General features: G+C 31.5%; 1 protein-coding gene across 1 annotated transcript; it reads left to right on the top strand.

Moving 5' to 3' along the window:
• Positions 1–16208: 16208 nt before the first annotated feature.
• On the top strand, positions 16209–50115 carry LOC129975464 (WD repeat-containing protein on Y chromosome-like). Its single transcript, XM_056088528.1, has 8 exons — positions 16209–16364; positions 20233–20434; positions 25693–25989; positions 28637–28960; positions 30210–30500; positions 39970–40397; positions 44474–44608; positions 49993–50115. Exons 1-8 carry the CDS (start codon positions 16209–16211, stop codon positions 50113–50115), a joined length of 1956 nt encoding a protein of 651 aa, XP_055944503.1.
• The last annotated feature ends 2015 nt before the right edge of the window (positions 50116–52130 follow it).

Below are 52130 nucleotides of genomic sequence, written 5' to 3'. Positions count from 1 at the left end.
TTAATGGAAAAAATTGATACAAATTATGACGAGTTACTATTCTGTACACCCTATTAAAAAAGTTACGAATGCAATAAGCAACGTCACTGACTCATTAGATTCAGTCATCGATATGAGAATTTAGTGACCTTTTCAATAATAGCTCTCAGGAATTCAATCAATAAAAGATCCGAATCGACTTCTTCAGTTTAATTAACCTTGAGAATTGGAATCTATGTATTAGTTAATACGGAAATAATACTTTCAATAAAGAATCCTTGTTCATTCATTTTTGAAGAATTATAGGTTCTGGGAAGTGAAACGAGTAATTACTCGTTTTCCTTTTAGCATTGCAGTATCGCTATGTTCATTTGAAGGCACATATCACTATAATTAATGTTATTCATTTAAAAGTGTAAGAAATTCTGAAATCCATAAAATTTAAGAGGCATTGATAATCTAATTTTTTACTTAATAAAGTTCTATGTCGAATTATGGGGCAAAAAATATTGAATTATGTAAAATTTATGAGCGTATTATACGTTGTGAAGCAGCAGCCAATTCCAGACCACTTACGTACTAATCAGAGGATTCAGCTGTTGAAACTAGCGATGCCTTTAGGGGAAAATATAGATATTCTAGTGCCTGATTTTTGTTATCTCTATCAAATAGACTTCGATAAAAGACGACAACGTTAACAACAATTGAGAAAGACTTTCCACCAGATGTTCAAAAACAAATATATAAGTTTATTAAAGCAAAATCCATTCAAAATCGGAAAAAAATATAGTGTCACTTCGATTAGACTTATTTCTACTCAGAAATGAAGAGAAAATCAAATCTGGAAAATCACAATAATAATAGATGTATATTCCAGAAAAAAAAAAAAAAAGAATATTAGAGAGATATATGCCAAAATGGTTTTCGAAGAAATTTTTCGGCCATTTAAAATAATTTCCCCTTTGATCTATCTGCAATAAAGACCATAGAAGACGGCCAGCAAAAACTCGTCAATTCTAAAAAAATCCTGCTCTTGTTTTATCTATAAAAGAAACGACTACAAGAAATGGATGGACAGAAAGAAAAAAAATTCCTTCCCTGTTCCAAAACTGATCCGTGTATGTTTAGAGTATTGAAGAAAATAAAACACGATGGTAATAATAATATTTGTAACATTGTGTTTGATAATTTGTGCGATAACAGGGTCATAATATGTGATAGTTTTGATTAATTTTTTTTTTTTTTTTTTTTTTTGTAAATCAAATCATGGGAGGTTTGTTATACTATGTTAGAGCAAAACTTGGTTTCTAGTAAAATATAATGATAATTTAAAGAGTTTTATTCAATTGAATAGCATAATCGAGTCAACTCTGTAGATATTTTAATTTATATTCATTCATAAATGTTTTTTGGAAAAGGGAAAAGGCATAATCTTTTCAAATCTCATTAATTTACAATATAAAAGTGTCGATTTTAACATATCACCTAACACAAGTGAATCAAAAACTCATCTATAAGTTTGTCGCTCCTAAAGAAACATTTCACTTTGCCGAATATTCATTTTTGAAAATGAACTTCTGTTATTCATAGATATATAAAATCTACATTTTTGATAATTTCTTCAGCATGCTTAGCTTCGTCAAAACTTAATAAATATCCAAGTTGGAAGGAAAAAATACAAATAGTTTTTTAATCACCTTCAAAAATACACAAACAAAAAAAGTCAAAATTAAATAATGAATAAAAAAGAATGAAAAATGCAAAGCATAAACAACAGATAAAAAAATGAACAAACACTGCAATTTGTTTTTACTCTGAGGGAAGTCTAATTACAAAAATGCATGACCTAGTTTTGTTACAGAAATAATCTTAACGCTACCCTCACTTTTCGTGCGCAGTTATGTTAAACTCACCTCCAGCAATATATTTTCAAATAAAGGAACTCTGCGACGGAAAAAATGCAACTCCTGATGCAGGACGAAATACTATAAAAACAATCCGAATAATTTGAAACACATTTTTTTCTTCTCGTTTAGGCTTCAAAATAATAAAAACATTGAATTCTTAAAAGGTTATATTTGAAACCTTTATAGTATATTTTATTATTCAATAATATTTTTCATTTTAATCTTATTTAGTCCTGAGTTGTTTTTCACAAAAGATTTGAAATTTGCAAATCAAAAGCAGAAGTTCAAAACATCTAAGCATGTAACTTCAATCGACTAAAGCTGAAGTTTTAAGCTAAAATAAATAATATGAAGTAATATATATTATATTAAAAGCTAAGATTAGTTTCAACTAAGAAAATGTATCAAAATGCATGAACCCGATCCTTTATTGGAGTCTCTAAGATTGAAAAATAAAGTAGACATTAAAGAGGCATTTTATGGAGAAGATTTAGACCCCAACTTAGATCCTCACAAATTCTATGATTTTTTAAAGCTGAAATTAAGTTTAGAAGTAAATATAGAAGATGCACACAGATTATTCTACCAAATTGATGTATACAATAAAGGATTTATTAAGTATCGTAAATTAGCGGAATACCTAGAACATTATGAAGAGCGCCGTTCATCAAAAGGTAGTATTTTTGTTATAATACATATTTTTTAACAATCTTTTATATCATGAATTTTTTTTATAAAATGAAAGGAATCGGATCGGTTAAAAAACTATTTTGCGATATTTTACAGAATAGCTTTTATTTTTTTATTTTTACATATGCTTGCATAAAAATGTAAATATTTTAACATACCAATGTTTATAAAAATCATTGATACATTACTTCACACATGTTGGAAAATAATTGTTCGAAATGATCTACAAGCCAGCTCATTTCACATCGATCTATTAAATTTGATCCATAATTACTTTTTGAGTAGTTGAGTTTATTAAGAAAGGGGCTTTCAAAATTTTAATTAGGTTTTTAATTGAAAAGTAATAAAAATGGTAGCATTTTTCCTCAAAGTGCTTTATAATGTGGAACAAGCATCATTATTGTATCATTTAAATATTTAAAAAAAGCGTTTTAGTGATTTTCTTTTCGTATTTCCAATTTCCTTTTCGCACCATTTTTTTTTCTAATTTTGATAAATTTTTCAAAATGTTTTTATGCATGCAAATTTTTTTATAACATAAAATTTTTACATATTTTCCTTTAGTATTTATATGTTTTAATAAATCTTTTTACAATACAACTTTTTTATTGTTTTAATAACTGAGCCTCACCATAATATTAAGTGCATATTTTGTATGCACCTAGTCACTGCTATATAATTAAGATTTTAGTATAAAGATTGATGAATCGTCTAAAACATTATCATATGACTACGTTTTACACTAGAAGTTCGAATCCATAGTAAACCACTTGGCTTATTTTTCTCTATTTTCTAATTATGGAATAATTTCCATTTTGAAATTTTCCTTGTTTTGATTCAAATGAGAATTCGTAAAATATTTATAAATATCATGCAATTTTTTGGTATTTTATCAAAACATTTATGAATACCTGAACTGTCCTTTGAATGTGTGAAAATGCGATTAACTGCTAACGGCCACCAGAGTAAGGGAATAAAAATTAAATGGAAAATAAAATGCTTATGCAAAATTCATTCGCAAACTGCACACAGCTGCATTATATGATTATTTACTGTGCTTGTGAAAATGCAATAAATAACCAGTGATTCAACTAAAGGATAATGAAATGAAATCTAACTTAATTACTTAATAGTTGTTGACGAAGGAGCTGATAGAAAGCGATACTTTCCAACAATTAATTAAATTGCAGTCTTTTTATTAAACAAATTAATGGCAAAATAACTACAATGAAGCATATTGTTTTAAGTTGAGCAACTAATTAAATCCAGACGTTACTGCTATTAGTTCCCTTTGTATCCATTTAGTTTACCCGCTTCTATTTCCTTATAGCGACCATGGGTAGGTGATTAGGATGACACATTGTGATCATGAATTTACTAAACTCAAAAGAATGGATCAACATTACATCAGTTACCCCAATGTCGCTTAGCAATCAATCAAGGCTTCAGCATTTCTTATTCAGAAAATAAAACTGTTCCAACATTATCTTCGGGCAGTGGTGGCCTGGTGGTAAGGTCAAGGCTTCGAAACCGGAGGGCTTCAGATTCGAGACTCGATTCCACCGAAGATCCGTCGTGTAAGCGGGTCTGGTGCACGTTAAATTCGTTGGAACCAAACATCTTTCCATTGGTGTGATGCGGAAGTGTGACAAGGGAGGACCAGCTCAGGTGTTGTCCGTGTCATCTAACCACGGTTCAAAATTACGAAACCGGTTCCCAAATAGCCCTAGTGTTTGCCTTAAAACGGGACGTTAATAAAACTAAAGTAGCAATATCTTCTTGATGAATATAGTTCTGGAAAAGTTGTTCTGCTATAAAAGTTGAGCGCCATTTGATTAAATTATAAAATTTTCAGTCATTGTTTCAAATAATTTACATAGAGAACATCGGGTAAATCTAGTACATTTGAACCGAATAAAAGAAAAATATTTACTTCTTGATGTGGATACCATAAACACATCATTTTTTATTAAGGTGAATTGATGTTAGATTGTTTATATAAATAATTTTACTCTTGCATGTAAGAGTAAAGGTGTTTTTTATGTAATTTTTTTCTCCAATAGATGAGGAAATTTTCCACCCAATTCCTTCCTTCTTTCAAGGAGTAAGGTGTCAAGACAGTATTTTTGAATGGACAGTATATGAAGAATTAAAAGACTCCATCGATGAAGTCGCAGGCCACTACGTGTCTCTTAGTCGGAGTGGATTGCTTGCTTTTTGGAGAAGAGACTTAACAAAACATTTTGAAACAACTATAGCAGTTCTTGACGACGGAGGTAGTATTTAATTGGAACTTTTTAGTAAATGGAGAAACAATGTCGTATTCTGGATGGAATTGTGGAAAATGTCAACAACATACCCCTTAAGACAGCGATTAGCACACTACGGGGGGGGGCGTGGGAATATCCAAGAGAAAATATTATTTTAAAAAATTGATTAACTGACTGAAAGGAAAGCATACATGCACATAGAAAACAAAATACATTTCGACATATTTAATAACTTATTAAAGTAAAACAACTTACTAAATCGAAATTTACTTAATCAAAACATACTAAATTAAAACAAATTTTATAATTATTAGTGACTTCCTGGGGCCTGTCTTGCATAACGAAGTTTTTCGAAGGAAAGCTTAATATTAGAAATAGTCACTCTTAGTTCTGCCGAGATCTATATTTTGTCTTCAAAGAAGCCACAGCAGAAAATCCAGTTTCACAAAGGTAGGATGTTGAAAATGGTAATAGAATGCGAAATGCCCTTGTTTTTAGTGCAGAAAAATCATCTTCTATTCCTGCCCAAAATTCAAATAGTGATTTATTACTAAATTGTCTTTTAGTTTCGCCACTTGTAGTGGAGTCTATGAATTTTTCTTCCTCATCAATTGAGAGTCCTTCGGGAGTCTTATGAAATGGATCCCTAACTCAGTCGTAACTTGCTAGCAGTTTGTCATCAGAAAGAAAATACTTTTTAAAATTCTTTCCCAGCATGGCTAAATGATTTTCAGTGGTTACAAAAACCACTTTTACATGTTCTTCTTCAGCCTTGTAAGTTATAGTACAATCATCCACATTTGCAAACATTGTTGGATTTCTTTGCTTTAAATTTCTGCTCCACAATTCCATTTTTTTACAAAAAGTATTAACTTTATCACTCGTATACAACATATGCGTATTTGCTTCTTGGAGTGGAAAATTCAAATTATTTAATTTCTCGAATATGTCGACCAAGTAGCACAATTTCATCACAAATAAACTATCACGAAAATTCTCAGCCTCCGGTCTGTTTTCTTCTTCTGGGAAAATGGCGATTTCTTCTCTTAATTCATAAACACGTTCCAAAAATTTATCGGGTGTTAACCATCTTGCCTCGCAATTAAATAGTAACGCTGAATGTACTGAACCCATGTCTTTATAAAGTGCAAAAAAGATCCTCGATTTCAGGGGTCTCATTTTTATATAATTTACTACGGTTACAACCGTAGTTAACACAATATTCAGACCGGGAATCATTTCTTTCGAAGTCAAAGCTTCTCTGTGGATCATGCAATGTGTCCAGACGCACTGAGGTGATTTTTGTTTTACAAGTGCTTGTATACCTTGGAATCTTCCGAACATTGAACGAGCACCATCGGTGTATATTCCGAAGCAATTTTTCCATTCTATGTTTGCCTCGTTCATAAAATCATTTAAAATAGCAAATAATGCGAGGGCCGTTGTTTTTTCTATCAATTTGCAGAAAAGTAGTTCTTCTACAACTGATATATTATCACAAAATCGAACATAGGCAATTAAATGAGCATCTTTATTACTATCTGTTGCTTCACCAATTAATTAAATTGCTTCATCATTGAAAACAATTTGTCATGCAACTTCGAGAAAAGCTGACGCTGTACATCTTCAGCTATATCACCAATTCGACGAGTAACAGTATCATTTGAAACAGGTACAGACTGCAGTTGTTTTGAAAAATTATCTCCAAGCATAGTTTCTACAATCTCAATTGCTGCTGGCAAAATAAGCTCTTCACCAATGGTGTGTGTGAGGTTTTTTACATCTGGCTATTTTATATGAAACTTTGTAAGATGCAATTAAAGCTTTTTAATTCACAAATTTTTTTTAAAAATGATTTTTGCTTTTTATATGATTCTAATTTTAATTCGAAGAATTCTCTGGGTTTGTTGACGTACTCACTATGAAGCGTTTCCAAATGTCATTTAAGTTTATTAGGTTTCATGCTGCCTGCAGCCAACATTTTTGAGCAAATGATACACAGGGGTCTTTCTTCTCCATTTAATACAGTACTGGTAAACCTAAAATTTAAGTATTCCTGAGAATATTTTCTTGATTTTATTTTTGGAACCAAGATCGTCTGTGTGCTTGACTGTCGTCTAATGCTCTCTTACTTCCGCTTAAAAATTTATTCATGAATCTGCTGCCGTAAATATTTAATATGGTGAATTGCAATTAACTCGAAAACATATATAATATACACATTCGCGATATATTCGATAGCGATAGAAGGATTAACTCGAATGAGACTGACTGGAATAGAAACTTGCGTTATCGAACATTTTCCTTTTTCCTGTGAGAAAACATCTGCGCATACTCGAGACGGCATCGGTCGTGTGGATTCTCTTCCACAAACATTACTTATTTTTTTCTCTTTTGTTTAGTCATACTTCTGTTTTATTTCTTTTATTATACGAAAAAATGTATTCCCAGTTTCTAAATTTAGCTCACCCGATCTAGGTCAACTTTCACTAACGAATTTTTCTAATTCCATATTCTTTTAACGTTATCTCCCTGTTTGGCTTTCATTTCAAATATAATATTTAAATTTTCCCCGCTTTCATTCGCTTCATCTGTTCACTGCCCGCTTGGCAAAATGTCAGATGTGATTTCGCCAATGTTGGCTCGCTTTTACACTTTCTTTGGCAGTTAGTTAAAAATAATGTAAAAACAGAATGCAATATATACATTATTGTTGTATACATTTTATTGTAAGCGGGGGGGGTGGCGAGATGAAAATTATGATTGAAAACTGGGCCGCGAAAACTGAAAGGTTGAGAAACGCTGCCTTAAGAGTTTTAAAGCAATAAAGAACATTTCAGTCCACCTTCACCCTATATATGGTTGCTACGTTTAGCGAGAAATTTTTTATTTTCTGCCAACGGTATAATAGAGTTAGTTTCAATACAAAGAATAAACTGCTCAATAAGTAACAAAACCCTTCAGCAAAATTCATGTCAAGCTGATCACATACAAAAAAAAAAAAAAAAAAAAAAAAAAAAAAACACTTTGCCAACATCACAAAGATATCTTTTTACATACTTTCCGCCTTTGGAGACCAGTTAATTTAACAGGATTAATGGTTATTAAAATCGTTAAATTTTTATATAGCTTGATATGGATGACATTCTTAGCAAAGCAATTTCAAACTCAACATGTACTGCACCCAATTTTCCTTATTTTCTGTCATGTCACCTAAAATGTGAACTTTAATTTGGAAAAATGGAAATCTATAAATTTCTTCTAAATATTCTTGACGAAACTAAAGGTTTTTATTCAAAATATAAGAACAGACAGAAGTAGTAAAGTTATTTCGCTTTCAAAATTTAAAGTTTCAAGCTATTTTATTAATGTAGCCATTGCTACATTGTTCCACAAAATATGCAATTAAAAATTTAGCAACTCTTAATCAGGCGTATCTACTGGTTGCCAAAGACTACTAATGGAAAAATAAGACGAATTTCATATTTTCATCATCAAAAATGGAGAAAATTCAGGATGAAATACTAGTAGCAATGACGAAGATGTATTTAGTTTCATTTTTAAAAAAAATATTCGTCGAAAATGCGCTTAAAACATTTTTTTTAATTGATTAAAAGAAGAAGAAAACTGGCATTTTTGAAAAGATGATTTTTTAAATGTTACGATAGTCTAAAATCATTTTAATGCTTTAATATTTTAGGAAGTTACCGTTGTAAAACACCAAATTTCACTTAATTTTTAATTAATTAAAATTCTAATTACAATTTTTTAAAAACCGTTCCTAGGTACAAAGTACCTTCCAAAGTATATATATGCTGAATTCGATAGCTCTAGATCAAATGGCCTGATCTGCTGAGAACCAATATGCACAAACACATTCTCTTTTATTAGTAGTAGATATTTGTGCTGACTGCGTCTAATATTATCTCTGATACAAGTTGACATATTTTTTCCTTCAGATTGAAATCGCAATCGATTGCAGTGGAACCAAATGCTATTTCAATGATTTCATTCATATGGAGAAACTTATGAAGTTATTAGGCAGTGTAGTCCGACCATTATGGTTTACAGAGTAGCGAATTAATTGGGGAGGAAGGGCGGCATTCCCACTTTCACTTCCAATCTCTCCTCCTTCCCTGAAAACATATCTATACGAAGTTCAACATATCTTTACGAAGATTCAAATTTAAAAAAAAAATATTGATTGGCGGAACTACCGTGCTCTTTTTGTTTCTCTAAGAGAACAATTGAAATTCAATTCGATGCAAATCCAATATCTTTATAATTTTTAATGGCATTCAATTAAAAATTTTATATAAGTTGCCCTGTACATCAAGCCCTGTACATTTTTTAAGGAAAAAAATGTGCTGCATTTCGCTCAGGCGCATTTAAAAATTATGTACTAAAAATGCTTAAGTCCTCTAATATTCACAGAATTTACTTCAAAATATTATTAAAATTTTGTCATATTTTATGTAAGTTTCATATCATTTGACCGAAAACTTTTATAAAGGAAAAAAAAAAAAAAAACACTTGCTGGAAAAAAAAATTTTGGATATTTCAGAAAGATCTTTATAAATTCGAAAATGCATGTATTATATGAAAAGACTTGTATGTATTTATATTGTATAGTTATTTTTCCAAAAACGAATAATACCTTTGTTGAAAGCTTTAAATCCATAATATCTGTTTTTAGTGAAAGCGAAATCATTTTATTCTTAATCAGTTTCTGGTTGGCCACATAAAGATCCTTGTGGGGGAATCTTTATAATTAACTATCTGTTTAAGGATTTTTTTTTTTTTTTTTTTGCATGATTGTAATTCAAAGATAATTCAGAAAAATGCATATGTCCGAAAGTAAATGGATGCCTTTGATTACATCATTTTTTTTTGTATAATATAAGTTGAAATGTAGGAAAGTAGCAAATAACTTGGATGGCAAATTTTTTTACTTGTTTCTGCTGACTTAGCATTGAGTCAGTTGCAGTATTAACAAGAACAAGAAAAACCGTTCCAAACGCAAGAATAATGATTGAGAGGAATAACGAATGTGTCAAGTTTATACTTTAAAAACATTTTTTTTTTACCTCTTTTCAGGGTCCTTTCATTTTCCTAAGCAAAATTTTATAATTTCAGATAAAATGACTGCAATGGCGACTGGACTAGCATGTTTACCTAAATACAAAATGGTGGCTGTAGCGACAACTGCCGCTGACATTCGTTTTTTCAATGTCAGCACTTACAAGTGAGATTGCACAAGTTATTAACGAAATATCTCATATACAATCAGACATTTACAAATAACGTTTTATAAAATAAGAATAATTTTAAACACTCGAGTGATTTGTAATTGAATTAATTAGATTTTTTTTAATGCCTTCACATTTTTCAACTTATGTCAATTCATTTGAATGGCAAATAAAAGATTAATTTCTATTCTGAAAACATTTTACATGCAAGAGTTACAAATGCGTATAGTAATTGGTAGAAAACCTACAAAAGTTTTAATTAGCGCAATACGCAATTTTAATCCCAAATGGAAAGTATCGCGATCTGTCTATACAGTAGGATCTAAAATGAGAAATCATTGAAGGTGCTTTGAAATTCTATCAATCTTAGCTATTTTTGAGTATTAAAATTTTCTTAAACCATTTTCAAAGTGATATTGTGATAACTCTAAAATAATAACGCCGGATTTACATCCAGAAGTGTTCATTATTGAACACTTCTTCCACTGCGGGTACTGGAGCAGGGGTGATCGTACTCTGATTCAGATCTAAATGACGATCTGTGGATGAGTGAATGAAATGTAGGAATGAAGTCCGCCCCGTAAAAAGGGTTGTGACGTGTGTGTAGCTAAGTCGTTCTCTTGGCCTAGAGGGCACTACTGAAAAAACAAGAGACGTACCCTTCGCTTAAACCACCATTGGCTTCTTAAAGTCATCGCGCCTGTCTAGACAAAAACCATTATAAACAACAACAACAACAAATGAATGAACATAGGGAAATCCATAGAAACATTTAAAACTTCTCACGTTTCTATTAATTACGTTGCAAATGATCTGTATTGCGGAATCTAGCCTGTCCTCTATGAGGTTTCTGCTATTCACAAATACTGCATATCCATTGGAGTAACGGAGAACACATCAGAATAATACAGCTAAAACAATGATTCATCTAACCAGACAACGCATTGCTTTCTTTAGTTGCAGAACAGTGAATTTCTGTTAACTGAATTCTCAAAACTCTTACCAGGAAGCTACCCAAATATTTGCTTAGTATTTATTTTTCTGTGAACAAAATTTATAGAAGAAATCTATGTAGATTTTTATCAATATATAATAAATTCTGCATAGATTTCTTGAAGTAAAAAGTTAACTTTTATATTAAATATGTTTCAAAATATTTTCTACACGTCTTGATCCCTCATGATTTCTGCTATTTACTTTAGGGTTGAAGATTTTGTCAATAGTTTACTTAATACTAGTACACACTTGGTCAGGGACTGAAAGAAACTTCCCGAGTCCTGGCGGTTGTTGAAATTGAATATCTTAGCATGCCGCCTCTAAAATCTAGGTTGCGATCAAACTCCCTTAAAATTTTTTTCCTAACTCCTATTTACGATATTTATGACTTTAATGTAAGTAAATATAGATTAATGTACCGCATGACTGTTAGTTATCGAATTTCGCTCCTTCAGAATTTCATCAGAAAATTTGTTGGATTTTAATTAACTACATAGAATAAAGTTACTTCATTCTGAAAAAAAGTCGCCAGAACTTTTTTGTTTTGGTCGAGAAGTGCCGCATTCTGCAAAAAAAAAAAAAAAAAAAAGTGTGAAGAAGACAGAAAATTGATACGATCTTTAGAAAGATATAATTTATAAATCTATATATACAGTAAATGTAATTCATATCTAATGAATTATTCATTAATGAACTATTTCTTCCGTTTTTAGGTTCCTTAATGTATTTAAAACCGAATTCACATATACAGGGTATCTAATTAAGACGTTAAAACAGTGCGCAGAAAAATTCCTCGCTTGGAATACATATAATTTGCTCAAGAAACTGTACTTTTACGACTCATAGTTTTCAAGAGAGACACGAGAAGAAAATAGATATTCGCATCATTATCAAAAGTATTTTCTCGTATCTTTCATGATATGAGGAAAGTCACATCTAAAGGAAGAAAAAAAAAATAATTGAAAGCAGGAATATTAGTGTTTGCATATGTTATGCAAGGATATTAAATATTCATGGGAAGATGCTCAAATGTTCACGGCACATATCAAGGCATGCCTACTCCAGTCGTCACCGCAAATGTTGCAGCAACGTACATGTTACAAGAAGACGAGCAATTAAGACACATTTTTCAGTAACTAAATCTTGAAATACAAATTCCTTCAGGTGACTCCATAAAAAGAAATCCAAAGGTATTAGATTAGGTGACCTTAGTGACCATAAAGCCCTCCCTCCAACATCCATTCCTGAAATTCCATTCCTGACCTTGATATTCCATATCCATCCAATCGCGTACTGGAGAGCTGAAATGAGCCAGAGTTCCATCATACTGATATGATGGGCCATGTTTTATCTTTAAGGATATGTCATCCAGGAAATAGGTTAATACATCATGGCAGTATACGAAGTATGAATATCGCTTGCGCTATTAAGGAAACAGATATGACCCAATTATTTGTAGTATGTGGTACGCAGATTTATGATTAGCGGGCTTCATGTCACTGAAGGTGGGCTGCATGAGGATTGAACTTTCATTATTTATGGCTGTTGTGATTGTTAAAACCCCCATCAAATGTGAGATAGGCTTCATCAATTGACAATATATGTGCAATGAAAGCATTAACGGCTTTATGTTGCAAAAAGCATCCATAAAGTTTAATGAGCCTTAAAAATAATTTTGATTTAGACCTTGCAGGTTGTATAGCGAAATGTGTATAGACCTTGGACCCATAATAATTTAACCAATTATTCTGGGGTGAATTTTTACTAACCAAATTCAGTTCCTTGGTTAGTGTGCGTGGCACTCAACTTTTTTCCATTCGTTGAAATATTACATCTTCCTATGATGACATAAACCAGCCATGCATTTTTCCACCAACATCGAGGGAATTGTATATCGAGTCAGTGTTTCCATTGTTCCAAAGTCTATCGTCCAACCTGCTGTTAATTTTGACATCGGGAGGATGATTGGATGAATAGCGATGTACATACTCCCTAGCATTTCGTAAGGGATTGCAATTGCAATGACCGAAGATAAAGTATACGTTGCCACATTTCTTAACGGAATTCATTATCAACATAAAAGGAACACTGACATTTACATGGTACATACCTTTAAATACAATTTAAACGATAACTTGAAATTATTCATTGTATGCACATGCATTCCTCGATATCGCAGTGGACATCTTTAATACCGTCATCTGTTAGCATATGCAGTTACCGATATTCACATTTCTAGTAAAGTTTTTTTCCGTACCGCAGATATGACCTTTCATTTTTGTCATGCATGCTTTTCGAAAACTACGAATCATAGAAATACAGTTAGGGCATTTTCTATGTACGCCAAGTGAGAAGTCTCTCTTTGTAAATTTTGAGTGGTCTTAACGGGATACTTTAATATTACCATTTCATTTCCCATTGTGTATCAAGACCACTTTAGATAAATACCTCGCTTCCTTAAGAAAAAAAAGTCATTAAGAAGTGAAGAAATATCCGATTTCCTTGTTTAGAATAATCTCTTTGTCAACCAATTAGATTACTCCGGTAAAATTGGAAGAATAGAAAAAAATTTATCTACAAACTACTCTGAGAATACTACATATATTGATAATATTGGTATTATTGATTAATCAAATTATTTTCTAATATTTCTTTTTACAGATTTGAACATAAATTCTCGATTTTGTGGCTGCCTGCAGTTGTTGTACATATGGATTGCTACAATTCTGAAAAGATTACTTGCGGTGATTTCTCGGGCTGTGTATACATTATAAACACATTTGCTCCTTTTTTTACGAGATTGAAAAGAAGGGCCTCCCATCTCGGTCCTCAAAAAATTACCTTTGAAGATATACGAAAGGGACGGATAACAGGACTTCAATTAGAATCTACAGCAAAATCTCATTTTACTAACGTTACAAAAGCAAGTTATTTACTATCTTCTCTTCTCCCAATATTCATTCATTGTTCTTATTAATTTTCACGTGAATGATGTATGCAAAAAGTAAATATTTTAATCGTCAAACAAATTATATTTCAATATTTTTATTAGATTATTCATATTTTAGAATACTCCGACTCCAAAACAAACAAACAAACAAACAAAAACACATTTCATTTGATTACATCTGTTTGCCCATCTTTGTATATGTAAGCAGGTAATTGATGTCAGCCTGAGTCAAAAACGGACCAAACTTAATTCATGAAACTTCGTTCGTGTTTTGAAACCAAGTTGAGATTGCTGCCAAATATCGGAGAAGATAAGTTAATGGGAAGCGATATGACCCCAATTGCACCATATTCCTGAGGTAACGAAAAAAATCTAGGAAAGAAAATATTACCGATTTTTTTTAACATAGATTGCTATTTTAGATTGCTATTTAACATAGATATTTTTTAACATAGATTTACTTAGCATAGATTGCTTTTATTGAATTGTGGTGATTTCACACTTTTAACTTACAAAAAATACCATATTTTTTGATTGGCGTATAATTTTTCTTCTTCTTCTTTATAAACTGAAAGCATAATTTTAAAGAGTATTAACATCAATTATATATATATATATATATATAACGAATTGCCATCTATGCGTATTGTTTTAGAAGTTTTCTTCCAAAAAAGCCTTACTAATTTGATTAATAATCGTACGTTTTATGACATTCATATAGATAGAGCAATATCCGCGATGAATTTGTACCATAAGTTTCCATCTTCTGTTAAGTTTCCTCCGCTGCCTATATTCATATCAGATATTCTCAAAGATGTATTCTATGAATTTTTCGATCTATCTACACCGGAAGTGCAATTAAATAATGTTATTAACTTAAATATTGTTTAAGCAATTAGAAACATTAGTATGCAATACGGAAATAAAAGAGATTTGTAGGATACCAATAAAAAAAACTGATTTATTTCAAAATGTAAACGTCTCATTTCAATGCTGAAAGTATTTGTATCGACTGAAGTTTAATCACTTTTTATCAAATTGAAGTACAAACTTTAGGGAAGATGTGAGAAAATAAGGGGAATGCATAGTACAATGAACAAAACGGTGTAAAACTTTGTGTAATAGTACGAGTTATATGACAATATCAAAATTTGAAGTTAAAAAAAATATTTTGCTAAGGAAGCTATTAAGACCAAGTTACATAAAATATTTCATTGAATATTTTAGTGATCATTAATTCTGGCGAACCACGTGGTCATCAAAGGCGACGAGTGTTGTTATAAAAGTTGAATAAAATGTAAAGTGAAAAATAAATCTCAACTATTATTAAGTTACTTCAAATCGTATGATCCTTAAGCTGACCTTATTTTTATCGTCAGAACGCTGACAGCTATAGTCATAAAAGAAATGTACAAGAATAGAAAGTCACTATGTATTACATAATATAATTGTTTACAGCCTTTTTAATTTTATAAATAAAATAATTTTTAGTGCGGAAGGATGGTTGAGGATAGTTATGGATTGAATTATAGGAGATCAATTACACAAAGATCAAAAGCATAAATAAGAGATATGCGAGTAAAGAAAAATTGAAAATATCTATCTTAAACCTTCATTAGAATGCCAATCTTTTGAACAGCATATCATGGTGCATTAAGAGCTCAAAGCATATTTTGGAGGTTACATCGGCAGAGCAGTTCACTATCATCTGGCGAGAGCATGCGTAATTATCAAATAAAATTATGTTACTCTACATGTGGTAATGTTATAAACGCTGCAACAAAATAAATTGTCTATTCAGTTTTAGACGCTGCATTTCATTTACAGAATAAATAGCCGTGAGTGCAATATAAGTAACACCTCATTAAACTTTAGTTTATAATCCATTACTCATTTAGCGAAAAGAAAAGGAATATGGGTTTACAGAGCACATTAAGACAAGCGCAGCTGTTTGCCAAGTGAATGTGATGTCAAGTCCATTGACTTCTTTATGTAATGAAAGCTTAAAAACTAGAAATTTATATCATGTATGTTTTCTTCTTGTTAAGAAGCAAATAAAGTAATGTAACTGTTAAAAAAATATATCTGGTATTCCTATTCGCAGGCCAAATACATTTCTAGTTTAGGAGTCATTGTGTCGTGTTCCGTGCATACCGAAAGAGCAATGATGATTCACCATCTCGATCGCAACGAAAGTTCGTGTTTCACTTCGGAAGGTGGAATCACTTGTTTCGACTTCTGTGAAAAACTCAACTGTTTGGTTACTGGCTGCATAGATAATTCAGTGAAAGTATGGAATCCTTCAGAAAAAACTTCATGCAACGTGAGTTATTTATTTTATCACAATTTACTTTTGTTCCTTTTCTGATTGTGCTACAAAGTTCGACATCAATTTTTGAAAGCATTTATTTTTTGAGTATTTATAAAAGTCTTTGAAAAATACTGTGTACAGTGTGGACATTAAAGTTCTGAGTTCTTTCTTTTAACGGACAACTATAGCCGTAAAAGTGGAGTGCAGGAATATGAAAGTCGCAATGTGCCATACGATATAATTGCTTACAATGCCATCTGACAGTAAAATACGAGTTACCATTTATGTCGAAAACAATATAAGAAACCGGAAAAAATAAATTACATAGAGCTTCATTCATGTAGCATCAAATAACATCTTGTACATATTAATGAACAGAGCACAAAATGCATGTTTATATAGTCGCTATATATTCAAGCTGTGCCGTCACGCAGCACGAAAGAATGGTGCACTTATCTATTATCGGGATCATTTACTCTTTTTATAGCTACAAAATTCATTTGGTTTGAAACTGATTATGAAAAAAAAAATTCTGGTTGTTATTGAATATTCTACAACAAACATTAATCGGCCTGCTATATCGAACTTTGAACACACATTTTAAATGTGCTATCTTCCAATTATAGCAATCATACTGTACATATCAGGAAATGTAAACCCTGCCTCGTTCACCCATATCATATCCTTAAGGAAGGGTGATATGATTTCTAACTGTTGTGTGATAAAGTGGTACAATGAGTCATTTTTCTTAGTATCTGCAAAGGTACTGAGCGGTACAGATGAGCATACAATTCGTTCTAAGAATTTCCAAATATGTGTTTTGAAAAGCCATCATTCCATAAGGGACATCATGGTTTTGTAAATCATGGGAAATCAAATGAGCGTTTTATACATTTAAATCTTAGCATTTTACACTCAAAGTGTCTTTTCACGTTAAATTATGGGTGCAGCGGAGTGAAAAGAGGTTATTGCGGTACATTGACCTCCTGCCGGGGTCTTCAACCGTAATTTAGGAAATGGATACAGCTATAAATAATTTGGAGAGATCCATGCAATGGGAGAAAAAAAATACGAGAAAAGGAGGAAAATGTAGAAGATAAAATATGTTGAATTCATTCTAGAAAAAAAGAAGTGGGGGAGTTAGGACTAAACCTCTATCCTAGCATGCGCGAGCAGTAAACTTTACCTGACTGTGCTGTTTGGGCACGCTGAATACTGGGAGGAAAGTTTTCTATTTGTTCACAGCATCTATTACAAGTTGCACGTGCTGCGCGTCATTTCTAGCATCTTTAAGGTTTCTTTTTTCTTTTGCTAATAAGTTGAAGTTGTAATGGTAGAAATGTCTTTGCATTTTTGGAAAGACGTAGAAAATAATTTTCATGTCACATAAATTATTAAAAATGGAATCGTTATTTTCAGTTAGTAAAAGGTTGTTTTGTAAGTTAGAAATTTCTAAAAGTGGGTTAAGAATTTTTTAAAAGAATATCTGCATATGAGATACCTATTCTATGAAAATTGTTTCGATTATCTTTCGGGGAATTTTAACATCCCCTCTAAGGCACAATGTATTTAGATTTACCGTAATTTATGCAAACAGGAATTCAATTTTGTAATATTTCATTAAATTCCATTCAAAACATCCTACATTATTTGAGAATTATCTTCTTCAAAGAATAAAAGACATCACTCTTTCATGAAAGAAGCACCTGATCCATCGTGAAATAAATGTATTTGAATTACTGAACAGTGCTGGTCCGACGCTGAAATCTTTCTATATTGATTTTTAAATACAGCAAGTTATTAGCACATCACATTAGTTGATACACATTATTTAACGCATCAAGTTTTGACTTTTAAATACAGCAACAAATAATACCAAAGATTGTTTTGTTTCGATCATTTATTACACTCACTCCTGATGTGTGGAGAAAATTAAAACATTGATGCTTCATTACTTTGTAATCGATTTCTTTCTCGTATCCTATGTCATCTTTGAGATAAGCGGCAACTCCATATTTTTTTGGCTCATTGTCAGTTTATTTTGGAAATATAATATGAATGAAGAAATAATTGATATCAGCCACCCTAAAACGTCGTACCGTAGATGCAACAAAAACTTTATTTCAAACGATTCTGTTTATTTTCTTAATGTTTGATGCATTTAAAATTAAACATTGTTAATTAATCGATCTTTCAGATTCATTCTGAAGTACTTTTGAGTTAAAATAAAATAGAATAAAGGAAATTAGAAATTTCTAATCTGCATAGCTAAAGTTTCTACCCCAATTGGCGTAGAAAAATCCACGCACTCGCGTTACCATAACTGGCGTTGAAAATTCACGCATGCGCATTGTGTTCTGATTGTTGACAACTATTTTCAACGGATGCGGATTTGATTTAAATTATTTTTAGGTTAGTTGCATGCTTTTGTAATTAAATTGTATTTATGTTAGCTATATATTTTTTGTTTATGCTTATAGTTTTAAGTATTTTACTATAAGCATTCTATTTACTATAAGCATTCTATTTTAAGTTTTTTAAGTAGTTTTTTTTAACCTGTTTTGAACCGATTATTTTAAGCGATTCGTTTTATTTTCTTAGTGTTTGATACATTTAAAATTAAACATTGTTAATTAATCGATCTGCTCATGATGAATCTGAGAAAGTTATGTTGACAAATTCTTGAAATATTACATAAATTAAGAAAGATATTCTTCAGTGCCCATAAAGTTTAAACGCTCAGTGACTATTTTCAGTAATCATATTAGAAAAAAATACTTTGTTTCAGTAAAAAATATTATTATATTAATTGCAGATTAATCCTTTTCACTTTAATTGAAAGTTTAAATTCTAAGGGAACTAACAGAAAAATAGAGAGATACATATTACGTTATGACTGAAGGCTTTTATAATATTATGAGTGAATTATATGACTATCAAAATTTGAAGAAGCTATTAAAGTAGGAATTGTATAAAATATTTAATTATTAAAATTTTAACGAACATTAAGATTGGGGAACCGGCTGGTCGCCAAAGGCGGCTAGTATATAATATAACAAAGGGAAGTGATCTCTCCAAAACTTTCTAGCATACTCTCCTATGAAGATGCTATCCCTGAGAACGCCTCGCATGGCATTAGCGTAAAATAGATAGCAAATATTAACCTTTGGCCTGAATTTAGAATTTTTACTGAATATGCAGTGCTCTTGGCGAATTGATTAGTGATGATTAGTTCCGGGCATGCGGTTAATATTATCCGAAAATCGAATTTGCGTTTTAGAGGCATTTTACTCAACCGATTGAACAAAAATTTGACACAAAACTAGTCACAAAATCCCATATTAATTTTTATATATTTAAATCATTGCGTTTTTTTATTTATCGTGTTTACATATTTCTGAAGTACCGACCGACAGACGGCCAACCTTTCATAGGATTTAGTTCAAAATTTGATAGGTGTCTATAGTATAGATGTTAAATCTGGGCACTGAATATTATCCATCTAGCTTTCTTCGCTTTGTGTTTCCCACTAATTGGGCTTACTTACATTCGAACAACCGGTTAGAGAACCTCCTTCTGAACGATTTTGCACAAAATTTGATTGAAATCTACAAATTTCTGTGTAAAGATCGTAGACCAAATTTCATCCATTAGGGCAAAACGTTTTTGTGTTTTTATTGTCGCAAACAGCAGGCGGACATTTTGCAAAAATGTGTTTTTCGAACTCAGAGAAATCTAAAACACGAAGATAGGTAAAAATCTCGAATTCTAATATTTTGACAATTACAATACTTTCTCTTACTCTTTCCATATATGAAAAAGTAAAAGTAATCACAATTAAATAGCTGCCAATCAATCTGGATTATTTTTCATTCGCCAGGAAATCCTTACAGGCCATTTTAACTCCGTAACGCATGCCTTGGTAGCCGAGAAACATGACTGCATCATTTCTGCCGATCGGGACAAAACGGTTAGGGTGTGGAGCTTGCTTCGATCCGAGTGCCTGCAAGTCATCAAGTTCAAAGAGGCCGATTTCGCTGGAAAGCAAATATTCGCTACTCTATACCTGGATAAAGAGTATGGTAAGTTTCTTTCCACTTAAACCAACACAGGCTAACTAATTTTATGCTTAAGATTTAAATGGAATTTTATTTTATGAGAAAAAAGTTTGATGGCATTAAGGTTAGTTTATAGATGGAAAGTACTGTAATTGCCAAAAAAAAATCATCTCGATATTTTAATGAATCCTCATGTTGCAGACCTCTCTTGGTCAGAACTAAGCGTCTGCCTGACTGTCAGTTTGTGAAAACGGTTTCTCAACCCATAAAGGAAAATCTTTACTCCTCAATCAAGCTTCTGAAGTACAAAGTTGAAAGATTTTTTTTATTTGTCTTCAGATGTACGGAAAATATCTCAAATGGATGCTTTATTTTCAAGCAAGATAACGTTTTCCTTATTTACAAATTCCAAATATAAATCTTACTGTGCCAATTTCGTAAAGGCCATTTATCTAAAAGAAAATTTCTGAGAATGAAAAGCTTTCAGAGGTGACTTACAAAGCTATTAAAGAATGTTACACTCGCTTAAAGAACGATTTAATGGCGAAAAGAAAGAATTGCATTAAATATAAATCAAGTAATGAGTAGCCAAAAGCAGCTATAGAATTAGTTCATAAAAATACAGTATGCGCCACAATATACAGTATTGAAATGAAAAGGTGAACAAAATGAGATTATTGTCATCTGTGAGTTTATTTTTCCTTAAAAGAAATTAACATATATATATACAACATAATTAGCTTGTTGATTTATCACGGTATGCGTAATGTAAGTGTTCAAAGTGTGCACCGGTTCGCTGTAGACAGTGTTCGTATCGTTCACGCAGATTTCTCAAACATATCCTGAAGCAAAGTTTGGTGCAGACTCCTGCAAAAAGAGATGATTTTCTCATGTAATGCAGGCACAGTTCTTGGTGGATCTTCACAGTTGAACACACTCTCCGTTAACATTCCCCTTCCGTTGACACAGTACACTACCCAGAACGGCGAAATTTCGTAGCATTCGCAGCATAACTGGGCTACTTGGTGCCGTCTTATTAAACTTCTCTTGGAATTGTTCCGCCACTTTTTTCAAACTCGGCCCACCTTCACGGCCGCTTCCGTTTGAGCGGAAATAATGCTCAACTATAAATACTTTTTCCTCTGTCGACAGACCCATTTCCAACAACAACTGCGCAATACAACTTCCTTTTCACTACTGCGAACACGTGTAGTTGGAACTATGCCTCGTCGACAATGGAATGCGCGAGTTTCAGTACTTTATATTTTAGCGCATACTGTATATGCATTACATATTTTTGAAATTTTGATTACCTCAAAATACAGGTGGATAATGCATATTTTATCTGCAACAAGGCTAATCAAAAGCCCCTCTCTCTTCAATAATTAATATAGTGATGAAACAGTTAATTATGGAAACAAAAAGACAACAAAATTGTTCGAATAATGTTATTTCATAATTCTAGACCATTTTTTATTTTCATATTAAATTTATTATAGCACATTTATAAACTAGCAACCAATCACCACTAGCTAGTTGCATTAAAATTTAAAACAACGAAAATGCTAAATACCATTTTGAATAAAAATTTCTTTTTATTCAATACTAGCATTTCGGATTTCAATTGGTTCTCGGGACTATATTAAATCCAAAAATTGGAAAAAAAAATCTTTTAATCTGGATTGTAATGACCCCAGCAGAAAAGACTTTTTTTTATTAAAATTTTGTATATTATACTATTTTAGAACCTGTTCCACTTGTTCTTTTCTGCATTTATAATTCTGCTAATTCTTTCGGTTTGTATCAACTCGCTTAAAATTTGAGCTTAATATGATTAAACTTAAACTGAACCAATAACTTGCTTGTGGTCTCATAATGCATGTAAGGAAATTAAGTGCTCATGGAATTGTTTCTATAATTTCAAATTGTTACATAATTTCAAAAATATCTTACAAGGGGAGGGCAAGGGTTGGGAAATTGAATTTGGAATGAAATTTAGTATTTGGTGTTTAGAATATTCTTCATTGAGATATAAAAACGCAATAGCAGCCAATTTCGAAATAATAAATTTTTAGTATGCCTTAATAAGTTTGTCGTTGTGGTTTAATAGCGAAGAGCCATGATCGTAGTTTACTATTGACCGCGAGGTCAGGCTTTTAATTTTGTCAGGGTAATTTTTAAAATTAAAAAAAAATATATTTCAGATTATAATAATAATTTATATCATTCAAAAAATAAGTTATGGTTTAGTTTACAATAGCATATGCTATTCATTTTTTTATGCAAAAAATAAATACTCATTCTTATGATAACTGAACTATAATCACATTTTAATGTTTTAATCACTAAAATAATTATAAACATAGCTTTAATGGTTATAAATATTAATTATATTTGCTCACATTAAAAAAAAGTTATTCAATTATTTAAGAAATTTATTCTACATGTATTAATTTTCAGTTATAGAATTAAAATAATAATTATCATAAAATATTGGGAAGCAAAATATATTTTGGCGTACAATTAATAAATGTGAACTGTTTATAAGGGCAGCATTTCTTTTTGAAATTTAATGGTAAACGAATTTCGTTCCTATTTAAAAATATTTCTCTATTCAAAAGGTTTTTTTTTTTACTATTGCTTGCATTGCTGTTTCTGTATTCAAAAGTTTTTTTACTATTGCTTGCACTTTATTAGATTCTTCAAGAAAATTCGCTTCAAGATCATCTTCGATTAAATAAGCAGAATCTGCATATGCTTTATAAGATTTTTTATCTGCAAATCTCAAATCTGAACAAGTTCAGTAACTTAACATCTATTCTCAACTATCACCTTTCAATCATTTATTTAATAAATCTGTAAGATATTTAATAAATATTCAGCTGCTCACTATACTACTGGGATAAAAACGGTTTTGTAGAATTAGAACCAAGGATCCAATAATTTAAAGCTTTTGATGAAATACAAATGGTAAAAATAATTTGAATCATTAATTATCTTTGGCAAAGGATTATTTAATATTACTTAGAACTTTAACTAAAAATTAAATTTTAATCGTAGTTAGAATATTTTTATTGCTTAAAATTCTTATATGTTTAAAAATAGTTAATATTTTAATTAAAATATTTGTCAATTTATGAATTGACTTGAAATACTTAAAAAAAAATTAAATACATTTTTAGAACTAGACTATATTTTAGAAACGTATTAGTCTATTGAATTCTGATTGATGAGTTTTTTACCACTAAACTGCTTCGTCGTAAAATCACAGCAGCATTTAAACCAGGGGCGGACAGACTTTTCCAGGATTTGGGTTGCTTCTAATTTTTTCAAAGTGTTGCAAATCCAGCCATTGGCGTAGGTGTGGTGAGCTGAAAAAAAAAGATCTAAAATATTTATTTTAACTTAATAATAAATACGGAATACCACCATAAATACAAATATAATAATAATAGCAAGATACAAACATAATAATAATAGCCTCAAGTATAATAATATCAAATGACGCATTTAATATCAAACAATTCAAAAAACATTAGAAAACAAATCATTTTCATCTAAAGTTAGTTCTCGTTGATATCGCTGATAGAAAACTTAGTCCGCATACTGTCCGCCAATCTTGAATATCTCGGTGTATGATTACTAACTGCTAATCTTGCATTGGATTCAAAGTGGTCGTCTGTGAGACGGGAACGATGTGTTGTCTCAATTATGTTAACCGCTGAAAATGCAGATTCACACAGGTAGACAGAGAAAAAGATCGATGTTAAATGATATGCAACTTTTTTAAAAAAATTAACATACTTTACTTTGTCCATTAGATTCCAGACGTTATTCTTGGGTTCTGAGCTACGTGCTTTTAAAATGATGCCATTTTGAAAGAGAAAAACTTTGCTTTCCTCTAGAGATAAAGAGAATATATCTTAATATATATAAATTACGTGTCACGTTGTTTGTCCGCGATGGACTCCTAAACTACTTAACCGATTTTAATCAAATTTGCACATCGTGTGCAGTTTGATCTAACTTAAAAGATAGAATAGCCCTTTTTTTGAATTTTTAATTAGAATTTTAATTATTAATTAAAAACTAACTTTCCCGCCAAAAAAATCTTTTCATTTTTCCCATCGCCAAATGAGTACGGCTTCAGTTTTTTTTTCCCAACAGTCATGAAGCTAGGCTTAAGATTTTTCGGCTGATTATTTGAAACGATTCTATTTATTTTCTTAATGTTTGATGCATTTAAAATTAAACATTGTTAATGAATCTATCTTTCAGATTCATTCTGAAGTACTTTCGAATTAAAATAAAACAAAATAAAGGAAATTAAAAATTTCTAATCTGCATAGCGTTACCCAAACTGGAGTAGAAAATTCGTGCATTTGCTTTAGCATAATTGGCGTTGAAAATTCACGCATGCGCATTGTTTTCTTATTGTTGACAAATATTTTCAACGGATGCGGATTTGGTTTTGATGGTTTAATATGTTTCCGACAGATTATTTCAAACGATTCTTTTTATTTTTTTAGTGTTTGATGCATTTGAAACTAAACATTGTTAATTAAACGATCTTTTTATGATGAATCTGAGAAAATTTTGTTGAAAACTTCTTGAGATATTATATAAATTAAGAAAAATATTCTTTAGTGGCCATAAGGTTTAAATACTCAGCGACTCTGTTTTCAGTACTTATATTTAAAAAAAAATGCTTTGTTTCAGTAAAAAAATATTATATTTATTGCAGTTTAATCATGAAGTTTTAAAATATTTTAATGAAGAAGCAATTTAAATGGGAGTTCCATAAAATATTTAATTATTAAAATTTTAACATGCATTGAGATTGGCGAAGCAGCTGGTCGCCAAAGGCGGCTAGTAATTTATATTTTCAGTTATTTCTTCCACATTAACATAGCCAAATGAATAACTCATGAATGTAACAATTGTTTCTAATCTAGTAAATTCTTGAAAACATCCCTCGAATTCAGAGTGAAGTTTTATTATTTCTTCATAATACTTCTCTTTGTTTAATGTAACTACGTTTTTCGACAGTTCGCCGGAAATATTATTTAAAGTTTTCACCGGTGTTCCATAAATATGTTTCTTTAAGTACGCGCCTCTTAGGTCTTAGTAAAAGCTGTCACCCCAAAATGTCTTGGCGGTCCGCCGATCGATCGCTATCGACTTAATGTCCACTCCTGATTTAAACTATTTCCAAAATCGGAAGGTTGTTTCAGAAAATTCTTCTACTAAAATATATCTTTTATAATATGATATTCTTACAGACAAATTGATTATAACCACCAATCGGATAGCGGTGCTTAATGCTCGTAGTGCTGATCTTCGAAAGGCGGCACATCCAGACAGCGAACTTATAATATACACTGCCTACAACAGCGTCTTCGATTGCTTCATTACCGTTGGAAATAAAGCATCCATCGCCATTTGGAACGCTCAGTCCTTCTTACTGGTTCACGAGTTTGCTGAAGCCCATGTCGCCTTTACCAGGATTGGAATTCCTCAAGTTGTAGATGTTTCTGTTGCCGCTCTTGACCCGACAGAGCGACGTTTGGTCACAGCAGGTAAGAAATGACTGCATGAAAGCATAAATAGCAAAAGAGGAAATTCAAAGCCAAATAGTTGCTTTGCAAGTAAATATTACACGGATAGATTCCTAAGATTGGGCCTTTGCCGTTTCCAAGATTTGCCGCATTTCTGATGGTACAATTTATCTTTCAAAAAGTCCTTTATAGAAATCCCTCTTACGATGCCGCAGTTGATAATTGCCCTAAACATTCGACCTTCTAAATTCTGATTTCCGGCTTATCATAGCTTGCTATATTTTTGTTCATTTCTTGTTGTTGCGTTTAAAGTATGACTTGTTTTTCATGGCATTTTGATGATTTACTTCTTTTGATTAAATATCACAATGAATAAAAAACCTCATGAATGTATATCGGTAACAGCTCTTTGCTTTTCTTTTACTATCCACATTTAGACTTAGCCATAACTTGGAAGGAAGTTGGTATTTCGTGCAAATCTAGATAAAGGCATTTACTAACTTATGCATATTTATCATTATTATCAGGTTTAAGTTGAAGTCCTTTTTGACTTTTCAAATTAGCTGACAAAGGAGCAAAATGACTAAAAGAAAATAGTATTTCCTATGAAAAATATGATAATTGAAAAAATAGATGTTTGAAGCGCACAAACAATAAGCCCTCTTTTTATAATGAAATGTGTCAAATTAATTATTCAATTTAATATCATTTTTTCCGCCCGGTAATCTCGTTTTCCAGAAGACTTGAATTTGATTTTCGATGAAATATGGGCGTTGAGTTTTAGAGATATATTTGACCTCCTCCTCCTTTGTTGGGTGCTTCGCTATAAAGAACGGGTATTACCGTGACTTCTCTCGGAGGTCACGGTATTACCCGGATTTGGATTCATTCGGGAAGAATTCTTTCCAAGACAAATGAATCCAATGTAAAAATCTTCCTTTCTCTCTCCCTCTCTCTCTCTCTCTCTCTCTCTCTCTCTTTTTAGAGCTCGCTATGCTGACCAACAGTAAGAGTAAATTCTCAGCTGTTGGTCTTAAAATTTTATGTTAAAAAAAGAAGAAAAAGAGGTGCTTTAACACTAAACAGAAAAAATAAATTGTCATTTTTTGTGGGAAAAAAATGTATCAATGATTTGTAAACATAGAAATCTACGGTTTATTAAATCATAATTTTTTGTGTAGCCCCATACTCTATTTACAAACCGTAGTGCCAATACAAATTCCCTTTTGTCTAGATTAGGTGCAGGTTTGTTGATATTACATACGAAAGCTCTTCTATGAAATCGTGTCTCGAATCCGAAGCTCTACCACAAGTTAACAGTATCTTCAGTGAGAGCTAAAACATAAAAAAATTATTGCGATTTTTTTAATTAGTTATATTATCGATTCTTAACTTTTAAAGGGTCGCAGATATTTAAAAATGTCAAAGTTGATTATATAATGAAGTATTTTATTCATAATTAGAATAATCTATTTTTAGAAGCTAAGATGTTATAGGGAAGTGAAAATTTCCATCCCCCTCTTTATTCTCTCTGTTTGAGATAAATGATTCATTCTCCCTACAGCGTATTCCCTCCAGTTCAAATCCAATAAAAATGACACCAAATGTCACGTTTCCAGGATAACATGGGCAATATATTGTTACTGAAAAATCTATCTGATGGGTATACATTGAAAAGTCCAACAAATTTGATAACAGATAACGAAGCTTTATTCGTCAAGAAGACATGAAAAAACAGGTAACAAAGCATAGACGAAACATGCACGAAAATGCACTTGCGTGGTTAATACACAAGCACCAGAAAACTAAATATGTATTTTGAGTATCCTTTTCTCCAACTTATTGAAACCGAAATTTGACACGGAACATTGTAATTATATGATCACATACCAGATTTCATTTATTTAAGTTATTACATTTTTGAATTATTGCGTTTACATGCATGAAAAATTACAAACAAACAGACGGTAAATCCTTTGACAAATTTCTCTCAAAATGTGATAGCAATCAACAATTTAGATGCTAAAAAGGAGAATCAAATTTGATTTTCCGAAGTTGTTGCGTTTTTGAATTATAATGTTTGTATACATGCAGAAGTACAGACAGTTGACCCTTTGAACTGATTTGGTGCTAAATTTGATATGGATCTACATTTTATATGCTTAACCTGCAAACAAATTGCATCTGCAAGCTCTGTGCATTTTGTAGCAAAAGTTGCTCCCTTATACTCGCACAAACTCCCTGTGAATGGATTTCGTCCCGAATTTAATAGAAATCTACAAATCTGGAATGAAAATCATTTTAAAAATTTCAATTCCCTGATTAAAACTTTCTTGAGTTATCGGGTTCACAAACATAATTAAAAAAAGTTTTTTTTTTTTTTTTTTTTTTTCTGAGAGATCTCAAACATGGAAATTCTTGGAATCTCGAGTTCGAATTTTTTGACAATTACAATACTTTCTCTTTGTATACTATAAAGTTAAGAAAGTTCTTATACAAAAGGTGTGAATTTCAAAACTTTTCAAGTCATATTTGAATTTAGCACAAAAAGTTGCATAAGGAACAAATATATTCTACAAACCAACTCAAATACATTCAAAACTTCCTTAACAGAATCAGAAATTTCTGTTCCTTCGTATGTCATCTCCGCCGAATTCCATTTTCACAGATCGCAACGGCATCGTTAAAGTATGGAACTTCCATCTTGGAATCTGTTTAAAAGAGTTTCAAGCCAAATTTTCCGTTATGGCTCTATCAGTTCTTGGCTATGAAATATTTGCCGCCGGATCCTCCGGATTAATAAATATGTTTTATGATGATGGCGAAAGCAGAACTGGAGATATTGTGTGGAGAACTCTTCACGAGCAAGCGATTGTGAGTATCGACACCTACACCCGTGATTTGCTGGCTTCTGCTTCATGTGATGGGGAAATCATTGTGTGGCTTTGGAAAAATGAAGATGCTAAACTGCGAATGAGAGATTGTATTGCAGGTAAGGAAGTTTTATATGCACACATATATGCATCACACAAACACACTCACATCTTATTTTCATTCTTAGTTCACTCGTCCTTTATTTTTAACGAAAATGCAGCGTTATAGATGAAACTCCTAGATGAGATTTCTTGCAAGAAGGTACATTTGTGTACAAAATAATTCAAACAAATCCTTACTAATATTTTGAAAAATTCGTGATCTTGTGAATGTAGCATGTCATTTAAGTACAATTTCAGAGTTCCTACGGTAATGGAAATTCCTTGAATTTTATTTTGTAGGACTAAAATACTTATTTTCTGTCCGTGTACAAAAGTCTTTGAAAAATAAGTGAAATATACGTTCATTATTTTTTGGGAGAGAAGAAGTAAAAAAAAGTTTGTGATCAAAGTTTGTGAAGTTTGTTTTTTTCCTTTTATAATTCCATCAACAGAAAAAAGAGAATTAATTTTCTATTGTTTTTTATGGTATCTCTGTCAAATTTAATTTTCATAGATTTCAATGGCATTTATGGAATACTTCCATCTTTCATCCTGAAATATGGAAGCAATGGCATTCATCAGTCTTTCCTCTGTCTGTAATTTGTAGGAAATGGAAACTGTTGAACAAACAATTGAAAAGTAGAACCAATTGTTGGTATATGCTGTACAAATGATGTCCTTTTTGATATTAATCTTTTTTTCTTTACAAAAAATTACAAAAAAAATTTTCTAATATTTTGTGATTTTTTTTGCATTCTTATGTCCTTAGCATTTCTTTGAAACACGGGTAAAAAAATATTTATGCATCATCGAATAGAACAAAACTAAGAACAAATGAATCTAATGAATCGATCTAATGAGTTTTTTTAAAGCTTCTAATATAATTTACAGAATTTTGAGAAATTTTTATAATATAATATTCTTTTCTTAAACATTTAGAAAATTAAAACTAAAGTTTCTGCACCCGTCATTATAAATTCATTACCTTCTTCAATTTTTTTAAGGCATTAATTGGAACATTTCTCCCTAATTTAAAACAAAAATTTTAATACCATTTTTAGTGATTTTCAGTTAATTTTTTTCACGATTTAACTTGATTTTTTCATAGTTCCGCGATAAGAAACAAGAGAGCGGAGAGGTGAATTTCTTTTTGATTAGACTATTATTAGCATAATATATCTTCCGAATCTTGGCAAAGACCAAAAGGACAAGAGATATTCCAGGAATCATGCTAGTGATATAAAAAAATCGTTATTATATTTACAGATGGCACAGAATCATCGGAAGTAAGCAACGATTACCCTGCCAAAACATTAGTGGATAAACGGAAGTACTCCGGCATCAGTGAAATCCTATTTCTGAAAACTCGAGAGATGGACGCTTCTGTGGGAAACCTTGTCTCTTGTGGAATCGACGGCAGGATCCGTTTCTGGAATGTGATCTGCACCATTAAAGTAAATAAATGGAAACTTCTCTCCAAATTCCGTGCTGTCTTCAGGAAATGCGACGGAGTGCTTTGCATGGAAACAGACAAGGAAAATAAGTTTCTTCTCACAGGTTTCTTGATAATTTTTACATTGCTTGAAAGCTCTTGTTGAAATAGCAAAATAAACGGAGCAGAAATACATGGTACTGAAACTAGTAAATCGACGCATATCTCTAATCGTACATGTTAATCTGTGGAAGTCGTTTCCCCTAAACTTTTTCGTAAACTCCCCAATAAAGGTGCCAAATTGCTAGATGATAGTTGTAAATCCTTGCTGAGGCTGGGATCGTCATGAATTACTTTAGGGTTGTTGTATTTGTTCATTATATTAGGAATCGGAGACCGGAGCAAATGGCATTGTAATACAATACTGATACAATACGGTGTGTGTTGTGCTTCATGATATATGAAGAAAACAGAGTAGGATTCCTTTACTTCGTCTTTCCGATAGAGAGAAAACAAAATTAGACACAGATCTTCCATTTTGACTTAAGAAATGTATCAAATTTCCTTTTCGTAATTAGTTTCATTAGATCGCTTCGTTTCCAAATTATCATTTCATATACCCATAAAGGTACAGATCAACCAATAAACTCTTTGTGGTTTTGATTTAAAATTTGAAATAGATCGGGAATTCTGATGATAAAATTGTGCACTAAATGTTACTTCTCTAGTTCGCATAATTTTTTGCTTATTGTGTTTTTTATACATATGGGCTAACATATAGGCAAATTTCCTCTATGTAGATGTTGCCAAAATTTATTAGAAATTTATATACTTGGGATTATAACCACACATCAGATTTCATCCATCTTGATTAATGCGTTTGTTGCTTGAGACCTCAAACACATACCTCTTGAACTTTTCGTCTTTGCTGTTTTTAGATCTATTTTATCCTTTATGATGTAATGAGGAGGAAAAGAACTAATATTGATTGCGAGTTTCATAATTTTCAGAGGAGGTTTCAAAATTTTTTGGGTTGGAAGTTGCTGCTCATGAAAAACTTGCCTTTTATGATGTGTGTCATAAATAACTTCACTTAATTTTCTCCAATTTTTTTTCTTTTTTTCCATTTGACAGTTCGAATTTTATTATAAGCCATTGCAAGCTTATAATTAAGAGTCCGGACTTCTTTTTTCGTCAATCCATAGTTAATCTTTTCCATTTCATTTATATAATTTCTAAATGCAGCCATTATTTTATAGAAAATATGCTGCTAATGTCATATAGAACATCATATTTGAATCCCCCACTCCAGATTGCTTAAAATCTGGAAATATCGAATTTATATTGTAAATGTAACATTAAATACTTCATTTTATTTCCATTTGCAAAACACACAAATTCCATCGCTTTTTCACAGCTTCAGCATTAATATTTTCATTTCCCCAATCGTAATATTATAACTTGAAAACCATAATAATTAACACCATATCCCTCGAACAAGTGACTCATAGTATAGAATGTGTTTGTAATTTATGGTGCAATATATGATAGTTTACAGCTCTAACAAGGTGTCATCTTCACAAATTAAGTCCGAATTTACAAACCACTAGTAAATTTGCTTCCCAAAATGTACTGCACAAATTTTAATATAGTAGAAATCCTCAAACAATTCTCGAAGTCTGTAGGTAAAGAAATATACATCTTCAAAAACATTACTTTTTGATAGAAGAAACAGTTTTATATCTGCATTCTTAAATAGCTCCTGAAGGGAAAACAAAAACAAATTTTCACTAGGTACCAATAAATATTGCTTGAAATAGTGAGTTGTTTCTACAAAATGGCAACCCATACAGCGATAACGCTTTATGTCTTAGGTACACCATATCTAATGTACAAGAAACTTCTCTATTTTATATTTGTATAGATATATACTTTCTATTTTATATATGAGAAAGCAATAACTAAAGGAGTTCAATCGTGTAGATGTTAATCGAAATTAAATTGTAGACTGAAAAAAGCACATTAATAGTTGATAATTGTTAACGCTCATACAAAATATGGTTAATAAATTGGGACTGGATTTTGAAAAGAAAAATTTAACAATATAGTACCGTGTAGCATTATTATGCCGTTTCTAATAATGAACAGTGTATCGAACAAAATACATGTTTTAAAAAATAGTAGTTTTTACAATGTTTTACTGAAAGAAATTTTGACTAGCAAGTTCCCACAATTTATGCACAGTAAACAATTTTTTTTTTGTTGAATGTATCACATTTGATTCAATTTTGAGTTGTAAACTACACATGTGCAATTTGAGATGATAAACTGGCATCCGACCAGCATCCCGTAGCAATCCCCAAATGTGAAAATGGTCCAATACATTGAGTATCAAAAAGACTTAATGTTCTTCGTATTATTAGAATTTTCTGACATGTAAAAAATCTAATAAATAGAAAATGGTATTAATAGGACGAAATGAACTACCCATATTTCTAGAAATTTCTACCTGTGCTGTAAGATAATTTTTATGGAAGAGTCATTTTACGAGTAACTTTTATCTTGGGATATTCTGAAAAGCTGCGAGAAAATAGTGAATACTATTTACAAAACGGAGATGTATACTTCGACGACTGATAGTAAGCATGACCTTTTTTTTAGCCCATTAATAGTCATTCACTATTGATGAGCTTAATTCCTATTTAATTTAACATATTAAATAACCTCAATAAATTCACAAGTGATGACAAGATAATGCTCTTTTGGCTTTTCGTTTCAATACTCTGAGCATGCAGTATTGCGATTATTTTCACACTTTGGCGTATAATCATTGATCATATTTATAAAATTTCGTTCTTTTGTTTAAATTGACATAAATTTTATTCCAGGCAATATTAGATTTATTCTTAAATGTTAATTATACTCTCTCTGCCGGAAAATACTGTATTTAACGTTAAATTATTTTTGTCCGAATTTATGAATCCGAATTCAGAAAAAACTGCAATTTCATTTATGTTGTTTACGTTTATTGACTCCACATATTCAAAAAAAATTTAAAATATAAAATTCTTTTAACTGAAAACGAATTTAGAATTCTTCAGGGCATTCTAGGAACATGTTAGACTTATTAATTTGCTGACGTACTTGAAATTCACCTGAGACCTTATTAATTGCTTTATGTTCCAACCTTTAATCTTTCTTCAATAATCTTTGCAATACATTATTGTGCTTATTGTCAATTGAATATTTTGATTTGGTATTTCTTTTTTTGCAAATCTTAATAAAATCCTCCATTTTCTCATTATAGAAAGTGTTATTTCATTTTACACAAAGTAACGATATGACATTGCCGTAAAACCTTTTCACTGAGTTTACAAAAGAATGTATGCTAGCTAAAGGATTATCCTAACTACATTGCTAGGAAACTGTTATTTTCCTACTTCAATATCTTTCAAACTTGTTTTAAAATCTACACTACATTTTCGGACAGAGGGAGTGCGTAATTATACAAAGTGAATAGCTTGATGATAAGAAAAAAGTAAAATGAAATTTCTAAACATCATTTAATCATTCAATCTCTTGGGATTTAATTAGAAAAGTCAAAATTGGAGTGTCAGGAAAGTGACAGAAGGACGAACAGATTTATGTTAAACACAGGGGCATGCTTATGCTCGAACTTTAATTAGTAATCTGATTTGAAATGCTTGTGTATTGCAGAACAGTTTTGAAAGTAACCAACGAAATGCAAAATATGATCTAGAAAAAAACCAACTGAAATGTTCTTCCATCTAGATTCTTCTCATATTAAAGCAAAATTGCATGTTTTGTTATTTGACCTTTTTCGTCCGTTAGAGGAGAACTAAAATTTGAAAAAGATCTAAAATTTTGCGACGTCCGCATGCCAAATTTCATTGACCTACATATTTGAGATGTTAAGTCATTGCGTTCAAATTAGCATTGAATCCTGTGTGAGATTTGATCTAAAACTTGGTGTAGATTTACAATTCTGACTACAAAACGATATACAAAATTCAGTCATTCTACAATTTGGCATTTTCAAAAAAAATTATCTTATCCACTAAACGGATGGATAATCCTCCCACAGATAAATTTTATTCAAAATTTGACAAAAATATGCAATTTATTTAGTGTAAAGGCCGATTATCAAATTTGATACCTCGTAACATTTTTGAGTTATCACATTCACAGACAGGCATGCAAAAGTTTCTCTATAATCCAACTTTTCGTCAGTTCAGCTCTTGCAAAGGCTTAGTGATTTCAGAGAGGTGAAATGAGGAACATTAAAAGAACAAGTAATATATAGAAAAAAGTTAAGTCAATTCCTACTTAAATCAACAATTTTTTTTATTATTTTAGTTACTTTTTATTAAATAATTACAATTAAGTGTTTTAAAAAATGTATTTGAATTTGAGTGAATGTATAAAAGGTATTTTATTAACGATTGAAAATTTGATATATATATATATATATATATATATATATAGGGAGAGTGTGAACTAATAGTAGGAATTGGAAAAACTGTACTAACATCAAGTGTCATCCACTACAAGTTTTATATATTTTATATTACTTATTAAAATTTTTAGCATGGCGACCATTTGGCGACTCTATTTAAAGTATTAAAAATTAATTTAATTTAATTAATGAATTAATATTTGAAATTACATAATTAAGGAAGAATTAAGTCAAGTAATATATAAAAAATTAATTGAATTCCTGCTTATTTTCCTATATTATTTATATATATCTTATATTATTTATGATCGATTGTCGCGTCAGTAATCTCAGAGCTTGGAGACCATTTGGCGACATGGTGACAGATTTGGCGACTTTGGAGACCAAATAGTAATCACTGGACAAATTTAATTAATTAATTAATATTTGAAAAAACTGTATTAACATCAAGCGTATCTACTACAAGTTTTAAAAAATGTATTTGAACCCGAGTGGATGAATAAAAAGTATTTCATTAATGATTGAAAATTTGAACAAGATGTATATATATATATATATATATATATATATATATATATATATATATATAGTATATACTAGCTGACCCGGAAAACGTTGTTCTGCCATATAAATTGTTTCTTGTGAATACTTTGGTTGTTAATTAAAAAATAACGAATGTATTGTAAGTGTGTGGGGATGGGATCTATGACAGAAAGGGGAATGGAGCGCTATATACGATGATCGCCGATAAAAACAAAAAAACACCAACCATTCATTTTTCTCAATACAATAAATTTCATTAACGTAACGAACATATTACATTGTTTGATCTCTTAAAAGTTAAACATAAAGTGAAAAAAGTAATATATTTTTTTTATCCTAAAGCATAAAAATGAAATAAAGAAAATCAATATTCATTTCGAAAATCAATTGAGTCAATGATATTTTTTGTCAATCCGTCTTTAGCCAACACAAATAAGCTCGATGGTTTGCCCACATGAGAACATGCCACGTATAATTATCCATGTGAAAAACATGGTGTTACCAAATCTAAGCCGCAAACAGACATCGTTTGGCCTTGCGACTTATTGATTGTCATTGCGAATGCCAATCTAATAGGAAATTGAAAGCGTTTGAATTCAATTGGCATGTCTGAGAGAATCATTGGATTTCGTGGCAGCAAAACATTTTCGGCTCGGAATTTGTCATTCAAAATGGTGGCTTCAATAACGTTTTTCATTAATTTTTTAATGACCAATCGCGTGCCATTGCACAGCCGTACTGGGTTCAAATTCCGAAGTAAAATAACTGGAGATCCAACTTTCAGTCGTAGTAGGTGTGGTGATATGCCTGACAAATCCAGTGAGTTCAAAAACTCTGTTGGATAATTTATACCTTCGTTAGCATCGCAAACTGTATGGATCGATTTGTATGATATCAAGTCGCCTGGCAACGACTTCTGTATCTTGAAGTTTAAATCGTCGACGTCCACATTTTTTGCTGCCAAAATGACTCTTTCTGCCAGCCTCGCATGATTTATGTATTATGTGCGTACATCGGGAAATATGCGGTCAGTGAGAGCATTTTGCGAATCAACGATAGTACAGAAGTCAGTGGACAATTTTATACATCCAGTATTTTCATAGACAGCAACTTTTCCATCGCCGATATCTAACAATTGGTCCAAGAATGTGTCAGCAGATGGATCTTGCAGCATTTGGAAGGGAATGTTCGACGGGTTAATTATTTGGATATAGTTCAAACAAAAATACTAAAATCGCGATTAAAAGATGGGTGGGTGGGGGTAGGAGGGTGAAAATTTGGGGTTATAGGTATTTTTTGATGCCAAATAAAAAAAATACATAGAAAATTTTTGTCAAAAAAATAGAAAAAATTTTTGGATAGGGACACCCTAATTACCTAGTGTTATGAAATATACTTTACAACCTATTCTCATACCTACCAAATACACATAAAAAATTTCATAAAAATCTGTCGAGCCGTTTCGGAGGAGTTCGAACACAAAAAGCGTGACATGAGATTTTTATATATTAGATATAGGGAGAGTGTGAACTAATAGTATTAATTGAAAAACGAGTTTCTGCTTGCGGATATCAGTGACTTAAACGAAACGTAAACAATGGGCTGTTGCTCAGATTTTGAAACATATTTTATCGATATATCAAAAATAATAAGGAAAATCAAGGAATCAGTTCTTCAGTCCTGATCACTTGTACGATTTTACTAGTTTTTAGTTCATATGAAAGTTCGTGACATTTCGATATGTCATCAGTGATTGTTTTTTCTCATATACTCCGATTTCCGACAATTATCTCAAGACTACTTCTTCGATGCACATTCATTACTAGAAAAGAATGGGAATTTCCGAGCTCCACTCATTTTAACCAATTTTTATTTACTGTGAAGAATCATGACCTCTAGATTCGTCAAAATGGTATTTGTTAACTTCGTCTTACATCATCGAGAGTTATTTACGTATAAAATAATAAGGAATATCAAGAAATCAACTCCTCTGACCAAACTATTATACTGATTTCAGTAATTCTTAGTTCTTTTAAAAGCTCATGTTAGCTAGATAAATTATAAATGACCCCTTGTTTCCCACCAGCAGCTGGTTATCAAGAGATATCTCAAAAATACTACTTTAATTTGCCCCCAGAAGTTCACCTTCTTTAGGTTAGTACGGTGTCCCAATCCAGAGATCTTTGTTCCCTTTAAGTTTACTCTCCCCTACGGCTTCTGCTTTCGGCTTACTAATCTGTTTGCTATTTGCTTCTTATGGACAGCCAAAAACAGCACTTTTTGACTGTGCTTAGAGACCTATTAGATAGGCGGTGCTTTATTGGTCACTGGTGTGTCAATTGGGCTGGTGGCTTGGCTCTTTAAATGGTTAACCTACTAGGGATCAAGCGGAAAGGTCATTATCTGGAATTTAGCGTTAAGAATAGTCAACATTCCTGGAGATTACTCTCAGCGTATATATCCTAGCTAGCACTAAGGTAAATGTTGAGGCTGGCGCTGACCAGAGCCGATAGCTGTCTTCCTTTTTTGAGCTCGATTGTAGGCGGTGCCGTCGGGGTTCGAATTTTGTCTCTTCTTTGCATCAATCTTGACAAAAAGAGTCCCTTCTGTGGGCAAAAATTTACATCTAACACTTCAATTGGTGTAAATTTTTCAACACTTTTCGTATGTAAAAGATTTTTTTTTTTTAAATCAAGAGCAAAATTTTTCACTCAGTATCTCCCTTTATAGTTGAGAAAGGTCTCACTGGTAATATTGGTGATTTAAAGTACATTAAAAAATTTCGTTCCGTCTCAGAAAAGGTCCTAACAAATCGCCAAGCTTAAAATATTTTCCAATGTTCTGATCACTGTCTCTCCACATGCATCACAGTACTTCCAAAAGAGTTATCTCCTGGATATAATTAATTCAAGTGAAAGAAATGCTCAAAGAATCACATTGTCAAAGAGTGAATTACGAAGAGTAGGAGAACTTCTAGATGCAAAGCACTTGATTTTAACATTTGGTTTTGACAAAATACTGGAATATATTAAAACGAACTAAATGCCTCTTTTTACTTTCGACCGTATATACCCAACACACTTTATTGTTTTAAGAGTCAACACTTCTGATTGGGACACTGATTTGCGTCCGCTGTGCAGAAGAATACTTAAAAAGTCTGAAGAGTAAAAGCACACACAATTTACATTATAGAAATTGTTTAATATAGTTATTTCAAAAAGAAATAATCAATCCAAAAATAAAAGAAAATGTATCGTATGTCAAAGCTTGAAAAATTATATATTGTAAACCCCTGCAGGCACAAGTTAGGAGTCACTAATGATATTTATTATTTAAATTATAATGTTATGTATAATTTTGTATGTCTTTTGTATGTCTTTAAAACACGTTTTTTAAATGAACCTCTATTTATTTCTTAATTCGACAGTTCTTATAGTCTAAATCTGCCGGAATACTGAAAGACTACTGTAATTCCAAAATTGTTTTATTCGGATTTGTGAGAGGTAATATGTGGAAATTAGTCAAAATCTCGAGGTCGAACATCTAGCCAATTACAATTCTTTTGTTTTACAGGATGTCTGACCACCAAGATTGAAAACTTCTAGGGAGAATAAGATATACCTAGACGACTCGGAATCACTTAACAATGATTGATCATTAAATGTTGTCCAGACAAAGTAAATGACGTTGCATGTCAGCGGATTACTCAGCGTTTTCTAAGATAATCTTCATTTCAACATTCTACAGCAAGATTATATAACCATAACTGAGAACGTCACAGTTCTCTGCATTGAACAGAATATGATCACTAACTAACGACAAAGCAATGACGTCAAAAGAAAAATATACATAGTTCGTATCAAAGCACAAGAGTCTACTCAAAACGTATAATAAATACCCTTTGACTAGGATAACAAGAAAAATCCAGAGTGGAGAGATTCACTCTAGAATTATTTTTTCCCTAAACGAAACAAAAAAAAAAGAATGAGAATGTGTAACTGAATGCCAAATTATTTATTTCATTAAAAATAATAATAAAAACTTGGTTATGTAATCTCTCGAAAAGCCAATATGCATATGTGGTGAAAGGAAAAGTTTTTCCTACACGATTTTAGATATAAATTTTAATTTTTTAATTACATTAATAATGGATTTTAGATATAAATTTTGGGTCTAATTTTAAATTGATATTAGTTATGAAGTTATTAATTCTGATTACTCTCTTTTCATATTGACAGCAGGAGGGGTCATTGCTACCATCATTGAATTTTGCTATGGAATACTGAAATGAAGAGTCTCCAAAGGAATATCGGGGATGTCGTGCACGTGCAATGTCATCTACCATGTCTCATAAGCATTTTCAATCCAATATTGATATGAAATTTCGAGTTATTTAACGTTGTACCCTCCCCCTCCTAGAAATTTGTAACTGCTGCTGAGACATGTGTATACTTGGAGACATGGAGGCTGTTTGAAATTCTCATAGTTATTTAGATTTTGTCATTCAGTTAAGATCATTTATTATAAAATATATTATTTCTAATCTGCTATTCAACGATTTTATTTTTCTAAAGGCGATACAATGGGTTACTTACGTATCTACAATTTGGAAGATTATTATTCATCGTATGGATCCGTACCAGCCAATGCAAAATTACCGGAGCCTCACCATTATGAAAAATATCCTTTCTTAAAACTTCAACATCTGATCCAGACAAATCACAGTCAACATTCGAAGATCAGTTCCGATGGAGGAGCCGAAGTGGGATTCGCACCGCTTCTGCTCAATTGTTTTCGAGCTCACATGGGCCCACTTCTGAAAGTGGGATTCTCTAACGAGAAAGAACTGGTGATCACAGCAGCTAGACAAGGATCTGTTCGCCTGTGGACACTGTCTGGAATTTATCTTGGATTCTTAGGTTCAGATGACGCATACCCATCATCTAGAATGAAGATAAAACCACCTGATATCCAAGCTTCTGCATCCACTACAACACTTCATGTAAGTATACTAATAATTAATCAGCATTTGATCCTCGCGTTTCAGTTAGTGCATCATTTAATTTCAGGGTCAGATTATCGTATAGTCAAAATATACGACTGCCTTGCAAACCCTTCACTTTGGGGAGCTCCGAGGATCTGGCATAATTTTTGAGATATTTTCAGGGAAATATCATTATATACTTTCATTTGATTTGACGTGCTTAAATGTATTCAATTGAAAATAAAATATCGTTTAAAATTCAAAAAATTATTCTTAGGGTTTTTTTAATGTTTTCAAGGTTGCTTATGTCTCAAAGTAGCCCAATACTTTCTAATTCCAGAATTCAAAGCTCCAACAATGTTGTGTGGAAATATTTAGATTATGTAAAAAAAATAATAAAAAAAAATGTAATTTTTAAGATACTTTCAAATTAAAAATTTTCATATACAAGCAATGAAAGCCAACTTTTCTGAAAGTGAAAGGCAATTAATTATTTTATTATTTTTGCTTGTATAATAACTGCTACTTCAAAATTGCTTGTATAGAAAATAAATAAAAATCAATAAATTTACCTGATATTGGAAATTGGGTAAAGGAAGGGGACAAAACTCGCATTGTTTAAATGGGTCAGTTACCTTACTGGATGTCATCCGTAAAGTGGATCTTGTATCAAGATAATATAAACTTAAAGCAGTATATTAAATGCTTTTTTAATTTCGTATGCAATGTCAGCTCGGAAGGCATGAATTGAGATGCTGAACTATAAAACCAAATATCAGGGATTTAACTAAAAGTTAAATTCAGACTCAACTAATAAATAGTAATAATAAATAAGTAAAAATAATAAATAAATAACAATAATAAATAAGACCCAACAAATTATAAAACTCAACTCATTACTTTATTGGCATTTACTTCATTTCTGTAAAAGTTAATATCTATCTAATGTGCTACAAATAATATATAATTAACGAGTTTTATTCATTTTTTGTTTAGATTTAAAAAATATCTATCGTGTATATTTTTATTTTCTCAGATAAGAAGTATACAAAGAGTCAGTTCTGTGGGAAAAATTTTGCGAATCTCCACGCTTTAGGCATCCCTGAGTTCGAAAAATACATTTTTAATATTATATCTGTTTGTGAACACAGTCATTCAAACATTCTTTGATCTAGGTGGATGAGATTTCTCATGTAGTTCTTAATACTAAATTAGTATATATCTATCCATTTTTATACGAAATCCATTCATAGGAAATCCGCCTATCCGCTATCCAATTTTGAACCAAATCCGTCAAGGACTTGACCGTCTGCGGGTCTGAACATTTGCATATATGTAAATACTATAATATGAAAACAAATAAATGAAATTTGGCATGAGGTCTTTCTTTTAAACATCTTCCTGAATCAAATTTTGATTTTATTCGTTAGAAGAAAAACCGTCCAAAATACAAACTCAGTTTCCTGCGCTACATTAAGCTCTTGTGCAGGACTCTGAAAATAAAAGTGCACTCATGAAGTTCGCAGCTTTGACCAAGGATCGTGCGTTGTGCGGACGGGATCACTTTATTAGGGAATGTGCAGGAAAGTTTCGGGAGGGACCGCCTCCCGAAACTTTCCATTATGCGCTATAGTCCATAATGCGCTATAATGGACTATATTTTGAAACCAAAATATAGTCCATTATAGCGCATAAGCTAGCAGAATAAAAATAAAATATCATTTAAATGTGTGAGATCCCTGAAAAAAAATAGCACTTGATTTCAAACAGGGAATGAATCTTTGAATTCAAATAAATCTTCGAATTCTACCTTTGCTTTCTTATTACAGATATTTAATTTCGCATTTAATTTACAATTATTATAATCCGGGTTTCTTTTCTTCTTCATATTTCGATTAAAAACGCGTAAAAAATTTCGTAACAAGATTTATAATTTGGAAAATTCTGACAATAAGCTCTTTTGTTTTTTAAATGACATTTAAGTTTTGGAAGCATTATATTATTCTTTCATCCAATATGTGTAATGATTATAAATAAACTTTCCAACTTCCACACCTTCCATTTTTGTCTTTTAAATCCGACCACGCAATGCTATTTAATTCCAATCACTTAATATTAAAATGTTTTATTTCGAAAACAGGTATAAGAATGGGTCATTTTTTTCAAAGATTTCCATTAAAATCATATTTCAATTTTATCAAACAACAGAGATGACATTTAAATAATTGTATGTTCCGTATTAATAACCTAATAGAGTGACAGACCCATATATATATATATATATATATATATATATATATATATATATATATATATATATATATATATATATATATATATATATATATATATATATATATATATATATATATATATATATATATATATATATATATATATATATATATATATATTCCGGATTCTTTTTTAATATTTTTTAATAATTTTTTTGGTTTAATTTTTATTTGATTTTTGTTTTTTCCTATTAACTTGATTCTAATACTTTTGTATATATATATATATATATATATATATATATATATATATATATATATATATATCATTTCGCAATGACTTTCTTAATATTGATGATAGAAAAAAAATCCTGTAAGTCAATTTAGTGCCTTATTAAGATGAAAAAGTTTTGTATTTATGTTTTTCGATAACTGCAATATTTTAGAAGTTAGAAGCTAAAAATTCCTTTTCTCACACTCTAATTTTGACTGTTTCTAACATCAACAATTTATGTAACCATATAGTAACTTAGATTAAAGGAATCTACCTCTGCCTTCCAGCTTTTCAAAGGGATTATTTTTTTTTCTTAAGATCTTTTATTTCTCAGATTCATTATTTTGTAAAACCACTGTCAGATTTAAATTTAATTGACAATTAACTTATAAGTAAGCTCTAGAAATATTAAATTAATAAATTGCCATTAAGAATATACAACTGCACGACATTTCAAACCTTTAGCATTTCGGGAGTGAGTGAAAAGTAGATTAGAAAATTCCATCTTTATGCACATGAACGATTATTGCAGATGCATTTATGTGCTTAAAAACACGGGAACTAACGATAGATTTTGCTTCGAAACGGCAATAACATAGATCCATCGTATACAAGAACCTGATGCATAATAATTTCGTCAAAGTTAAATATACTCCCACTAGCATGGCATGGAATTTTGATGGTGGGTTGCCGGTCCAGATGCCTTCCACACTCTGACTTTCAAAGTTACACGGTCTGCCCATTGGTCCTTGTACACTTTCAAAATAGGGAGTTAGTTTGATGATTAATTAAGATGAATTTGCATTTGAACGAAAGATTTGCATTTGACTAAATCTGTGAATTATTGAAGAATTTAGTTTCAGTAATTTCCACTTAACGTAAAGCTCGTTGAATTATTAACCCTTTGGTCGGCGTCCTGGCATAGAGGTAGCGCGTCTTCCCCTTTATCGGGGCTTCATGGGTTCGAGTCCCAGTTTGGGCATGGTTGTTTTTCCGTTGTTCTATCTGTGAGATGTGTGAATGTGCCCTCCTGTAAAAAGAGGTTGTGCAAGCGAATGAGTGATGCGTGAGTAGCAAAGTCGTACTCTTGACCTTAGTTGGCGCTTCAAAAAAAAAACAAGAGATGCTCCCCCACCGGCTTAAATGGCTGTGCGGGCTTGTCCATGGCAAGTGTCATAAGAAACAACAATTTATCCTTTGGGTACACTTTTTTTTTTTTTTTTGCATTTGGAGCCCAGTTTTTTGGACTTTAAAAGCAATAAATTTTATGGAAACATTCATTTATTTCATATTATTCATGATATTGAGATAACTTAGAGTACTTAGTACTACAAAAAAAAAAATGAAACTTAAATTTAAGAAATGCATTACGTTCTGATACGTCAAATGTACCTAAATAGTTTATACTTTCCTTTTAAAAATTACCTCAATTTCCCCCTTGATTCTAGATTAATCATCACTCCAATCAAAATCTCTTTGTCTGGATTAAAATGCAAATATATCAGTTTATTGTTTCGTTAAATCCCTAAACTAGTGCATACTTAATTTTCTCTGCAGCAGTTTAACGTTGTGTATTTTTGTGGTAGGTATTAAATGGTGGAAAAAAACCTTACTGGGAGAGCGCTATCGAGGCTTTAAAACGATGTCGGTTAGGCCATTCTTCTCAACAGTCGACGGAGAAGCCTTTCGCTTGGATAGAAAAGAAGAAGTTGCAGTCTAAGGTTGGTATAAATTTAGACGAATTGTAGTTAGGGACATGACTTTTAATTTTCAAATAATATCTAATCTCTTTATTACTGAACATTTCTCTACTTTCGAAGTTAAATAATAATCATACGTATTTTTCAATTTATTTTTTTTAAGATACCAGGTTGTTCATTCGTTCTTCGTTTCTTTTCTTCCTCGCATACGAAATATGTAAAGAGAAATTTTTGCAATCCTCAAATAATTTGAACTCAAGATTGATAAATCTTCAGGTTTTAGACATGCTTAAATCAGAAAAAGACATTGCTGTAATTATGTCTGTTCTGTCTGCCTGTGAACTCAAAAACGTTTTAACAAGTAGGACGGAATTTGGTACATGGTCTTAATAACGAATTTATATATTTCTATCAAATCTTGAATGAAATGCATTCAGAGGAATTGCTTGCTTAATTGTTCGGATGACTTGAAACGTACAGAAGTAAAGAAATAAAATATTTTACTCAGATATAATATTTAAAATGTAGTTGTGTATCAAATCCATCAAAAGGTTGGCCATCTGTTGGTCTGTATTTTTGCACATGTGTAAACGCAAAAAATCGTGAACGCAACAATATCGTTAGATGAAATCTGAGACAAATTTTAGCATCTAAAGAAGACTTTTATCAAATTTTAACCTAAATCTGTCCAAGAATTGGCCATCTGTCGGTCTATATATTATTCATATATTCAAAAACGACAGCTCAAAATGCAATAACTTATTTAAATGAAATAATTTAGTATGTGATCTTAACAGTTATAATTCTATATCGAACTTTCGTTTCCATGGGTAAAACAAAAGATGTCCAAAATGCACACTTAAGTAGGTTATGCAGCATGAAATACTCATGTGCAGAAATATTAAAAATGTTAGCCTTCTTGTTGTTTCCAGTTTTGTGCAAGGTCCACACTTTTATGCGAAGAAAGGAGGAAATGCAGCTTTGTTAATGAGTATGCGAGAAAATTTCGAGGAGACAGTCTCGGTGCTTTAATCACGGAAATTAACGTAATGTTTTCTTTTCCATACGTAGCACAAACCTCACGAGTATTTCAATGGCCTTAACATCTCGATTTAATGCAAAAATAAACTATGTCGAAAGAGTTAAGATTTGTTGTTTTGTCATTCTATTTTATTCATTTGGAAAAACACAACAGTAAATAAAGTTTTAAAAAGTCTAAATGCATTATCTTATAGGCTGTTAAATTCACTGATATGTAATATAAACCATTTTACTAATGTGTTTTATTTTTTTATGTTTTTCAAAAATTTTGAAAAAAAAATTGCTTATGAATTATTAATTAATTTTATTTGATTATCGAAAGATACTTGTTAATTTCCTACAAACTCTCGATTATTCGTGATTGTCGATCCCAAATTATTATTAACCCCTTTAGTAGAATTTTTTTCTTTCATCTAATTAAATAATACTTTATTATTTGGAAATGAGTTGTAGAAGGGATTCAACTGAAAATCGATTGAACTGTTCCAATCTTAATGACAACCCGTAATTTTAATATCGAATTATAAATTTATCCTTGACAATTTTAGAATATAAGCACCAGCACCAAAGTTGAACAGAGCAATGAAAAAAATTTTCATTCACAGATTTTTTTTGTAAAGTATTTGCACACACACACATAAAAATAACCGACCGCTTTTTTAATTTTTTTTTTTTTTTTTGTAAAAAAAATGGGATTGAGGTGAAGAAATAATGCCAGAAATTTGATAATATAGAAATTTATGAAGTCATAATTGTATGTGTATATCTTTTATTGCAGCTAAAAATACTTTTAAAAATTTTGTCTTGACTTTTGTTTCCTTTTGATCACTTTGAAGATAATTTGTGATTGTCATGTGGAAAATTCTGCAGATGGTTGGGAATTTATTCAGTTTTGATTAATCTAGTAGCTCTGAATATTTTTTGTTTGAATATTTTTCTTCGTTCACGCTTTCTTTCTCGATGGATGCAATTTAAATCAATTCATTTTTCCGATTTACTTCCCGTTTCATAGTTGCATTTGAGCAATTTTGAAGCGTTACTCTTATTTATGATCCATCGTTAGATGCGAAAAACGAGATCCGTATTTCATTCTCTTTAAGATGTCGCGGAAGGTCATTTATAGGCTTTAAGGTTATTTCAGGCACGCAGAAATAAGTTGAAAACTCTATTAAACGATTAGGCAGATAAAATTTTTAGCACAGATTCAAAGGAAAAGTTTTTTTTTAATAGAACAACTCGTTTGCTTAAACTACAACATTACGAGACGAGTGCAGCATGACAGATACGCTAGGAGACAAAACTTTGGAAATTTAAATAATAACCAGCGAGAGTTGTCTTCCGAAAACTTTCTCCCTTTCTCTCTATTAAAGGCCTTATCCCAGAGAACGCCTTGCATTAAATTAGCATATAATAATAAAGAACTATTAACCTTTAGCTTGAATTTAGCATTTTCAGTGAATCTATCGCATCATCTTTGGCAAGGATTTTGGCGATTAGACTCTGGTATGCGGTTAAAATTATCCGAAAATCATATTTGTCTTTTAGACGTGTTTTTTTCAACTGATTGACAAAAAAAAGTTGACTCAAAACTACATTTGTAGTCATGAAATCCTGTACCAAATTCGATATATTTAATCATTACATTTTGAGTTATCGCGTTTAAATGCTTTTGATAGTATATACCAGGGATGGGCAAACTTTTTCGGTCACGGGCCAAAAATCGGAAAAAAAAAAGAAAAAAAAATGGCGGGCCAAGATAAAATTTTGAAAATGAGAAAAACAATATACAAGTACTACAATTTAAATATGCTAATGAGTTAAATGAAATTGCGATTTCATTTTTTAAAGTTCCTTATACTGAGGTTCGAAGTGAGATGTACTGATTCTAAGAACGAGGCTAAATGCTCATCTGTCTGTCTACTTCTGAAATTATTCTGTCTAAGGTTCATAGATGAAAACACTTGCACATATATAAGATGGAGCAAACATAGCACTGATTTTCTTGGCATGAGATATTAAATTTGGAAAACTTACTTTCGATAAAAAAATTGTAAAACTCTACCTTTTGCATATTTAGAAACAACTGCTTGATATGATTGTTACATTGCAACTCAATTAATTCAAGCTGCAAAGCTGAGCTCGTTGCTTCTTAATTTACGTTAAAAGGTATGGTAAAAAGATCCAATTCTGTTTGAATGGCACTGAAATCTTGAAATCTACGTTCGAATTCAAAATGCAATTTTTTAAAGCAATCTTCATAATTCTTAAGCTTCTCTTTATTTACTGAGGGTATTGAATTTAACCTCGAGAAATGAGAAAAGTAGTTCTTAGCTAGTTGCCCAGCAAACAGATTAAGTTTTAGTTTAAAAGCTTTAAGATGGGCCCAGATATCGTCGATAATTTGATTTTTCCCTTGCATCTTGACATTCAAGTTGTTCATATGACAAAGAAGAACTGTGAAAAATGCAAAATCCGAAAGCCATTCTGTATCTTCTAACATTTCGCACTCCGCAGAACACTGTTTCTTATGGAAGAATGACACAAACTCAGCTGCCAAACTCGCTCGGATACTATTAAGCGCATGCCACGAATTAATCGCAAAAACTCTAGCCGCTAGAAACACTAAATTCACACCAAAGGTTAATATTTCGTAATTATTGTCTAGTGTGCAATGTCACAACAGTGATTTCAAACACAAAAACTATCTTCTATATAGTAACAAATCCGTTTGTTAGAGAAAATAAAGATATCACTCTTTATTTCAATTTTATTGGTATTTTACTAAGCCCCATATTAAAAAAAGCGAATAGATAGTAAGAATTGTCAGAACAGAATGTACTATGAAGGGAAAAAAAATTAAACTTATTAAGCTTGAGAAGTTTTTATTCATTAAACTTGTTCTGATGCTCAAAGTAATTCAAAATTTGCACTAAAAACTGTTAAGAGATCGGAAATATAAGAAAAAAGAACCACACAAAATATATGACTAAATGCAGGTCCATCCTGAAGACGTACGGTGGCCAAATTGAAACAATTTTGGTAAGCCCTAAATCCTAACTAGTATGACTCAAAATCTGTAAGCAAATAAAAATATTACTTTAAAAAATCTGTTGTAGGTCTTATTCGCTGTGATAAAATGGAAAAAAGTCTCAGAATGTGCATTTAATGCGAGTTAATAAGCTAAACAAGTATTTTAATATAAATTTATGTGCAAATCAGCTGGCAAATAATAAACAAGATTTGTACATCACCAATGAAAGATACATAATCAATATACTATTTGTTTTAGTGACTTTGAGCTTATTTTTTCTCAGGAGGAAATAAAATAATTTTTCAGGGACTTTTGAAAATCCTTTAATATTTATAAATTTTGAATGAGTTGTGTTATTGTTGTCTTCTATTACAAGTAAGTTATTTGTCTTGCCTTTTTCATTCGGTGATGTTTTTAGAATTATATCTCACTTTAAACTTCAACAAATTTTGTATTCAATAGATGTAATTGCTAAACTATACAAATATTCTTGCTGACTAGAGGATTTTGAGTGTTTTTTTTTCAAATTCAATTTGATAAAACAATTCCTCCTTCAGATGCTACATTCATTGGAATTGCTCCATTTCTCTATATGATAAATTTAACTTGCGTGCACTTCCAATGTTTAAACAATCATTTCTCCCCCTTCCATAATTTTTACAATGCATTTAGATACAAATTACATTTTGTTTCTGTAAGATGAAACTTATAACAAATTCTCAGTTCTCTTTGGGACCTCAATTACTGGTTCTCGTTAAAGATCAACTGTGATTAAAAACGCCTCTGGATGCGCTAGAAAATGCATGAAGATACAGACATGGCATGCCAGTAGTGAGCGCAAATTCTTTATTTCAAAATAATTTACTTTTGGATACGAGTCCACGTGAAATATTAATACGTATTCACGTCCATTTTCACTGTAACTATACAAACTGTTAGAGTCCTTACTATTCGTAGTCATGAACATTTCAAAGTAAACCGCACGGATTGATAAAACTTTTCAAAAACAATCAGAAATTGGGGGGCAATTACAAGCAACGATTTAGAATTCTGAAACGAAATCGACATGCAGAATTCGCAAACTTCTGCATATCCTTCGTATGCATTCAAAAATTTAGATACTATCGTTGAGCTGAAACTCATTTGCATCGCTGGCGGACAACTTTCTTCAGTTCATTCGATTGGCGTTTCTGGTCATTTTTTTTTAATTCGAGTTTGCTTGTTTTTGAGTCTTTTAAGTCTTAGTACGTCCGATTTTAAAACGTTTTATACATCTAAAATAGAAAATGCAGAATTGGGGAAAAGAATTTTATCATTTGGATTTTTTTTTCAGGAGTTCTCAGAAGAATTTACACTCCATCATGAACTAGAGAAGAGACTACCTCGATATCCTGGAAAGTCTACTCCAAAACTGCGTCTACATGACTTGCGACGCGATGATATTGCCAGAATATAAAGTCACTTTAGACATAACTATTCAAATTTTAAAATATGTTAAAACAGTTATAAATAAATGAATCGTTTTAATCACTTTTTATGTAACTTTGCTATAAAAGTAATTTTTAGTCAGTTCTGTAGAAATTGGTTGAAAATCAATTACACATAGTTCTTCTTGCTAAATTAGTATATTATTTTTTTTTCAGCTTTGTTCTAAGTAAATTATTTAAACTTCCGATTTTCATTTACTTTAAAAACAGATAAATGTTGCCTTTATTTCATACTAGCCGCCTTTAATGACCAGCTGGTTCGCCGGAATTAATGTTCGTTAGAATTCTCAATGAAATATTTTATGTAACTTGGTATCTTAATATCTTCTCCTGCAAAATATTTTTAAGCTTCAAAGTCATAAACTCATACAATTATGGAAGGCTTACTCTTTTCTGTTCATTATACTGTCTCTCTAATTTTCTGTCAGTTCGTGTTGGCGCTTAACTTGCTCATATTGAAAAACATGCTAAAAATGATTTTTTGAAAGTAGAAAAATTAAAAAATGAGACTATAGTGAATGAGATGCGACTTTCTACTGAACAGCCCGGTTTTTAAATACAGTATTTTTAATCTGCACAAACACACTACACTACAAAATTTACAAAAAAAAAAAAAGAAAAGAAAAAAAAAAGACAAGTAAGTTAAAGTAAACAGTATGGTGGAGGGATTCCACCGTTTCCAACCGAAAGCATTCGGTGTGGCGCAAGGGTTGCGCATAGAAAAAAACCCGACCTCAGGATGCAGGTCTCCCGTTCAAATGCTTGTCTGTAAACGCCACAAGGGGCTCCTGTAAAACACCACGGAGGGCGCTCTCTGCTCAAGGGGGATAAGAGGTGCAACAATCTCGAACTCTGGCTCCGACGACGTCTCGGCAAGGAGACAGAATTTGAATTGTTTGGAGGTCTATTGGTTCCTGAGGAAAGGGAATTAAGTTTTGGTGGTCGACCTCTTTTGAGAATCAGATGTAGTGGTGTATCCACTTCCTTGTTTTGATTGTATGAACGTAGAGCTGAGGTATGATATGTTCCTATGGAGGTGGATGAATCACTTGGGCTAGCAATTTCATAGTAGTTGGAGAACGCTGCCTTAATATGATGTATGGACCATCTCGACGTGGTGCAAATTTCGACGTTTTACGTTTAAATTTGTTACTAATGGGATGGGATGTTACCCAAACCTTATCACCCGGAGAATAAAATACTTGCTTCCTATTTTTGTCGTAATATATCTTCCTTCTGTCTTGTTTCATTTCTATCCGTTCCATGATGTTTGCAAACCTTTTGAGATAAGGTGTTATCTTGGGTACAAAACTGTCATTCTCGACAACTGCTTTGAAATCTTGTACAACATCATTAACAGTCCTTCATTCTCTTCCGAATTGGAGGAATGCAGGTGTATGGCCAATGGTATCATAAACAGCGGTGTTCATGGCGAAACGAATCATTGGTAACTTCGAATGCCAGTTTCCGTGATCATCTCCAACCAATATGGCCAGTCGAGACATTAAATCTCTATTCTTTCGCTCTACGGGATTTGATTGAGGAAAATAAATAGGAATGAGATTTTGGCTAATGTTGAGGGTGCAACACACCTATTGAAGAACGGCACTGAGACGCATTGTCGCTAATGATTCGTCTGGGAATTCCATATTTCAGGAATATGTCCTCAATGAGTGTAATGGCGCACTCACTAGCAGTTGCTTGAGATAGTGGAAATAATTCAACCCATCGGGTTGCACAATCCTTAATAATAAATTTCCATTGCTTACCATTTTCAGTCTTTGGCAATGGACCAAAAAGATCGATCGAGATTATCTCGAATCTTTGAGAATAGACTCGGGTTCGCAGTAAACCAGCTGGTTTCTGGTTGTTGGCTTTATATCGGTTGCATTCTGGACAGTTTTTTACATAATCATTTATGTATTTTCTCATACCAGTCCAATAGTAACGCTTAGCAATTCTTTGAAAAGTACCATCTTCTCCA

This window comes from Argiope bruennichi, chromosome 1, assembly GCF_947563725.1.
Source record: "Argiope bruennichi chromosome 1, qqArgBrue1.1, whole genome shotgun sequence".
Lineage (NCBI taxonomy): Eukaryota > Metazoa > Arthropoda > Arachnida > Araneae > Araneidae > Argiope > Argiope bruennichi.
This window is presented reverse-complemented; position numbering and strand designations above follow the sequence as displayed.

Excerpts from the sequence above, each read along its gene's own strand:
- LOC129975464 (XM_056088528.1), top strand. The coding sequence starts at position 16,209 with ATGATTCACCATCTCGATCGCAACGAAAGTTCGTGTTTCACTTCGGAA. Across the intron at positions 16,365-20,232 it reads CAGAAAAAACTTCATGCAAC|GAAATCCTTACAGGCCATTT; the intron begins GTGAGTTATTTA and ends TTCATTCGCCAG. Across the intron at positions 25,990-28,636 it reads GCGACGTTTGGTCACAGCAG|ATCGCAACGGCATCGTTAAA; the intron begins GTAAGAAATGAC and ends CCATTTTCACAG.